The 72,089-nt window shown below is 37.5% G+C and overlaps 5 protein-coding genes and 1 long non-coding RNA gene across 6 annotated transcripts; 5 read left to right on the forward strand and 1 right to left on the reverse strand.

The window, feature by feature from the left end:
- Positions 1-8,906: 8,906 nt before the first annotated feature.
- On the forward strand, positions 8,907-20,354 carry LOC139124697 (thyrotropin-releasing hormone-degrading ectoenzyme-like). The gene is made up of 12 exons (XM_070690817.1): positions 8,907-9,696; positions 13,586-13,862; positions 14,150-14,270; positions 14,822-14,976; positions 15,293-15,406; positions 16,328-16,528; positions 17,369-17,434; positions 17,675-17,856; positions 18,401-18,495; positions 18,964-19,153; positions 19,505-19,652; positions 20,145-20,354. Exons 1-12 carry the CDS (start codon positions 9,620-9,622, stop codon positions 20,352-20,354), a joined length of 1,836 nt encoding a protein of 611 aa, XP_070546918.1. The 5' UTR covers positions 8,907-9,619.
- An 8,651-nt stretch (positions 20,355-29,005) lies between these two features.
- On the forward strand, positions 29,006-34,637 carry LOC139124610 (uncharacterized). Its single transcript, XM_070690742.1, has 5 exons — positions 29,006-29,244; positions 30,912-31,158; positions 31,821-32,065; positions 32,671-33,000; positions 33,809-34,637. The coding sequence occupies exons 2-5, from the start codon at positions 30,917-30,919 to the stop codon at positions 34,078-34,080; spliced, it is 1,089 nt and encodes a 362-aa protein (XP_070546843.1). The 5' UTR covers positions 29,006-29,244; positions 30,912-30,916; the 3' UTR covers positions 34,081-34,637.
- Positions 34,638-34,748: 111 nt separating this feature from the next.
- Positions 34,749-40,373, forward strand: LOC139124609 (uncharacterized). Its single transcript, XM_070690741.1, has 5 exons — positions 34,749-35,492; positions 36,837-37,080; positions 37,896-38,146; positions 38,896-39,225; positions 39,612-40,373. The coding sequence occupies exons 2-5, from the start codon at positions 36,842-36,844 to the stop codon at positions 39,881-39,883; spliced, it is 1,092 nt and encodes a 363-aa protein (XP_070546842.1). The 5' UTR covers positions 34,749-35,492; positions 36,837-36,841; the 3' UTR covers positions 39,884-40,373.
- A 5,126-nt stretch (positions 40,374-45,499) lies between these two features.
- Positions 45,500-47,236, reverse strand: LOC139125069 (uncharacterized). Its single transcript, XM_070691181.1, has 2 exons — positions 46,874-47,236; positions 45,500-45,781 (listed from the first exon to the last, which is right to left on the reverse strand). Exons 1-2 carry the CDS (start codon positions 47,208-47,210, stop codon positions 45,510-45,512), a joined length of 609 nt encoding a protein of 202 aa, XP_070547282.1. The 5' UTR covers positions 47,211-47,236; the 3' UTR covers positions 45,500-45,509.
- Positions 47,237-51,342: 4,106 nt separating this feature from the next.
- Positions 51,343-56,404, forward strand: LOC139124814 (uncharacterized). Its single transcript, XM_070690920.1, has 4 exons — positions 51,343-51,602; positions 52,818-53,053; positions 53,558-53,902; positions 56,009-56,404. Exons 1-4 carry the CDS (start codon positions 51,367-51,369, stop codon positions 56,293-56,295), a joined length of 1,104 nt encoding a protein of 367 aa, XP_070547021.1. The 5' UTR covers positions 51,343-51,366; the 3' UTR covers positions 56,296-56,404.
- LOC139124655 (uncharacterized) lies at positions 54,598-55,098 on the forward strand. Its single transcript, XR_011550003.1, has 2 exons — positions 54,598-54,900; positions 55,015-55,098. It is a non-coding gene; the product is annotated as an uncharacterized lncRNA (long non-coding RNA).
- Positions 56,405-72,089: the final 15,685 nt, after the last annotated feature.

Genomic DNA, 72,089 nt, shown 5'->3' on the forward strand with positions numbered 1-72,089 from the left:
TTACCCCGACATAAACCGGAATGCCATCACAACCAATCTTTTTTAGCCGTCGAGGGCGCATGAGGTATGAAATATGCATTGACTGATATGAAACCGCAGTTCACTGACGGTCCGTAAATCTCAATTTCACCAGATCTAGAGCTTTAACAATCATTTTCCTATCAAACTTGCTAAAAGCAGGATCATTTAGCATATTCTGAAAAGATGTGCTGTAATATAGCAAACTATATTGTGTGCACATCAGCTAGGCAATCGCCAATCACCGATGTAATGCTTATGGACATTTGTGTGTCCTCGGCAAATGATAAAATGACATAAAGAAGACTATGAGGCCTACTACAGACTTGCCAGGGATATCCCCAGTTAAAATTTGACGTTTTGAATGGCTATGATGCAACGTTGTTACGGTTTCTTAAAAGGTTATGAATATATATGCAGGCGGTTAATCCAATAACAGCCAATTTACTTTCAAGTTACATTGTCATCTGCATTGTGGTTAAGAATCTAATACTTTAATTAATTGTGATCTCGTTTGACTCAAAATAAATCAGTATCGTTTAACCACATTAGTTTGTTCTTAGCCTGTAACGCGTACGAGAATCTCTTATTGAAAAATGACAATTTCAGTAATTATATCAGATTTATTTCTAAATGTTATCACATTATATATTATAGCACAAACATGGGACTATGTGCCCTAGTATAGGGTAAGTGACCATTTGCCCGACGTAAGAAGTGCGAATGGTCTCCTGCCCGAGTTTAAATAGTCCCTTGAGCCAGTCGCTCGGCGACATGTATTTCGTGTGCCCTGCAGATCTCTCGGCGCGTGCGCACTCGGAGGCTGGCTCTAATGTGTACCTGTATCACATGACTCACATACCAGCCCAGTCAATCGTAAAGATAAAATGGTTGAGGCAACGCATGGGGAGGACCTAGCATTTGTCTTCGGTTGGCATTTCAACAATGCGATGGACTGGACAATGCCTGAAGATGACGTCAAGTTATCTCCAAAGGTGATAAAGTATTTGACTAATTTTGCAAAAACCGGATAAGATTGCAAGTATTTAACAATGTTGTGTTCCTCTTATAATATCATAAAACTTTTTCAGAGGTTATTGTACATTATCTATCTCAAATGAAGAGAGAGAGAGACAGAGAGAGAGACATAGTGTGTGAGAGAGACAGAGACAGGCAGACAGACAGAGGATTGTGTGTATGTGTGCATCGCTGTATTTATCTCTCTGGTATTCTGAAAAGATTTCACAATTTTATTCAATTTCAGAAACCCCAACTTGTCCGATGGTGACGTACAAATGGCTGAATGTGACGTACAAGCGTTGGATGAAGAGTCAAAACAGAATGGCCTCTGTTTAAAGTACCCGGATTAGAGTACAAAGACCTGTCACTCAGATGGAAACCAAACGAGCTCTGAAAGCCAAGGAGTGTGCATTCTGGAATGATTTCATTCCAAAACTGATGAAACATACAGGTGATTTTAAAAACAAGAATTGCAGAGGGTCATGTTAAAATATACTAACTTAAAGCGACAAATTGCCTCGAGTTGGCCCTAGTACAGAGTATCGTCTACATATATATATATATATATATATATATATATATATATATATATATATATATATATATATACATATATATATATATATATATATATATATATATATATATATATATATATATATATATATATATATATATATAATATTATATATTTAGGAAGTCATATGGCGATTGCGTTATCAAGCACAAGCCACAAAATCAGCTTGTCATGTTGTCTACTGATGGTAAACAAAGGTTTACATTCATTTTAGTGCCTATACAGTCCAGATCGGGTTAATCTATCAATGTATATACTACATGTAGTAAAGTGTACGACAATGCTAGCAATGGTACAATTGCGGTAACTGTCACGTTTTGATACTAGAGCAAAAACATGCTCAGGAGTGTTGACAATTCATTTCGATAAACGGCTTGATCGCAACATTCTATGCAAAAATACGCTTTTCTATTTTTCCCACGGCATCCGCACAGTTAGTAGCTCCTTCATTTCACTATATCGAATTTGTCGGAGAAACAATATGTTAATTAAAAAAACTCCTACCCTTGAAACTGAAATGGAAGACGAGAGGGACAATTGTACCTCGGATTATGGTGTCGGCATCAATCGATCTATTTGTAATATAATTGAATAATTTTGTCTTTTGTAGAAGCTGCACAAGTGTGTACAACGGCAGAAGATGACGAAAAAGCAAAATACAAAGAAGAGGACCTTAAGAAGCCGTAGCCGAATACTTTGAAAGATGTCATTTATTTGTTTAATTCTCACTACCTTAGGGACAATTTTGCCACCTAAGTGAGTCATAAAAATCTCACAAGGTGGACCATATTTTTATAATATGGCGGATTTTACAGCCTGAGGTATAACATACAAGATTAAGATGTCAAAGTAAAGTTTTAGGTTATACAGGAATTTCATAACACAAAATAATGCCGAACATGAAAAGGTGACTAAGCTAAGCTAGCTTTACAAACAAGCAATTTTTTTGCTTTGAAAACGATTGTATTTGCTTTTAAAATTCATCAGATCACCATCTCTAACTCATGCTATGGCGGAAGGTCGACTTTTTACCGACAATGCATTTCAATATCATGTACATTGCCTTGTTATACGACAAAGCTATTTAAAGTAGCATTCAACGGGAAGTGAAAGACTTCAGCTTTTGCAAAACGTCCTTAGTGAAATTGTAAGTCATATGTACAAATCACCTGATATTTACCGATATTGGAAATTATAAATGACCGCCATCAATGGAACATTTTTTATATTAAAAAAAAATTAAAACCATGGGATGTGTCCTTACTTTAGGACCTATGAGTGGTAGACCAGGAAAAGATTTGTGAAAATTTTGAGTCTGAATATATGTCCCTTAGTCACATTGTACCTACGAGGTAGCGAGAATTTAGAAGAATATCATGACACCAAAGTTATTTTTTTTCTTTATTGAGATGAATTTTATCCAATCATCGTTGAATTTCTCCAACAACAACGCACGACGAGAAAAATCAAGATCTCGCGAATATATAATGTTGGCCACCTTATTTCTTAATTGGAAGGTCAATATTTACTTTGTAATCAGCGGCGGAATTATTGAGAAAAAAGAATAACATCAAGAAGGCTGAACATTCGTAGTCCTGAGTTGTCAACTGGCGAGAGTGCCGCCGAAGATGATCGTCCGATCTTCGGAATATTTTGTATTGTTGTGACTCAATATCTGTACTTGTTAGGAATAAATAAAAGAGAAAATATTTAACGAAATTTAATCTCATTATACCTTTTAAGAAATATATTCGGTAGGAAGGCTTTTTACAGTCAAAAGATTGGGTAAAGTTTCAAAATGGACATTCTGAAAGTTTTCGACCTTTTACCTGTACATGACGGAATATTTTCTTGCGACAAACAATTAGAGAAGAAAATTAATTCCTACAAAATCTATAAAACTGCAGTGTAATTTACTTCGAGAGTTGTATATGACGTCGTAGCCATGTCATTTGAAAATAAACAGCAATTTTCTTCGTAAAAAATCATTGGGTCGTCGAAATGCTAAATTCTATCATCGAAAATGCTATACTCGTGTTAATTATGTATGTAAATTGGCATCTAGCCCCTTTAGTACTGAGAAAGTTTGTACTGGAGGCTATGCTTTCCCAATACTACTTGTGCATTCCTAATAAAGAAATAAATGCTTAAAAGGAAGGGTCATCGGAACTGCGCATGTGCAACAAGTTCTTGTTCACAAACAATGTATTTCATGCTAATATCTAGATGCATCAGTCAACATAGCGGCGACGTTCATATTTTACGATATTCATTGTTAACAAACATGTTTCAACTTTCATCAATCGCCAACCTACCCTACATACAGTATTAACATCGGTCGTAGGGGTCCCTGGCAACCTTTGAGCAGAGTTCCGACGACCGCCTCCCTTTAACCTGCAGAATAATTGTAGAATTCTATTCTGGTGGCTGTTGATGGATTCTGTGAAAAGGCTATGTTGTAGACTTCTTTCGAGTCAGACATTGTAATTTTTGCCCAACAAGACTACAGCTTCCTCTCCACGCTGTTTCCCTCTATAGAGTAACACAGCAAATATTGCGGCTATTACTAACACAGCAATGGCCAGGCCAATGAAAGCGAATTGATGCCTCTCCCTTTTCATTGGTCGTTTATCTTCCCTATCGAGATAAATGACGTCACCAGTTTCAAGAGTTATATTCATGTCGTCTGCGTACTCCAAACTGACCTCGGATCCCAGGGTGAACTCTTGTCTAATTGCAACTTCCTCGACATGATCAGCATTCAGATGATGCTCGATATTCGGACGATCGAAGCTGCGGTATTCAGCTGTAGCTTGAATTTTCTGATGACGTACATCAGCTATTTTTCCATCGTCGAATTTCAGCGTCGACGCCGTCATGCAATTATCCTTCATTAAATGTATCAACGCGTCCGCAAAGTGTTGACAGTTGTGAGTGAAAATGTTGTACTTGTTCCTTTCCCACTGTTGAAAGAAGTTGGAAAAAATTTTCCATTGCGCATCGACTGGTCCCCACCTTGGTAAATTTTGTCACTTTTTTGGTTTTATATTTGTAATATGGGTCACCGGTATCCAATATGCTTATACCCTGTTGGCCGTACTCGTACGTGAAACCGCGGTAGGTGACGAATTCGTGCTTGAGATGGTGGTGAGAGCGAGACACAGATTCCGCCGTACTGAGTAGAGGCGTCCAACCGTCATAGATCTCGAAAACTCCGGTCTCCGGGTTTCCAAGACAGCCTTCCTCTTGGTGAGTTCGTGGATTCAAACAGCTTTGTTCGGTTCTCTCTGATTCGGGCAGACATCGTGCGCTTCTCGGCCTGCATCGGTGTGCATTTTCATACGGACAGTAGAACTCTGTGCTGTCACAGTAGGTATTATGTTCCTTGCGGCCGGTGCTCTCGATGTTTTGAGCGTCTGTTGTAATAGCGAGCATCATAGTCAGGACAACGAGCAAAGCCGTGCGCTCTTCCCTTCTCATCGTCATTTGAGTCTTGTAACCAGTCATCTGCAAGTCTGAATCATGCAATAGTGTGAATTCCTTTCTTGTGTTTCGCCAGTACGGTTAGAACACGATATCAGAGGAGCGAAGCAAGCAGATATACGCCGACCGATGTTCACAACAGGAGATATATATCAGAGACTCAGCACGCACACTTTTACGTTTTGCGAGGACTTGATCTTCGTGTTGGTGTATATAAAGCTTATAGTCATATGACTTCATGCAGGGATCACGTGACTAACAATGTCACGTGACTGAACATTACAGATGTGATGTTATGTGGATTGTGTAATTTACATTGTATTACTTATTCATAAAACAATGCTAAATAAGACATCCTGGTTGCTATGGTAGCGGTTGGATGAGCTACCCAGGATGGAGGTGAATTTGACACTGAAACGAAGCTTGACAGATAAACAGCAACTACTGCAGATGTAGAAGTGAAAACTCAGTGTCGTCATCAGCACGAATATTTTGTAACATACCCTTTCACTTCCACTGTCGCAGTCGGCGGAGTAAGGAACACCCGCCTACACAGAATGGTTTTATTTAATGCCACAGGCGGACCAAACTTTATTAATGTCATTGAGTTTTTCTCACTGTTTTCTCTATCAGTTCCTCTCCTTTTCTTAATGCTCTGAATGATCAAAGTGAATAAAATATATGGTTATATAACCTAACCTAGCCTCTTGAGTCTTTATTTATTTTACACCCCATTACAAGGACATTATCTCTCATATACACATCTTGTCAACACAACTAATTATACTAATCCGTGGAGTTATCAGTGATTTTATGGGTCGGTCAACATCGCGAAAGATAGGAAAAGTGGCTAATTTACATATCTATATTTCGCAATTTTGTAAATATTAAAGCTTTAGAATTCGCATATCCGTCCCCGAAGCATTCTACCTTAAAGTATACCCCTCTGTGGTCATTGTACAAATTGCGAGAAATCAGGAAGTGAACGTCATGGTCGACGACATTTTGATTGCAAATAAGGAAAACCAAATTCCGTCATCAGCTCTTCCCTTGATCTTCCACTTTCGACTCGTAGGTATAGCAGCCTACACAGAGCAAACTGAGTCCGTTGACTACGAATTAATCACACTGAAACATATTGCTCTGTATGATAAGCATGTTTGAGAAATCTATAAGTAGGCAGGTTTGGTTTCTGCTTGACATATGCGCCATTTCTTTCGTGTAGGCGGCTTGCAGCAACATTCAAATTAACATGAAAGGGGGTTATATCATTGAAATTCCTTTCATCAAAGATATTGATGTATCAGAAACATTTATTACACAGGACATTTATGTTTTGCTTAATGCCATAATTCCATACGATACAGAATTTTGCTGACATTGAGGGCGCATAGACATTTTGTTCCACGTAAAAGCTATCCAGGGAAATGTTTATGGATCAGGTGACATCAGCTGACGCTAGCGTAATGGACATTTTCCTAAACACTGTTGTTTCGAGTAATTAATTATCTCTTGTCGTTTATTTTCATTTTGTATTCAGATTTGGATCCCCCCAAAAAATTGTAACGTTGCATTATCTTGATCAAGGAATATATTTCGCAGGAATATCACCTTTAACATAATTTATACTGTAACGGTTTTCTCGTTGCTTTGATAGTTTTTCGTGTAAATTTTATCTTACTTGTAGAAAAGCGAGAATCACTTTGCATTTAGCGTAAATACACATGGCGATATAGGAAAGCGACTTCAAAACGTTCGATTTTTTTTTTTCAAATTCGTATCTTACTATTTAATGAATCATGGGACTATGTGCGAGGGTAGGTGACCGTTGTCCCGAAGGTACATAGTCCCATGTTTGGGCTATAATCTTTTTATTACATGCCTCTCTTACACAATTTTCACTCAAAATATTTAGGTTTATTGGCAAATGATAATCAGGTGCTTTATTTCCAACTTAGACGAATATCAGTTAAAATGGAACGATTTTCATCACCGAATGGCGCAATGATATATTTAAGCTTCTGTTATGCAATTTTTGTCTACAAAACTTTCCAAACACCGGATTTCCTATGCGAAACATGAAATTTCAACATTTTCACATCTAAAAGTTGTCAAGTTGAAAATAGTTCCGGTTCACTTTCGGTCCAGTGATGACTATGCGGCCCGCGACGTCATCGACTAGTTACCATCGAATCCTATGGAGCATGCGACGTTCAATATACGAGGCATGCAATAATACTCATGACTTGTACCAAATCAGCCTCTTTCTGACTCAGCTTACCGTCTTACAAAACTGATACGTTTCTTTGTCGATCTTTGTTTATTAACACGACTATTTTCATCCAGTTGCACTTGCAATTGTCTCTCCAAAGTGCAGCATGCTGCTGTAGCCACAAAAATTTTAGAACTTAATGTCATTATCCAGATTTGCGCCATCAACGTTAGAAATACGAACTGCGGACTGACTACTAATTATATGTCCTTTCCTCTGCCAAAGATTCCATTCGTCGTCTTACAGATATACACAATGTCATCTACTTGCTGCGAACAAGCACATGGTATTTGAGAGAGAGAGAGAGAGAGAGAGAGAGAGAGAGAGATTCTTTCGTGAACTTAAAAAAAACATTCAAAATTAAGATTTAAGAGTGCGTTTGTTGTAGACGGTAATCACATTATTGATGGATATAATTAATCTTTTGAATTTGTACATGGCGTCGCAATGTACCTCAGCGTTGTACAATACAAAAATCTTGTAGGCTTGCTCGCGAGCTCAGACTTGTGCGTATGAACGCGATAGTGTGCTGTTCTGTGTCTTGTAGCGGAAAAAGGTTTGATAATTTTACAAAGAGTTTTTATTCTTGTTGTTAGGCCCAACCTAAACGATGTACTGTTGAGAGAGACTAATCTACTGTATATCGATAATTAGCTCATTCTTATAGCAAGACAATTTACATAAAATATTATGAAACTAAAAAAAACAGGAAACTACCATATGCCGTGTATCTGCTACTAGTCGAACACGATAATAAGAAATGGCTGTTAAGAAAGATAAATTCGAGAGACGCTTTCTGTAAATGGATTAAAATGCTATCAACAATAAACGATAATTGAGAACTGCGCTCCTGCACCCTTGTGACAAACAGCGTAACCTTTCATGACTGTTACCAATTAAGTCTCCTTCAATACGAAAGAACGCTGAGTCTAATGACGTCAGAGCTGTTTTGGTCTGCAATAAGTCAATTAGGCAAATACATGCTTTGTTAAAGTCTCAAGGCAGACGGATGAACACTTTAAGCAGAGTGTGTCGTTAACCTTGCGGATACCCAGGACTAATTTGTGTTCACTTAATAAGGATTGTCATTAGCATATGAATAATGCCAGCATTGAGGTACCATGTGAATACTGAGGCAGAAAGCTGAATAAAATTGCAGCTGCACTCCACTTAGGGCTCGACCATTTTGGCTTGCGAGGTGATGGTCAGGATGTAGAAGTACAACTTTTTATTGGGTGTAAAATTTGGCATATCTTACGTGGGGCTTTGCCCCGCCTGCCTGCATATTTCCTTACCAATTTTCTGTATCGGCAGACCTTCTTGTAAATATATTTTCTCATAAATCAGAACTGTACAGTAGTAATTTTTGAGTTGGTTTCGATATTTAAACGATTTTTTCTATTTTTGCCACCTCTTCTATAAAATCATAATGGTCGTCCCTTACTCGCGAGAAAAAAACAGTGTAAAGAAGGCAGCAATGCACTGCATACGCAGGCCGTTCATCACCAAGGCGCCATTTGACATTGTATCAGACGACAGCCGTCATTCACATGAACAAAGGAGACCAGTGCGAGGCATTGTTAATGACCGACGGAGGCCGGGATGGCTTTTGAGAGACAAGAGATACCCAACATGTCGGACGGGAAGAATCGCAAACAGGGCGGCGATGCATCGTCGTCGAGGCCGAATGCAGCGAGGAGCGACATTTACGCCGTAGATGTGCAAGATGCGGACGTCAAACACGACAGGAAACGGATTTTTCGTGACTTACAGAACAGCTGCAATACTCATTGTTATTTTTGTCTTGGTTGTAGTGTGTGTGGCTCTGATTGGTGGTTTAGTCGGTAGAGGCAGGAGTAATAACAGACAGGACTACATCGTGAATACTACTAGCACATCGCTACCGACGACACTAGACCCGAGTATTCCATGGTATCGTGTACAGTTACCTAAAAACCTTATGCCGTCGCACTACAACCTAGAATTTATGCTAGATCTTGACAAATTCAAATTCACAGGAAATGTGGTAATTACTGTTACTTGTACGTCAGACACGACGTTGTCATTGTACACACCAGGCAATTAAACATCAGTCAAGACAACGTAGCCGTTAAGGACATATCCACCGGCAGTGATGTGGAAATCACACAGCAGTTCGAGTTCACACGGAACAGATTCTACGTTCTTCTGATGAAAGAAAATTTGAAAGGCGGAAAGGAGTACGAAATAACATTTTCGAGTTCAAGGGCATGCTGAGAGAAGACTTATTCGGAATTTATCTTAGCTCATATGACGTCAGAAACGAAGATGGAATCACTGTCAAAGGGTAAGTATATTAAGGCGGCTATTGCTATCGTTTTCCCACTTTTGTACTCAGGTGAATAGAAATCATGGCATAAATTAATGTAAGTCGTTCACATGATGATGGCGGGAAAAAGCTAACGACAGCTATTCAGTATTGATCGTTAAAATTTCCCCCATTTCAAAAAAGATCAGCGCATGCCACACCTCGGCAATTAAAATAAAAGATTAAGCGGCAATGATAGATGATCGTTGAGAAATTTTCCCCGCCGAGGTTGTCGTCAATCGTGCGTTTGTCTAAACACTGAATAGCGCGGAAAGAAGCCAAGGGCAATGACCCAAGTCTATTGCACTCATGCAGACACAGTACACAAAAGACGTGCTGTACCTTGTCGTCTGCAGCACTCACAAAATGACCAAAAAGTACATGATAATTCCTTGAATTAATCATCAAAATTTTAACACATATTTCCACGATACAAATATCAAATGATGTTCTACGTAAGGTGTGGTGTCATTGATTGTAAAAGTTCCCATTAGGAAAATAAAAATGCAAGAAAAAAGTTACATGCTTTCAAAAATGAAGAAACAGGGAAACATATTAGAAAGAACAATGTACTATGTAGTCTACACCCGGATGACCTTGAGATCCTTTGAAAAACACAATTTTGGAGCAATGAAGTCTGTTTTGAAACGTAAACAGATTTTGTTCTCGAGATTGAGGAATTATTCAAATTTTAAAAAAGAAATGCTGACGAAGGAATGGTACAGCTTAGGAGATGTATCTACCTGGTGGTGAAACTGGATCAGATATCAATGATGGGTAGTATGCGCCTCGAAAGTGAAAGACTTAAATTTTTGCTCTCACTTTCCTTCAGGAATCTATCAATCATTCTCTTTCAAAATCAAGAATAAAAATCAGGGGTCACCGTGCAAATTTTGATACTGGAGAAACAAACCCAAGATTTACCGACATTTTAAATTCATAATCACCGACATCCGTGTGCTAAGTTAATGGAGAAAAATAATTTTATTTTAATTTCGAAAAACTAAATCGGTAAAAGGTTTTCTTACACCAAGAGTTTTACAACGAGCTCCGCAAGTGGTAGATCAGATATGAGAGTCCAAATATCTGTCCCCGACAGATGTAAACATTTTAAGTTGTAAAAGAAGCAAGACCATAATTATGTTTTTTAACTTTGCCCTTCGGATTTTACACCATCTCACCTGCGATGTATCGTCGATCATTAGAATCAGCTGATAACATTTAGCATGCAGTCTTTTGGTAACAAGTGACGTCATCTGTAATTGGATGAGCAAAGCGGAAAACATTAAAACAAGCTGTAGTTGATCGATACAAAATCCGAGTTTAAACTTTCGAGATCCATCTGCAACTGAACAATATGAAAGACAGACTCGTCTATTTTTAGCGGAGGTTAAACGAAACAGGTGATACTTGAACCACGGCTTATAGTTTTGGAACAACTATTGGGTATTAGAAGTAGGTCGAAACGAGAAACTGACGAAAAGAAATTTGCAAAAAAATCTACATCACACAGACATTTAATGTAATGCTATTTAATGCACCTCCTTGGATACGTCTGTCAAGTGGCAATATTGAGTACAGTTTCCGGTCGTTCTTTCAGTAGGTGGAAAGAGTTATGATTTCACTTTCAAGTTGCGAACTTTTTAAACTGGTTTCAAATTCTGAACGCCAGCGTAGTTTGTTGTGTTAGCCTATCTAGCCTGAATGTGCCTACAGTAAACGCAAAGACATTGTACAATCACAAAATCGATCTTTTCAATAAAAGTCTTAAGAAGGTCGACCTAACGTACATTGGACTCGTTCGAGTGACTAATTGAATTAGCAAGCAGCTGTTACTAGGGTCTTATAGTGAGTCATCGCGTCTCAATTGAAAAGATAATGTGCTGCTTAGGGAACAGTCGAGGTCAACGCAGGGTCAATATTTTGAAAGTAACAGGAGCACAAATAATTTAATTTTGCCTGTTTCGTGGTGTGCAACATAAATTCTTATGTGCACAATACAAATTGTCTGTTTTACGTCCCACTTACCCTCTTAAGGAAGTACGCATCTCGAAATTGAAAGACTTAAACTTTTACCCGAACCTTCAACAAATACAATTCGCTTTCGAAATCAAGAATAAAAAGTAGAATTAATAGTGAAAAATTTGGCACATAAGAAACTGTCTACCAAATATTTACTGACACTTGAAATTCAAAATGGCCGCCATCTTTGTGTTAACTCAACGGATTTTTTTCGATTTTAATATGAATCAGCCAATGGAAACTTTACTTACTCCATGAGCTTCAAAATGACCCCCACACCATAAGTCGTTGACCAAAATGTATTGAACAGGTTTAAGAGTCCAATTATCTCTCCCCAAGGTGCATTCTACCTTGAAACGAACAAAAGGCTGTATCTTGTCTACTGCGTTCTGTCCCAAAACCTCGGTATGATTTATACACCCATGCATGGCACTTGTTTACGGCAGTCCTATTGCAAGCTTTAAACTTGAACTGGTGATGCAAATCAATAGCCTTTAGCAACATCGCCTCAGTTGAACACAAATTGAGTTTGTATTCATGTGTGTGTGTGTGTGTGTGTGTGTGTGTGTGTGTGCTTCCAACCTACCTTCAAAATTATCAGTAGATGTAAAGCCGAGAATTCACTTATTTTGCTCCAATTGTAATCATCAATTGTGCGTATTACTCACTATGTAGTTTCCCATTAATCGTGCTATTTTTGATGATCCAATATTCATCATCGGTGATACGTTTTTGTCGTATTTCACATACATAATGACACCTTTGTTACATTCTCGGTGTGTGATTACGTCACAAATCAAGTATTTCATGAAACCTGTTCGAGATTCGACCTAGTAGAACACAAACAAAATAAACCAGTCATAAAGAGTTAAAGATGTTTTCAATATTGTAAAATGTCATCGACTTAATTGCTTTAATCGATCAAACAGCCAGCCAGTTTTCCCTTAGGGTCCGTCTCAAATTTTGCTCAAGTTCTAACCCTAATCCCCTGGCCGTAGTACGGGGGAGGGGTGGGGGGGTCAAGTGTTGAACCTCCATTCAATCAGCGAACTTCACTTTCGCATTTTTATTAACTTTTCCTTACATGGCTTGTAAAAATAAGGAAAAACTGCACATTCCTACCAACAAATTTTACTGCCAACTCGTTCTTGTCATACTACTGTGATCACTCCCAAACACAATTTACCGACAGTAACATTGTATCGTTAACTTTTCATTCATCATATACTAAAGAAAAAAGTATCGTTATTTAAATTTGCTAAGTGTCTGCAGATATCATTATTATCATTATCGCAATTCTGAACAAGGGGTTTGATCTAAACGAAGGAACTTCGTTGCTTGAACTTGTGAGACAATCTGAGACGGTCTCTTATCTACCTTCACTATTTCAACGTGTTCAGTAAAGCAAGTTTCAGTTGGCTGCGGGCAAAAAGGTAGCGACTGTATCTCGCTTAAGGTATTTCGCACCTCGAAAGTGAAAGACTTAAGCTTTTGCTCAAACTTTCCTTGAGGAATCTTTCAACCATTCTCTTTCAAAATCAAGAATAAAAATTGGGGGTCACCGTGCGCATTCTGGTACTAGAGAAACAAATAATTCAGGATTTACCGATATTTAAAATTCAAAATGGCCGCCATCCCTGTATAACTCTATGGAGAAAAATAAAATTTTCGAATTTCGAAAAACTAAGCAGGTGAAAATGTTTTCTAACAACGATAGCTATAAAATGAACCCCGACAAGTGGTATATTAGAAAAGAATTGTACAAGCTTGAGAGTTCGAGTATCTGTCCCCGAGGCGCGTTCTACCTTAAGTCTTCTCTAGTATATTTATTTGACTTTTATCACAGGTATGCCATAGCCTCCCAGTTTGAACCAACCTATGCTCGTAAGGCGTTTCCCTGTTTTGATGAACCAGCAATGAAAGCGACATTTTCCATCAGCATCATCAGGGCGCCTCGATATCGATCGCTCTCCAACGGAAAGAAGTTATCAACAAACAAACTGCAGGATTCGTCCTGGTACAGGGACGTGTTTGAGACCACGCCCGTCATGTCAACCTATCTGTTAGCTGTAGCGTTGTCTGACTTCGACAGCTTAGAGCTGACAAGAGCGAATGGAAAAATTGTAAGTAATTCAGTAGGTCAATTCTTCATAATTTTTTGGAAACACAATTGTTGTTCAAGAACAGGTAATCACATTGGTTCATTCTTATCAAACTCACATTGTCAGATATAATTTTTAAAAAATACTGGAGGTTTTTCTATTTGAATATCTTTTATTGGCAATTTGTTGGCAGTCTTTCAGCACGTTTTATTATCAAGGAAACCATTGTCTGTCAGTCAAAATCTACAAAAAAATGCAGGGCAATAACTTCCTTCCTTTAATAATTTTTTTTTTATTCCCTGACGCAGATCAGGGTCTGGGCTCGTGATGATGTCTTATCACAAACTCAGTTTGCCCTTAACGTCGCAAATTGGTCATACGGCTATTTCGAAGAGTATTTCGGCATAGAAGACCCTATCCAAAAATCTGGTGAGAGTTTTAAGCGTTTCGCTTGCAAATCATTTTCAGCGTCATACTAGTGTCGATGAACTCTATATGTTAAAATTCATTTTAAAGATAAAATCAAATTCAAAATGTCAGATTTAATTTATAAACTAATATTGGAGTTTTTGTATTTAAATATAATTTGTTGGTAATAGTAAAGAGGGGTTACAGTGCTTGTCAGAAAGATGTAGCAGTACATTTCTCTTAAATAGTATTTCATTGTTGGTAGTATTTTACTTAATTGCTTTGAAAAAAAACAAAAGTTAGAGACATATTCTTGTGAATGCATTCATACTGGAGTTCATGGCATTCTTGCCTACTTGACACAACTCCGTTGCCGTTACATAATTGTTCTATCACTATTATTTATGAATTGCAATTTCGATATGATATAAGATTAAGCATGACGTCGTTCATGTTTTTGTCAAAGTTGTGACTTTATTAAAGACGCAAAACCCAGATGTGAATTTGTTTTAGTTTTTTTCTTCTTGAGCGATTGTTGTTTATTGCTCATCTGCGCATTTATGTTTGACCAGATCTCTTTGTGGTACCTGACCATCCCGCAAAAGGCATGGAAAACTGGGGTCTTATTACACTCCGCGAGAGCGCCACCATCGTCGACGAAGAGGAATCTGCTGCAAAAGTTCTTGAAGACACAGCCGATCTGATCGCTCATGAAATCGCACACATGGTATTAAACGATTCAGATTTTATGAGAAATTATCTTTTCATTAAATTTCAGTAATATAACTATGTGCGTACACGTTTGGATAAATTTTCTCATTTTCTCGACAGTTCGCGAGAAATGTGTTGGCGAAGGGATTTGTTTTCCATAGTATATTTTATGACCATGCAGTTCTGAAAAAAAAATCATGATAAATTTCTTTGAAATTGTAACCATTTAAAAGTTTTATTGCCAAAGACGTCATAGCGAATAGTTTACCGTATTGCGAGAGTTTCATACCAATGAGTAATATGTATTTTAATTTTGATTCATTTTTCTTCAGTGGTTCGGTAATATGGTTACTCCAAAATGGTGGACAGATTTGTGGCTCAAAGAAGGATTCGCTTCAATGTTTGCGTCAGAAGCTTTGAATCATATATTTCCTGATTGGAAGATGGTAGGTAACACATTGTGTGAATTGTAACATTTATTTCAAAATTTTTCAAATAATGACTCACGACCGATACTGGAAAACACAGAATGTGTGCGGTATTCAATTATCTTCTATGCATGCTATTCAGCATAATATTTTCTATATTACATGCCTCGTATATCGAAGGTCACGCGCTCTATGGAATATAATGGCAACTCGTTAGTGACGTCGGGGGTCGTATAGTCATCGTTTGACTGAAAATGGACCGGAACTATTTTCAACTTGACAATTTTGGGATCTTAACATGATCAAATTAAATTATTTGAATATCACGCATAAAAAAATTGAAAGACCGCATAACAGTTGTTCAAATATCAATGCGCCAATCAATGATAAAAATCTTCCATTTTTGACAGCTTATTATTGTCATGATAAGCCTAAACATTTGGAGTGAAACCTATGTTAGAGAGGCATGTAATGAAACATTTAAAGCCCAAACAAGGGACTATGTACCCTCGGGGCAGGAGACCATTTGCCTGCCTTCACCCACTCTTTGAGCTAATAGCCCCAGATCTTGGCTATAATACATTCTACATTAGATATTCTAAATATTAGATGTGAATGGTAAATGAGGCAACCATGGCATTGTCAAACCAGTGAACAGTGCCAGATTCCTGACATTTTAAAAATGAAACTACTTTCCGCGATAATGTAATGTTAAATATCATTCCTGGGCTAAAAGATTGTGAATCTAGAAATCAACAAATTCAATATGGCGCTGAAAATTGAACTGAAATGTACTGTGATGCTATTTGAGAAACTTTGCACTAATCTATTGTTAAGACTATTACAACCTGCTAGCATTCTCCCCACACCAAACGTCGGTTCCAATACGCACTGCCTTCAGTATTGTAGAACGCTAGCATGTGTAATTCCATTTTCCAGAACGAGATGGTAATTGCTCAATCAGTGCTGCCAGCGTTAGAAATGGACGCCTTCATGAACTCTCACCCTTTGTCGTCGCCAATCAACGATCCGGATGATATCGTACAGTTTTATGATGTAGTCACCTACTGGAAAGGCCTCAGCGTCATTTATATGTTGCGATACTTCGTCGGCAAAACGACTTTTCGCAGTTCCCTTCAGGTGAGCTCTTCGCTGATTGCTGAAAAATGGGTGTCAGGCTAAGCAATGCCATGACAAAACATTAATTTATAGAGTCTTTTCTAATTCATCTTTTCTAATTCATCTGTCATTGATTATTAATAACAGATGAATTAGCAGATAGCACCTTAGCAAACAATAAGGCAGAATAGTTATGCCCCTAAATTTCTTTACTTCTGTTGGCTTACATTATAATTAGTAAAAACGAATATTTGTTACTCTCTGGTAGTTTTTGGTGTAAAAAGAAAAAAAATACCAAACGAAAATAATAGATGAAATATTGTAGTTGCATGACATTACGGAAGCCAAATAGAATTATTGAACTCTGAACTAAAGTTTGTTGTTTCTGAGACTTGCCATGTTTCACGTGAAATGTTTAGCTTCAAACAGTTTTGATAAAGGATGAGTGTTATAAAACTGTTGTTCCGAAGAAAGCAGCGTTATTTCCCGAACAGAAATACATATTATAGATCACATGCCACTGTTAGAAGTAGACACACAGTTGTGAGAAAATATTTGTCATGCCAAAGATCCAACGATACGTTTTTCCTGCAGAATTCGCCTGCGAATAGCAGTATATTTTCAAGACGTAAAAGACAACTTTTCTTCGGCAGATAAAATCATCACTATTCTGAAGAGATGAAAATCTGCCTTTTTTCTGTCAGTTGTATTTTGATCAAATTGCATTATCGAAAAATGTGATCGTGCGATATTGCCTTAAACTTGTACGTATAACGTACACGAATGACATTTCTCGTGGTTGTTAAAGTATAAAGTAAATGATGGTTTTATCTGCATGATTATGATATTGCTTACTTCCAGAATTATATCAAGAAATACATGTATTCTAATGCTGATATGGATGAACTCTGGGAAGAATTTTCAGAGGTAAGTCCAGAGTGACTATATAACATTGTGTGTTTTATAAATAGTCGAGTGGTATTAAAATTACGTTACTGTTGCCGTTCGAATACTTCTGAATATCACAAATGAAAAAGGCGTAATGATGTTAACATTATTGTTTTTTTCTTTCAGAAGATCAGAGGGTCAGAATTCTTTAATAACACAATTTAAAGACAATGGTCTATTTTAAAGAACTTGAGTCCAATTTTCTCAATTTTGAAACAGGCTGCAAATAGCGGACTACAGATTAAAGAAATAATGGACACATGGACACTCCAGAAAGGATATCCTGTCGTAACCGTGTCCAGGGACAGGTCATCAAGCATGCGCAATGTGAACGTCAAGCAAAGCCACTTTACGATTAAGACAGACGATTCGGATATTAATATTAATGATAGTCCATACAGGTGATTGATACTTTACCAACACTCAAATTGTCTAGTATCCCTAGAGTCTCTATATGTGTGAACATCAGTGAAATTGTTTATATTTGTGTTTACACGAAGTTTGCATTTGCCATAATATACATAAATGCTGATAACAATTTTGATTTTGCCTACTTCTGGACCATTATCGACACATCACATTTTCTCTATTGGACGCTTCAAATTACATTTTAAGTAAAGAGTAGCTCACAAATGTCCTCTTCCTTTGTTTTCCTGATTAAAGTTTATTTTAATTTGCGTTATTATTATGTAAATAGTAACTTGGACAGCAACTCTCTCCCCCTACACTGGCAGAGAGGCCCGAGTAACGTGCAATTTTAAATAGATCAGCACAAACATTTTCATATGAAATGATCTTGATTGAAAGAGGAGTGGTTATTAATGTAGCAATGTGATCATAAAACTAATTTCTAGGCAGTGAGGCTTTGACTGCCGATGGACTATATGTAAGCTATTACAAATTAATTGAAGTAATGTCTCTGTATGGTTATTTTTCTCTTAACAGGTACCAATGGTTCATATATTTTGCATATCTAACCCATACGAACAGGACTCCAAAAGGTCAATGGTTGGAAATGAACTCGAGTGAGTACCGTTTAGGTACTGTCAATATTTTACTTACATTTTTATTTTTTATTTATTTTGACTAGGACAGAGTTAGATAATGGTGACTGACCCAAATATCACAAACTTTAATGAGACCTGAAAACACCGAGCCTACGTACAGCTAAAGTACAATCCACGATTATCCAAGGGGGTATGTTGTTATATATTCATCGAAGAAGACACAGTCAATTTACCACATATTTACACCAGAAAGAAGATGGGCCCAGTTTCTTTAGCTATAGTAGACTGAAAGATATGTCGCTCGAGGGCGCTTTCTACGCGTAAAGACCGCTGTCGATCGACGGGTCTTTCAATCTTTTTCATCAAGTGCACTCAAAGTTGATTTTTGTTTTCAGCAGAAAGTTTAGGAAGAAAATTAACTTTTATAGTATCATTCAAACATTTCTTCTGCTACGATAAAAATGACTGCAAAGATTCATGTAAATATACGTTTCATGACAGCCAATATCGAGATGAAGATTGATTACAAAGGTAACTGGATACTAGGGAACAAAGACAAGGCCGGGTTCTACCGTGTCAACTACGAAAACGATAACTGGGACGCCCTCACCGATCAACTGCAGAGAGATCACACTGAGTTCTCGCCGTCTACGAGAGCAGCCATACTGGATGACGCCTTTGCGCTTCAGAGGTGAGGCTGTGCAGTGACACTGGTCGCCTATGTCACGTCCTGAAATTTGTTAATAGTTATTTTACAATTGCGGATTACGATCTTCATGCCAATACTTGTGTTGATGGTTTCTGTGGAGATGTGTCTGTTCTTCCCGTATTTTGCTTTTGTCATTGTTGTTGTTGTTGTTGACGACGATGGTTGCTGTAAGGTAATTGTACTGGTTCCGATGATGTTGATGATGACGATGATAATGACGACGACGACGACGATGATGATGATGATGATGATGATGATGACAACGCAGATAATGATAGAACGCAATTATCGGCGCTTGTTCTGTTGACAAATATACAATTGTGTTTGTTTCAGAGCTGGGTTACTGGATACAAACCGTGCTTTAAGTGTCACACTGTATCTCGACAGAGAAAATGATTATCTTCCTTGGATGGCTGCTATGAAAGGTTTTAATTACATACGTAAACGGATGTACACTACAGAATCTTACGGCCTTCTGCAGGTATGTTTTGATATCTTCTTTTGATCGTAGAGGTACATATGAAAAGTTTTAATTCTAGGCTGATATAAATTACTGGAGAACAGTGTATAGTTCCAATCATGGTGGTTTTTAACCTTTTTCAAAACGTAAGCTGTATTTTTGCAAAAAAAAAACCATTCCAATTAATTCCATCTATATTCATAAAATCTGAATTTGCTTCTGTTGATTCTTTCCAGAGCAGTCGTTTTATCAATTTTCACGTTGAAAAGGTATAGCGATTTATAGTGTCACTTTCCGAATATTTACACTAATTATGCAAATACACGTTATTTTATCTTTATGATCAGATTGTTTTACAATTCAAAATCTTGTTCTAGTTTATGTCAACCTTTACATTTCAAACTCGTTCCTCTATCTTGTATTCTGTATATGAAATGATTGATTAATACTGACATACAAATGTCATTGAAATCTCCAGTTTCGTAAATTTTGCATGATTTTGTTAACACGCAGAATTACATTAAGCAGAAGGCAGGCCACCTCGTAGCCCTTCTCGGCTGGGGCGTGGGAGACAACTACGGTACCCTGGGGTCAAAGGGCAACTTGCAACAGCGATTTTTGAGAACTTTGACCCTGAAGACGCTGTGTGAAAATGGTGACGAAGAGGCTGTCAGTCAAGCTGTCACATTATTTGACAACTGGCTCAACAAGGACGAAGAGTGAGTTCCTCATCTATTTATATTAGACTCCTGTTTAAGATTACACTGCTACTCTGCTTAGCTTCAATATTTGAATTCGAAAAAGCAATGGCATTATAAATTATGATATAAAATATTGTTCTGAACTACACTGTGTTGTACTGTACAGTGCTGTGCTGTGCTGTGCTGAACAGTAGTGTACTGCACTGTACTGTACTGTACTGCACTATAGTGTACTGTCCTCAACTGTCCTATACTATGAACTGTCTTGTACTGTACTGTACTGTACTGTACTGTACTGTACTGTACTGTACTGTACTGTACTGTACTGCACTGTACTACACTGTAGTGCCATATCCTCTACTGTACTATACGGTAGTGTATTGGACAGGCCTGGACTGTTCGGTTTTGTAATCTTGCTTTTTACAACATTTTGCTATGCCATGTGGTAGTTTCCTGTGCTGTTCAGTATTGATCTATACTGTGCTTCACTGTACAACAATTACCTCCCCTATACTTTTCAGTCTTGCGCTATATTGTGCTGTATTGCTACTGTGCTTTTCTGTACTGTATCGAAATTTGCTGTGCTGTACTGTTCTGTAAAGCACTCTACTGCTGTGCACTGCACTGTACTGTACTTAACTGCACTACAGTGTACTGTCCTCAACTGTCCTATACTATGACCTGTCTTGTCCTGTCCTGTACTATACTGTACTGCGTTTTACTGTATTGTAATGTTCTGTACTTTACTGCACTGTACTACACTGCAGTGCCATACCTGTACTGTACTGTACTATACGGTAGTGTATTGGACAGGCCTGGACTGTTCGTTTTTGCAATCTTGCTTTTTACAACATTTTGCCATGCCATGTGGTAGTGTCCTGTGCTGTTCATTATTAAGTTATACTGTGCTTTACTGTACAACAGTTACCTCCCCTATACTTTTCAGTCTTGCACTAGGTTTTGCTGTATTGCTACTGTGCTTTTCTGTACTGTATCGAAATTTGCTGTGCTGTACTGTTCTGTAAAGCACTATACTGCTGTGCACTACACTGCACTGCACTGCACTGCACTGCACTGCAATGCACTGTACTGTACTGTACTGCACTGTACTGTACTGTACTGTACTGTACTGTACTGTACTGTACTGTACTGTACTGTACTGTACTGTACTGTACTGTACTGTACTGTACTGTACTGTACTGTACTGTACTGTACTGTACTGTACTGTACCGTACTGTACTGTACTGTACTGTACTGTACTGTACTGCACCTATACGGTAAGATGCGATAATGTACAGTTATGTACAGTGTGGTATGGTATGGTATGGTACGATATATGCTCTTTTATGTAATTTGTGTATACTGTATCGCAATCTAGCTATGCTGCACTTTATTGTTTATTAGTCCCCGCGGACGAAGTCCGGCGGGGACTTATAGATTGGGTCCCGTCTGTGCGTCCGTCCGTCCGTCCGTCCGTCCGTCATCAACAGTTTCTCAGACACTGCTGAACCAATTTCGTTCAAACTCAGCACAAAGGCATAGCACTATGACCTACAGATGCACGTCGATTTATTTTGTGATACGATCCAATATGGCCGCGAGGCGGCCATTTTGTTGCGATTTTTCATGTCTTTGGACCATAACTCAAACATCCTTGAACAGATTCTGTTCAACTTGGCACAAAGGCATAACACTATGGATTTTATATCCATATTAAATTATATCACGATACGATCCAATATGGGCGCGAGGCGGCCATTTTTTTGCGATTTTTCATGTCTTTGGACCATAACACAGACATCCTTGAACATATTCTGTTCAACCTTGGCACAAAGGCATAACACTATGGCCTACATGTGCATGTCAAATTATTTTGCGATACGATCCAACATGGCCGCGATGCGGCCATTGTGTTTGCAATTTTTTCATGTCTTTGAACCATAACTCAAATATCCTTGAACCGATTCTGTTCAAACTTTGCACAAAGGCATAACACTATGCCTACATATGCTTGTCAAATTATATTGCGATACGATCCAATATGGGCGTGAGGCGGCCATTTGTTGGGATCTTTCATGTTTTTGGATCATAACTCAGACATCCTTGAACAGATTCAGTTAAAACTTGGCACAAAGGCATAACACTATGGCCTTCATGTGCATGTAAAATTATTTTGCGATACGATCCAATATGGGCGTGAGGCAGCCATTTTGTTGCGATTTTTCATGTCTTTGGACCATAACTCAGACATCCTTGAACCGATTCTGTTCAAATTTGGCACAAAAGCAAAACATTATGCCCTTCATATGAACGCCACTTTATTTCATGATATGATCCAATATGGCCGACAGGCGTCCATTTTTTTGCGATTTTCTCATGTCTCTGAACCATAACTCAAACATCCTTGAACTGATTTTGTTCAAACTTGGCACAAAGGCAAAGCACTATGGCATACATATGCATGTATCAATTAACCTTGCGATAGGATCCAATATGGCTGCAGAACTGCCATTTTGTTGGAATTTTGCATGTCTTTGAAGCATAATTCAAAGGTCATTAAACCCATTTTGTCCAAACTTGGCACAAAGATCAAGCACTATAACACACATACATGTATACATGTCAATTTACTTCGTGACATGTTCCAGCTGCCAGATTGTCATTTTTGGATTTTTTCATGTCTTTGAGGCTTAATCATATGCAAATATTCCTTATCCAATGTTGTTGAGACTTGGTACAAAGATAAAGTACTATGGCATACTTATGCATGTCTACTAATTTTGTGCTTCGATCCATATGGTCAATAGACAGCCATTTGATTTCAATTTTATAAACATAGGTCACTGTCCTTCAATGGACTGATTTTGTTCAAAAGTGATATGGCTGCATTCTTGTGCACATTAATTTGTTTTATAATATGATCCAAAATAGCTGATTACAACAACATACCCGATCCCATACCATTTCGAAAATTCCACCAAACCATGTGTATAGTATGTGCTGTCATGACACTAGAGGCAGTGAGGGCGTCGTTATGTGTGATGTAATCAAAAGTTCCTTTAGTGGTCAACACCGGCAGAGATGAGTCTTTTATTGAACGTTCCTCAGATTACTTTATTATGCAAGTCACAGGCCTGATGCACCCGTTGCATCAATGTCATCCACAGCTACCTAGACACCAAAGATTATGACAAAATGGACAAGCGGGGACTGTGTCATCAACGATGACTTGTTTTAATATACTCTAACGTTTATCTTAATACTGAACTGATTCTAAATTGTTTACAGAATTCCAGTCGATTTAAAAAGTTTTGTATATTTCATTGGTGTAATGAAGGGAGATTCCGAGGTATGGGACACAGTATGGCGACGGCAAGAGGTATCCAGCCATGCTGATGACGCACACGCATTACGTCAGGCACTGGCAGCCTCACAGTATCCTTGGGTACTATGGAGGTAATTTAAATAAATTTATTAACATCTTTATTTCTCAATATGTTCTGAGTATATTCATGGATGAAAGAAAATAAAAAAATGGATATTAAGTACGAAAAGTGTAGACAATAAAGAGTTAGGGAACGTTGTCTGTTATAAGCTGGCATGGACGAGGGGGAAATCATATGGCAGGTAAAGGATATTGTTGAAGTTAAAGTGAGAAGATTCGATTGCAACGGGTTTTGGAAATGACTTGCCTCGAGTTGCTTAGTTTTTGAGTCAGGGAAAGGAACACAATTGGTGGGACGGGAATATATAAACTCGTAGAAGAAAGGCAACTGCAAACTGCTTTCATCATCTCCAAATTTCAATAACGTCTTACAAGTACTAAATCAATGCAATAAACATTTATTACTGAAAAAATAATCCGCCACCTGTTCAATCGAACATGACAGGAATAGTGGAATCATTCGTCTCAAGATGGAAATGTTTTCATTTTCAAAACCTTATCTACAGTTAACAGGGCAAATAATTGTTGTTGCCAGGTTCATGGAATGGAGCTTGGATAGCACGAAAGTTCGGATGCAATACGGTCCGTCGAATATTGGAAGCGTGGGAAAGACGCATTTTGGGCAAGCCTTGGCTTTTGATTTCATTGTAGAAAAATGGGACGTTATCCGAGAAAGGTAATTTGATACGATTCTGATTTCTGACTTGTGCGGCGTTATTGCTGTCTACGCCATTGCACGATACTTAAGCCAAAGAAGGTGATCTTATGAAGATAGTATGCGCCTCGTAAGTGAAAGTCTAAAATTGTCCAAGATGAAACGTTCAACCATTCTCTCACCAAACCAAGAATAAAAATAAAGGATCGCGATGCAAAGGTTGGTTTTAGAGGCATTAATTTACCTGTCATTGACCAATATTTGAAATTCAAAATGGCTGCCATCCCAGTGTTAAATCTAGCACTGCATAAAAACCCTATAATACTTACTGTATTAACATGGATTATTGCCTGTATTTTAGCTGAAGAGTGCATATACAGATGAATACAGTCAAGAATCCACATTTTGTATTCAGCAAGCCTGTATTCATGTGGATTCATGTGAATTCATGTGTATATGCTATAATACAGGCAACTCATTAATGTGAATTTAGGCCAGAGAAAAAAAAAACTTGTTCATCGGATTTTTTGGACCAAGTCCCAGGAGCGGCGAGCGAAATTTTTTTCTTATTTTTTTTTTTTTAGGCCGAAGGTAAACGCGGTTCTCTGGCATTTTTGCACAGATGCAAACAAGGAAAGATAGTTGTTTCTCCTTTTACCAGAAATATCTCAGATAAGAAACACTGATACTGGTAACTGAATACAATACTATATTTCCCAACAATAACATAGGCCATTACATTAACAGTTAGTGTTTGCACAACATATTCTGAGTATTTCAACATTCTCTCAGAATAAAACTGAAATGTACAGCAAATCACTGAAATCCAACAATTCAGTATTGTCCTTTAATATTGTCCTGGTGGGACCTAGCATCTGAGTTCTTTCATTTTACTTTGGCCCCATGTTTTGGCCTCTTTACCACTGTCTCTACACATTTTACACAATGGTCTAACAACACTGTACTGTGAAGTTATATAGTCATCATTCAGATCGTACTTTAACATCGACGCAACCATGTGTTTTGTCATTGCCGTAAATTTTTATACTTTCGATGCAATTTTCATTCAATCGGACGCACCGTCAATCCGCTGTCACGATCTTGTTGAATAAATCGCCAAACGTAATATCAGGACAAACACTGAATACTAGTAGCGTCTTTGGAACTAACTGTTGGCCATCACGTCGAATGTTGGCGGTCAAATTAATACTCACGATGTGACATGTACGAACCTTTACAAAACGAGGAAATTTCTGGCCAAATCGACCCAGTTTGCGTCGTGATTCGCCAAATTCAGACGTCACAACAACGTGTTGGCGGTCAACTAAGTCCGAACACGTATGAAGTCTCATTCAAAATCCCGTGCCCGCGAAAACCCGACACAAGTGTAGGGCGCCACCAGCGGCAGTACTAAAAAAAGTAAGAATTTGCCGCGATCGAAAAAAAAAATTCCAAATACGCCAAAGTAGAAGCGGCGATTCCGATGAACAATTTATTTTTTCTTCCTGGCCTTATCTGAATTATTGGGTTTTCATGCAGTGTAGAGGAAAGTAAAATGTATGATTTTTGTATTTTATACAGATTTGCCAGCTTAGTTTTTGGTTTTGGAGAAATGATTCAGGGAGTGACTTCATTGATAAATAATAAGTCACAGATGAAACAGGTGAGTGATAAACATATCTATAGAGGGCGCAAGCAGTTGCGGAATGAATACGCTGATCTTAATTTTCCAAAGACTTTAAAGTTTATGACAATTTAAGTTTCTGACTAGTTCGTTCTAAGTACGTTTTCGATTTAGTGGACAGCTTATGATGGAAAAAGTATTTTCTTCTCTGATAGAAACTGTAAGTGTTTGTCTTTTTTTGTTACCTGTCTCCAGCTTGAACAGCTATTTTCCCAGAATCCCCCGGGAGGTTCTGGCGATAAGTCAGCACGGCTGGCCATCGAACAAATCGGCATCAACGTGGCTTGGAAGGAACGCTATGAAGAGGAGGTGGCACAGTTCCTGAAAGAGAATTCAACAAGTTGAAATAATTGAATGCCTCGCCGACTATATATAAAGCGGGTGCAAGGCAACCATCTTGTCTTGTCTCATCGAAGATTTCCCCTGTCAGTAGTGGCACCTCTTGAAGGGTTTCAGTGTGGATAAAAAACGTCACATCTTGATGACGTCATTGAAATGTTTTTGTAGTGTGACGCCGACATAAAGGAGCTGACGGAAGTAATGCGAACAATGCTGCCAGTCACCTTGTGTGTATTACATGTACATGAAACGATTAAGCAATAATTTTGGGGTAATTATTTCCAAAGATGTGAATATGTTCAGAGTATTACGTAATGTAGTCATCAGGGACGGTTTAACAGGTTTTTTGATAAAAGTTTATAAATCTCGCGTCATCAGATGATTTTATTCAATTCAATATTGGAATAAACAAAAGATAAATTATCAAACAGGTAACGTTTTTTTGCAAGGAGTAAATGCACCTTCTTGATGACAAGTTGGCTCTAAAGTCTTTCGTAAGTACACTGTGCGAAGCGCTATGCGTTCTTTCACCAGTCACGTAAATTTTGAATATCTTTTAAAGGCAAGAATGCATAATATGGGCGGGAAACGTGTGACAGTAACGACTACTCTTGCGGAATTCGAATTTTCATATTTTCAGCCTCAAGCGCTACCTATTTTCTGAATATATCGTTGAAGTTACCTTCATTCGCCAATTCTTACGATGACTATTAAAAGAGTGACGACAAAATATGGTGTACACGACAGTGTCATTTCGAAAAGATGTTACACTAAAGTTACTTTAAACTTGTTAATTTCTTTATATGATTACCATTTGCGAGAACCTATGCATATTATTATTATATACCCGTGCCCATATCGCTTCATCCTAGTGACGTTCACCGTAAAATATCAGCTGTGATATTTCACGGTAAACGTCGAGATATGCACGATAAACGTCATCGGTTTTTGGACTGCGAAGCGATGTTGCCAACGTAAAATATGACAGGGCTTCGAGGAACACGGGTATTTCTGGTTGCCAAATACGGAAATAACATGTTTAGTCTTGTAATGTTTTCCTATGGTTTTCCTGTTAAAGATATTGTATTTTGGCCAAGCTCTAGCAAACATTCTGCCGTTCGGACGGCACGTGCATGGTCTAACCCGAACAGGTATAGTGATCGCGTGGCGTGACAGCGATGTCGCGCGCGCGACGACTGTTGACATGGCAACTCTCCGGGTAAACGGACAAAATGCCGGTCCCCTCCGCGCGAGCTCCGTGCCGTACGACGATCGAGTGCTCAATTTTTTTTTATTTAAAATGCAAAAGAACATTACATGATAATGCAAGTCAAACGATAATGCGTCGTCAATGATAATACACATTTGCTTAAAATCGTGCATCACGCTTCATGCCTCTGTAGATGTTATTTTCCCGTCCTAGTTTTCACGTCTTATTTTGCATTGCGAAAGTGATCAACTTCAACAACATATTTCAACCATTTTCTTTCGAAATCAATAATAAAAATCAGGGGTCACCGTGCAAATTGTGGTACTAGAGAAACAACCTACCCGAGATTTATCGATATTTGAAATTCAAAATAACCGCCTTCCCTGTGCCAACCAAATGGAGAAAAATAAGATGTTCTATATTAGAAAAACTAAGACTGTAAAAAGTGTGTCTTTCCACCAAGAGCTTTAAAACGAATCCCAACAAGCTGTAGATCGATCATGAAAAATACTTTGTTAAAGTATGAAAGTCCGAATATCTGAACTTTCCCCGAGGGAATCATGTGACGACACAGTCACGGTGATTTGGCTGATTTATTTAACGTCTGCTCATCTGTTATGTCTGCATGTCTCCGTGGCAAAAACATTGTACAATTTCTTACTTTGATGTAAATGTATATCAACTAATATGGCATAATTGGATGGTGAAGTAATGTTGATTTAATGTACAAATCTTATCTCATCTACTTTTATTTTTATATTACACACTTATTTTATGAGTAATTTGCGATATTGCAACATTCAGCTATATGGCACCTAACACTTTTAGAAAGTAGCAAAATATGAAAATCCAATTATACCAAATTAGTTCGATTCGTGTTTAAAGTGATAATGTCATTCTAATTACTTGGAGTAAATCTGCTTTGAAAGTCAATAAATACTTCCAATCGCTTTGTTCGCACTTGTAGTTTTATCGTCTACCATTGTTACATTCAGCTTTTGTACAGATGATTTGTGTGCACATGCGTATGTGTTGTGATTGTTCTGTTCAATAACGACGTACACTGAAATTAAAACTTGGTAGGGGACACGTTAAAGTAAAATTTGAAGTGCGCCACCAGTCGCCCACTCCTGATTTTTGTCGGTGGCTGCTTTGCTGGACACGTAAAATTGTCTAGTGTTACACCTCCCCATTGAATTGAAATACAGTTGACGCGTTTGATTCCATGAGAAGACGCATTGTTCAACGTTTACTCGGAGACGGTACTCTTGACTGAGTTCACGCGGTAGACTACTTAAACTACGTTCGTTTTCAATGACGTCATGTTCCCGAAATAGACGGGACTTTCCAATTCACTTGATAAACATCAAGTGAATAAAACTAAGAAGGACAGTGCAGCCCATGCCTTCGAAAGGAAAAGCCGGTCTTCGTAAAGCAGTAAGCGTTTCGTTTTCAAGTCACAGTGTGTGCCTCGCCGGCACATAGACTCAGCGAGGTGTACGCGTTCAACGGGGAAGACAGATTTGTTAGCTTAGGAGGTCGCTGTTCCGAGCCTACATTCTGGCAGCTCCTTGTACAGGTAAATACACTAAAACATCTGCACGTAAAATACTTATTCGTCGATACAATGTGATTTTGGTCGATATTTTACCACATAAGTGAGTATATTCTTCTTCCCCTGATCGGTTTTGACGCCTTTTATTGCAAAACTAGCTCTTTTTGAGTTTGTTTCGAATACTTGTTTTATCGTCCAATGACAGTCTTACTGGCCGCGTGTATCCACACTTTGTGAAAATTTTTTTAAAGGCATTATGATTTTTTTCCAAGGGTTTGTCTCTCCTTTTAGGGCAGGTTTGAAACTTAAGGCAAAGTCATTGGGTCCAAATTTTCGTGACAGCGCATCTCATTCATTTTCCCGTCAGCCAGTTCGATTTAATGAAACCGTTTCGTTTCGATTGTCGGTCCACAAAGTGCTGACTCAGAGCAATATGGCGGTTTGCACTCGGCCAATTCCATTTGTTGTGACCTCGTACCTATTCTGTCTTTTTTGTGCTAAAGGCGACAGGTGTACCCAATGTAATTGCGCCAGGTAAAGAATCTCTAGAAATGTGACTTTCAATGATCATCGTTGCACAGTTTCTTGGATACCTAATTTGGATGCCTAAATTGCGAGGATATTTTGACGCTGTCAATATGAATGACTGCCGGGGCCTGCCAATCAACTAGTACAGCTCTAGTGCCGCCGTCCAAACTGTGTATTTATTGTCGTCATGGCATTGGACTCGTATTCGATGAGTAGACAAAAGAATGACGTAATTCTTTTATAATGGATTAAAGGATTCTAGGAATCTTTATTCGAGATTACTCGGAATACACGTATTTCGATGCAGAGTTTATAATGCAATTTGTTTATTATCCTTACTTTTTATTGGCAAGGGCAGAGGTAGTTATGTGCCTCGAAAACGAAAGTGAAAGACTTCAGCTTTTCCTCAAACGTTCCTCAAGGAATCTTTCATACACTTTCGCTTTAAATCTAATATATACATCAGGGGTCACCGTGCAAATTTAGGTACTAGGGAAACAAATTACGCAAGATTTACTGATATTTAAAAATTCAAAATGGCCACTATTCCTGTGTTAACTCTATAGTGAAAATAAAATTCTCGATATTTGAAAAACTAAGGCGGTGAAAATTTTTTTCTTACATCAAGAGCTTTTAAATGAGCCCTCACAAGTGGTAGATAAGAAAAGAATTGTAGAAACTGAGAGTCCGAATGTCTGTCTCCGAGGCGCGTTCTACCTTTGAGTTAAATATACTATAATTAGTCACACGGCCCATTGCAAGTATCTGCAATTCCAAAGTCCCGGTACAACTATCTCAAAATGTTCAGATTTTCCCCTACCTTTGACAATAAACTCAGTACTTTTTTCTGAAATCGGTTAACTTTCCCTACTGCATTTTAAGACCTGCTTGAAACAGTGGTCGCACAGTGTGCTACATAGAAACGCAAGACACATTTATGCGTTCTGTAAATCATATCCTTATAGGCCTACATCGACAGGGTTAGTTACAACAAATTTTGTGTCGTTTGTCTATTGGCGCCATTTAGTCCATACATAAACCTGGGACTTTATTCAAATAGCATAGCATTTCCATCGTGTTCATAATAGCAGCTCCAGAGACACAGTGCTTCGAGTGTGTCGATTGGTAACACACTGATTTTATTCATTTGTTTCGGTCGACAGGCAGAATGTCTCTCTATATACAAAAATACATCTCAGATATCAAAACCTGTGTCAAGAGCTTCGACGGTGATTACGTCAACCTTGCCTGGGATGTGCTACGAGAGAGCATAGTGGAAGTTAGAAACCATATCAGGTGGCTTAGGAATATTCAAATTAACAGCAGAGACGTGAATGCGGAAGTTGAGAATGCCATTCGTCAAGTGAAACGAGTCTACCGCATTTTACTGGAAGAGTGTGTAAACATCAAGTAAGTCATTTTCATCACCAAAATCATCTCTTAGGAATGAATATTTATATTCTTGTCCCTGGACATATCATAAACTTATATTTTTCATTCTAAAGCACTTGATTGTATAGTTGAAGAAAGTTGAAAGTTGACGCATACATTGTCACGAATCACAAAGTTTTATTGTTTCAGCGTTTGACCTTAATTTTCAAAGTTTGTATAATATAGATTGTCAAATTCTTCCCACTTCCGGGCCTGGTATGTCAATCTACATATCGCTCTAAAATGCTATGTCCAAACATAGTATAACGCTCTATATAAGCGGATACATCATTTGCGTCAGGTCACAGGGTCAAATGCCACTTAACTCCGGAAAACGTATAGTACACGAGTGTATCATCTAAAACTCGGGTTCATTTTTTACGCCATAGTTTTCAAGAGGGCGACAACAATTGCTCGCATGTTTTACCGGGTACATCTGTAAGTCATTAAGCTGATATTGGCAAAAAATATATGTATTTGAACTATTTGATCATGTGATCTCCAGACGCATTTTTCTTACATGTATCTGACGCTTCTGTTTTCGCTTGTAAAGAATTTGGCATTTTATAAAAGTGTGCTCCTGCTTTTCCCTTCCCATCTATTGTTCCTCATTGTTAACAACCCCACTTTTTGAATTCAAGACATTACAGCAAGCAGTTTGAGTACATGCTTCAGTGCCTTAAAGAAGAAGTACAGTCAAGACACGAGGGCGTCGACACGTTTCTATGGCGACATCATTTGCAACGCTACAAGGCTCTCTTCGACAACGAGGACATCGAATATTTCTCAGAGATTGCGGAAATGGACTTAGGGAAATTTCTTTTCTTCCGAGAATACATGGAACGCCAGGATTTCAAGATCCTTATGAAGGAAATTGAAAAAGCAGGTAGGCTTGCATAGTTACATCGGCAGGTTCTCTAAGATTTTCAAACTTTGAATTAGCTTGTTTCAAAATGTTCTCAACGAAGCAATAAAACGTATGATGGTAATCAATAAGCAACATTAGATTCAATCAATTTCGTTTTTGATATAGGGGAGCACAGCTTATCTATAAAATAGCGTTTTAAATCTAGTACATTCGACAATGAAACTCATAAATGCTATGGAATGATATACACGACCCAAATAAAATGAGCGTATATCAAAATTGTTTAAATAGTTCTTAGTTGTAAGCAACTCATTAACAAGAGGGATAAACATCATTTAATTGTGTTTGGGATATTCACTTGATGATTCGATGATTCATGGTACTAGTCGAGATAACATAAACAATGTTCAACTGAATTAATTACATGTAAACTACATGTACGTAAACCTCGATGAGAATAGATTTATAAATTACTTTCTCTTAAAGATATTCCCGCCTTGTGTCGTCCTCCTTAATAAACGTGCGAAATTAACTATGTGATTTACAGTAATAATAAAGCAAATGAATGTTTCCATCTGCTGTATCTGCATTCTTCTAAAATCTTGAATTGATATATTTCACAGAGCTCAACACGTACTACATCCAGCACTGCATGGAAGGAGATGTAACGAGACTCGGCAGTCAGTGTGACATCACGTCACAGAAAGTGACGTCATCGCTCAACGGGTCACTGACTGAGACGCAGAAGGTGACACTGAGCGTCATCCGCCACCTAGAATCACGAAAGTCCAGGAACGAGACGGCCGGCTTTGGGTTTAAAGTGCTGGGAACCATCGGGCTTATGGCTGTCGTTGGTGGCCTGCTTTCGGCTTCAATAGTCGGTGCCGTTGTCGCTGGAGTTGGCGCAGTAGCAACTGGTGTCGGTGTTGCAGGAACAGCAAAAACCCAAAACGGTCAGTATGGCCTCTTGAAGAAATAATTTATTAAACAGCCCAGTTAAATACGCAGATCACATCTAACCACTTAAGCAAAATAAGAACTATATGTGCTACCGATAACCATGTGTACCCTAGAAAAAGCAGCCGTGCCCAGACCTTTTTTTAGCATTTAAAAATGTGAAGTAAATTTCTTAAATAATTTAAAGAATTTACATTTAAAGCACTTTTTGCGGTTTTAGGCCTTCTTTGAGGTAGTTTCACTTGGCAAAATGCTTAACTACAATATACTTACATATAATGATTCTATATACTCGCAAAGTACGTTAAGTATACACGTATGTGCGTATTAAATGTACAGTGTACACTTGGTTCGTAGAGATCTCACGTTACGTATACTCTTGTTCTGCATACATCCAAGTTACACGTATATGATCGTATTGATACGTGCCATATACGTTCTGTATTCTAATACTAAGGTATAAGGATCGCTTGCCTATAATTATATCAGTAGGAACAGATAAACGTGCTCCAGGCACGAAAAGGCGTAACTTGACAGAATTAAGGTGGACAATTCTATGTCAAAAAGTGGAAATAAGGTCTGCATCTACATTGAACTCGACACTATTAGCAACATAAACGTTCATAAACCAAAGTGTGGTTATTGCTGTTAACATATTCTTGCTAACAATAGCGGTAATTCAATAAAGCTAACATACCTCCTTTACTGCAAAAGATAAATGCCAATTTGCATTGAAAGTATCATCATTGCACGTCAAAACAGCAAAATCTTTACCTTTGGAATTCTTTTTCGATATTTTCACAGAAGTTGCGAAGATCAGACAACAAATGAAGGAAATCGAATCGATGATGTCACACTGGGAAGGCGTGATAAAGCATGGAATCATATCCTGGAAGGAACTCATTATCAGATTTAAAGAATTAAGAACCCTACTCAAGGAAGGCGTTGTCAAGCTTAGAAGAGAAGAACTTTACGACATCACCTCGCACTTCCAAGCTGCTGAGAAATCTCTTGGAAATTTCAACAAACAGACAAGTGACTTTGCAGAGGAAGTCCGCCGTGTTGTCAATACTTGAGGTCATTCCGACGACATTTAGAAAGAACATTGTCATTTATTGAGATGCAAACTTATAAAACATTACTTATCTGGCCTTATTTTACTATACAGAATAAGTATTTTTCTACTTTAAAATGTTATATTATTTAGGGAAATGTTGTCAATTTCCATTTTACACTATTAGGGAACTCATACGGGTTGTATAACATTGTGATTTGAAGTGACTTATGGCTAAATGCTGAACTAGTCTGATATTCTCAATATCTCTAATATACACTATGTAGTATTTTATCATTTCCTCATCCATTTTGTATGTTACTGCCCTGGGATTGAATTCAGTTTTTGTTTTGCACAGCATGCCTTACACCAATTTTTGATTACCGAAATGTACATTCCAAACGTGTAACAATGGCATACCTAGATACTCGTCACTTTCATTCTTCACCTTCACTCTATACAAATGAATATTTTTGAAAGTCTTTCCATGCAAATCTCAAGAGGCTGTATAAGTATTAACCGTTCTTCTAACGAGGTGCTCATTAAATAAATAATTATGATCCAAGACATATTATGGCAGAGACTGGGTATCTTTTCATTTTTGTGAATACTTTTGCATAATAAGTGTTTCAGTGCGTGAATAAATGAGGTATGAAGGTAATGATGTAATGACATGTGACTTGATGTGCAACTTGCCGCAATACTTAAAGTTTTAGAAACATTCTCTTTCAAACAAATAAAGTTTGAAGGCACCTTTGATGAATTGTAGTTAAAACAGAAGAACGGCGCTTAAGTGTGTGTTTTGATCGTTCTGTTAAACACTATTACGTCATTGATTCACTGAACTTCCTTTGCAGCAGAGGACGGGTTCAAACGTAGTACTTTTGAAGTGCGCCACCAGTCGCTCACCGGGTTTTTGTTTGTGGGGCATGTAGGTCGCATGCTTCGTTTCTAAACAGGTAAACATGGAAAAAAGGTAAAATTGTTTAGTGTTACACTACTTCATAAACATACAATACCATATAAGTCGCTAGAGGCACTGGCATTCATTAGAATGCACACTATACGACGTTTACTTGGAGGTAGTACACAGCTGAATGATCGATTGAATTCTAAAAATAGGTTGTTTTGAATTACGTCATTTCCCGAAATAGATTGGGATTTTCTTATATACTGATAAAAATAAGCGTGGGAGCACATTTTAGCCGAAGCCTTCGGAAGGTGAAGTCGCTCGTCCACACGCGTGCACCATGTAAGCGTATCGCGAGCAAAAATCACTGAGTTTCTTCGCTGGCACTTAAATTCAGAGTGTTTTTTACGGCAGAGACACACTAGCTTGCTTTGAACGACAGGATATCGAGCCGATATTTCGATCCGGCAACCTCTTGTTATTCATCGATTGGCTGTTACACTGATTGATATTTGACCAAACAAGTGAGTATCTGTTTGTTCCCTTGAACCGCCCTGACGCAGTGAACTGCTATATTTTGTATACGTTCGCCTATCACTTTGTGTTTTTACTCGTGCTTGTATTTTCAAACGACGATCTGACCTTTGTATCCACACCTCGTGAACAAATTTATAATGAGATCTCACTTTTCATTTGCAAGGGTTTGTTTATTCAGTTTTGGGGAATTCCCATGGCATTGTCTTCTTAAGGTTTCGTGAAAGTACATTGTTTTCCTTCAGCCAAATCGCTTTAAATTAACGGTTTCGTTTTCGAAGGTCGGCTACATGCTGAGCACAGCAATATGGCGGTACGTACCCTGACCATCGATTCTGGGTCTATGACCTTTGTATCCAACTATTTATATGTTATCTATTTATATGCACATGTACCTCAATGTCATCTTGCCTGATGCCGACTCTTTTAAAAGTCTGACTTTCAAATAACCATCGCTGCACGTTTCTGGGATAATTTTGCAGAAACTGCATAGCTATATTTGTTGTCATTATGAACGATAGGCAGGGCCTGCAGAGAGGCGCTGTTCAAAACTGGGTATACATTGTCATGTAGGGCCATAGTATAGTGTAGCCTCATCTTAGGTGGATAAACAATGATGTCATTTTTAATGGGTTAATGGCTTCTAAGAAACGTTGTTCAACGATTACTCGGAAAACACATTTCGAGGCGGAGTTTATAACAAAGAACTTACTTATTGCTCTTTTTGTTATCGGCAAGGGTTCGAGGTATGTGAGTATCTTCAGTGAGCGCAAACAACATTCGGTAACTCATTGTTGGTCTCGTGGCTTATAACATATATCTGGAACTTCAAAATTCCAGGTACAGCTCTATCAAAATTTGGGGATTTCCTCCAACCTTGACAATTATGCTGCAACATTTTTGCCGATAACGGTGAACCTTTCAAACTTAATACTGTTCAAAATATGCCATAGAAAATGTTTTTTATACTTAAACATTTAACAAATTCTGTCCTTGTGATCTTTCGAAACACTTATTTGTAGAAACGGGGTATTCTTAGTGCTGACTTAAGACGTATTTTGTACATGGTGCCCTATGTAGGAACGCGGGTCACAGATGGACGTTCTGTTGTCCATGCCCCAATGTATTGAAATAACACTTTAACAGCTTTCAATCACACCAAAGACCCCATCCTTTGTCAATTTGTGTTGTTGGCTCAAAACATCGAAGTAGGACTTGATTCAATTAATGTGGTCTCTAGAAACTGTTAATCACATTTTCATGCAGAGGCACAATGCTTTGAGTGTTGCCAAGAATGATACAATTATTTTCTGCATTTGTGTTTTGATCGACAGGCGGAATGTCGCTAATACGAGAATTCATCTCAGATATCAAGGCCTGTGTCAAGTGTTTCGACGATGATTACGTCAACACTGCCTGGGACATGCTACGTGAGAGCATAGTAGAAGTTCGGCGTCTTATCATATGGCTTACGAGTATTCAAATTAACAGCAGAGACGTGAATGCGGAACTCGACAATGCCATTCGTGAAGTGAAACGAGTCTACCGACGTTTATTGGAAGAATGTGTAAACATCAAGTAAGTATTCATTACCAAAACCATGCCATTATTCTTGATTATTGATGTTCGTGTCCTAAAATCTATTATATACTTTGACTTTCCGACATTATCCATTGATCAGACATATTTTATTTCAAGAGAAAGTCGTGTGTATAATATTTGCGCGAAATTTCTTTCACTTCTGAGAAAAGGCTTCGAACGCTGCAACAGTTTCTGATCTTGGCTTGAATGTTATGATTGAATGTACATTATTTTCATTATTTCAAACGATTCGTTCGTGATTTGGTGATCTTGACCAACTCCTTAAAAAAGAATGGTGGAACAAACTGAGAGGCAAGATTCATACTATGAGAAATTACTCATTTAATTTGGGTATTTTTACCATATTCTTACTTTCTTCCAAGATTTCCGACCTATAGTTTTCGAAGTAGACATTTAGCGGTGTTAGAAGTTGTTAGATGTCAAAAAAAATCAGTACAGGAGAGCGCTGTTATAAAATTAAGCAACTGCTGTACTTATTTAACTGGTGTTCAACGAATATCTGGAAAAAAAATTACAATAATATGGCTGTATGTTTCAACGGGTATTTGTTTGTGCGGCCATAATGCCAAAGTTGGCAAAACATTAAAACTTTTGACGATTTGTTCCAGTAACTGGTACCTCAGGAATTAATATTACGTCAGTTAAATAAGTATTTCGACCTTTCTATCCCTTTTGCTTTACATATTCGGTTCGTTTGTTTGCGTCTTTTGTCCTCTGCAATTTCACATGTTTACTTCTTTCCCTCTTCTGTGGTTCCGCTTTTTTTAATGATTTCATCTTTGTAATTCCAGGCACTTCAGTAAGCAATGTGAGTACATGCTACAGTGTCTTCAGGCAGAAATTCTATCAAGGAACTTGGGCGTCGACACGTTCCTATGGCAACACCGTTTGGAACGCTACAGGGTGCTCTTCGAAAGTGAGGAGATCGAATATATATCTGAGATAGTGGAAATGGAGCTGACCCATGACTTGGTAAAACATTTTAGAGACAATATGGAAACCTCGGATTTTGATGCACTCATGGAAGAATTTGACAAAGCAGGTATGATTGCTTAGTAACATCAGTAGAGCTAGTACCGTTTTGAACGTTAATTAGTGTGCTTTCAATATTAATTCAAGCTGAGTGACGAAGCATAAGGCAGATCTTTGATGTTGCAAGACTGACTGAAATCTTCGTGTAAGTACAGTAAAGTACGTTGTCGTTGGGTTGTAATACACGAACATCGTCCTATTTCATCAATTTTGTTTTTGAATAGATGGGTGCCGTGGCAAGAGAGTAAAGACTGGTTCTAACACATTCGGCAGTTCAAATCATAGCATGTATCATGCGATATTTTCTTAGTTGATAAATTTAGCTAACAAATACTTAGTGTTTAAACAGCGCTGGGAACTTGTAAACTACATACAGATCGTACGTTTAAAAGGGAAGGACTGTTTAATTCACATTCGGATATTCGGAATTCATTAAAATATGAAATGTATGTAGAATTAGTTGTATCACCATCCATGATTAGCAAATAGACAGAACATAAACAATGTTCAACTAGATTTGTTTGAAATTTATACCACAGTAGGTGAACCTCTTGGAAAATAGAGTGATTGATTGCTTAAGTGTACTTCAACTTGGTCTTTAACTTAAATTAGGTGTACTTCTATCTGCACCCCCTTTCTATAGCTGAAAAGTAAATTAAGTGTTGATTGATGAGAATATTATTAAAGCACAAATTGACAGTTTCCATTTGCTAAGACAAAACACCATAGAAACTAAATCATTGGATTTATATTTTACAGAGCACGATAATTACTACATCCAACACTGCATGGAAGAGGATTTAACGAGACTTGGAGATCAGTGTGAAAGGTCATCAGAGAAAGTATCGTCACTGCTTAGCGGATCACTGAGTGAGACGCAAAATGTAACACTAAGTATTATCCGCTATCTTGAGTCACAGAAGTCCATGAACGAGGCTGCTGGCGTCGGATTCAAAGTGCTCAGCGCTCTCGGGCTGTTGGCCGTCGTTGGTGGTCTGCTTACCTTGTCATTACCTGGTGTCATTGTCGCTGGAGTCGGCGCAGCGGCAACTGGTGGCGGTGTCGCCGGGACTGTGGCAACCCAAAACGGTTAGTATGTATTGAAATAGCCAGTGAAATGAAATTTTGATTTTACCAAACTTAACATAAACCATCAAGAAGCATCTTGTACAAAAACAGTGTTATGAGGGGTAAAAGTTGAAACGTGTTGGCAGGGAACGACGTAAATAAACAGCAAAGGTAAAATATTCTATGTCAAATGAAAGCATCGACCAGGCAAAGCTTTCCGTTGAAAACCACTGTCTCAACATTGACCATTTTTCTTTAAATGGCAGTCATGCACAAACTCTACCACCTGTAAATTCCGACTTTCTCATCAAGGTTGTTCTATTAAATAATAAATGAATCATAAGATTCAACACACCAGTTCAGCAGAAGTTTACGTTTGGTATTCTAAGACTTTTTCTTTTTTATAGAAGTTGCAAGGATCACCAAACAAATCAAAGACATTGACTTCATGATGTCATACTGGCAGGACGTCATTAAGCATGGAATCATCTCTTGGAAGGAACTCATTATGAAGTTCAAGGAATTAAGAACCCTACTGAAGGAGGGCGTTGTCAAGCTTGAAGAAGAGGAACTTTATGATATTACGTCACACTTCCAAGCTGCTGAAAAGTCCCTTCGAAATTTCAGCAAACAGATCAATGACTTTGCAGAGGAAGTTCAACTTGTCGTCGATACGTAGGCTCTCTTGAGTGACAAACAGAAAGACAATTTGTCTATTTTGGGGTGCACAAATTACAAAAAAATAACATATGTGTGCATCGTACTATATTTCAACAAAATCGAGTTGATCGTATATGGATTCATTGTGTCTTCGTGCCTTCTATTCAGTTTTTGTCGACAACCGGCATAACTATGCCTTCTACCAACATAATATAGGAACATATTTACTTGTGTACATTGAGCCTGATAGAATGGCGATTGCTACCAGAGTTTACGAGAGCTTGTTTTAAGACAATACCTTGTAACATACGAGAAAAAAACGCATCATATTATGTGGATGGCATGTGAATAACTCATTCCAGTCAAGCTATGCAGCTAACATTGTGTGTTTGCAACGCCCGACTGTTTTTCCCAAAGCTTGAAATATAAAATTAAAATGATGCAAATTTTATTTTCATGCCATTACTGTGAATAGCGGGCCTATTCCTCACTGGTCGTAAGTATACAGAACTCAGTTCCTACAACAGTTTTGTATTTCTTATGTATGAGCTTGAAGCTTTGATAAAATTACTACAAATTACGAGAAATGGTCTTTTATTTTTCGAGAGCGCGTGACATATGATGATAATGATGATGATTATGATGATGATGACGATGACGATGATTATGATGATGATTGTGATGATGATGATGATGATGTTGGTGATGCTGGTGATGATGGTGATGATGATGATGAGTATGATGATGATGGAGTGAGACAAGTCTAAGAGAGAGGCAACGACCTTATTGGTCTTTTTTTCTGATCTCATCTACCTTTCAGAATGAAAGAAAATGCACCATGTCGAAGTATAAAATGTCCAATACTGGAACAATCACTTTTACACTTTTTGGTAGAGTGGTTTTCCTCAATTCCGGCTATAATTACGTGCCTTTTCTTCCTCGATAACGTTCTTAGTCACACTTTCATGATAGTAATCCTCTTATATTGAAAGCTGTCAGGGAATTATTCAAAAACCGCGTGGAGATTTTTGTAGGACCTTTCTTAGCAGGAAATGTTTGTCCATCGTTGTGAAACGAACAAGTCAATCTGTCATTTCTTTTATTTCTTTTTGAAATATCTGTTGCATCCCTAGTTACAAATGAGCAAAACTGTTGATTTTTACCAGTGTCTGCAAATGCATTCATACCCTATGAAGGGCAGAATATGGCGACCATAAGTGTAACAACGCACAGTCGGGAAATGAATTTAATTCATGTGGTTGGGCTTTTCCTCTAGAAGTTTGAATATTCAACTAAGATAATGTGATTGCTGGAAGGGGCCCTGAGGGTGCCAGGTTTTCTTTCTCTTAAAAATGAATTGTAATCTCAATATTTTAAAATCGGCAATGAGCTAGAATAGAAAACATGTTCCTCTGGTAGAACTACAGCGTACTCATTCGCTGTATTTGGACGACAAGAAAATATACCTGCTGGGCACTCCTACTTTTCAATGTCCGATGAAATACCAAAACAGACCTATTCGCTTAGATGACGGTTGTTTTAATGAGGCATACATCATGTTCAAAAATAGACGAATTGGAAGTTCACATACTCGTTGAGCGACTCACGGTTGAACACCAATTTTTCTTAGATTTTTTGGAGTTATTCTCTTAAAACCACTTGTTTTTCCACATACATGCCGATGTCCCTCTTTTGCCGATATTAAAAAAATACACCACGATTTAGGCTTAGATTCCTACCGTAGGTATCCATAAGCTATAAATCATGTTCAATAATCTATGTACTTTTACGGACACAAATTCCTGTAAACTGTATCTGGATAACCTTTGACATTCAAGTTGAAACTAGAGCAAAACGTGTGCAGGATGTTGTGGACTTGCCGGAATTCCCCAAACTAGAAATGAGCTACTCTACGGACAGGTTACAAAATCATAGTGTAAAATATTATCGGTTGAATAAAACAGGGAATGTCACCAACAACTGTAATAATAGTTTTAATATTCAATTCAATTGAAACACAATCAATACTATTTCTTTAGGGCTACTGATCGTTCTTTTCCGAGGTTAAAAAATCAAAAGTTTAGCTCAGGCTAACTTGAAGCGGTCATTATGGTGATATGACGAAATGGCTGTTAAATATTTTATTTTCTTGTAATCGGTTACCGAGAAGACCAATAAATTACGAAATTCTCATAAGGTTCAAGGTTCTCTGCCAAACCACATAACATACAACATGTTTTGCAGTTTGGCTTTCTACATTTGTATAGGATCTTGATATATAAGAGAAAGTGTGTGAAAACTACGGCGACTTCATTAACGTCTCAAATCATATTGCAGTCCATTTAAAATGGCAACATTCCTCTGTTGTTAACTGGTCAAATATTTCCTAATAGGTAGGTTGACTAGCACTATCAAAATTAAAGAAGTTTTGTCCTGCCTAATTAATCAATATTTTAACAGTGAAGGAGCTTCAAATTCTACGAATTATCCATGATGCAATGGTATGCAGACTGTCATTTAGTTCAGATAGTGTTATGATAATGTCGTCTGCAATGAATTGATAACATATAGTTTACGTTAGATGTTAGAACCCGATATCATTTAAAATAACCTGCCATCTCTGGCCATCTTGTTTGACCTTTACATGACTGAGCTGGTGATTTATCTGACATCTGTTCCTGGGAACGGCCCATGCACAGTCTACGTTGACACATACACGACTGCTGTCTAGTGCATTTTTAATCAGTACACTAATCTACGTTAAGCAATGTTTCTCGCTTTACATGTTTATTTACAACATACATATATTCGCTGTATTTGGACGACAAGAAAATAGACCTGCTTGGCACTACTACTTGCCAATTTTCCGACGAAATACAAAAAAAGATCAATTCGCATAGACTACGGTAGTTTTAATGAAGCATACATCATGTTCAAAAATAGAAGGGATTTTACCGACAAATACTCGAGTACCTCGATGACCTTTGACTTTGCCACTCTAGCCAGGCCGTTTTTGAATGTTTTGGGTCAGAGGTGAATTCCACGTGAATTCCACGAACTAGAAATTCACATATTCGTGGAGTGCCTTACGGTTGAATACCGAGTTAAGTGCTTTAGTACCTTTTGTACTTCACGTCCAAACCATTACGTCACCTTAACTCCCCAAGTGATCGAACAGAAAAAATGGCAAGATCGACATCTGAAGTCTTTTCAAGGCAAAACGCACCTCTCGGACAGATATTTGGACTCACAAATTTTTACAGTTCTTTTCTGATCTAACAGCTTGTGGGGATCATTTTGAAGCTCTTGAAGAAAGACAGATTTCCACCCCGTCATATTTTTTCGGAACACAAAAACTTTATTAGCCCTCATAGATTTAACACAGGGATGGCAGACAATTTGAATTTCAAATATCAGTACGTAAATGCCGGGTAATTTGTTTCTCTAGTACCAAACTTTGCACGGTGACCCCTCAATTTCGTTCTTGTTTGGTAAGAGAATGATTGAAAGTTTCACTGATGAAAGTTCGAGAAAGCGTTTAGGTCTTTCACTTTCGAGGCGCATGCTGCCATAATATACACCGTACTTTCAGCCACAACAGAAATATCGCCCACACAATTCGTTACGCAATGTGTATGTTTTGTTATATTCGGATGACAAAGGCATTAGTGACTGGAAATACCCCTGAAGGAACAGTTTCTAAGTACGACGTGAAAGGTTGCGTGCCCAGGCACGTACGCGTAGGCTTTATTTCTGTACTCCGGGAATTTCCAGTAATACGAGTATGCGAGCTGTCAACAACGGGCATGAACGGCTTCAAAGTTAAATTTAGCAATTAGAAATATCGCAAAGACTGGTACAAAACAGTTAAATGTCTAAGCGTGCACATAGAAGTAACATTTTTGAAAAAACACCCTTTTTAATCATAAATGCTGTAGCAAAAGTTATCTTTCATTTGTTAAGGCTTCTTATGTCGTACGGTTCCATGTATAAAAATCTATAAATTCCAAAAAACACAACAATGCCATAACTTGACTTTGTTCATCTGTGATTGCAAATCGATTCGGATTCACTTTACAGTGATTGAAGAACTGTTTTGCGTTAAGATAGAACGCGCCTCGGGGACAGACGTTCGGACTCCCAAGCTTTTATAATCTGTTCTGATATACCACTTGTCTGGGGCTCATTTTAACGCTCTTGGTGTAAGAAACAATTTCATCGTCTTAGTTTTTTGGAAACCGAAAATTGTATTTTTTCTCCATAGATTAAACACTGGGATGGCGATCATATTAAATTTCAGTATCGATAAAGCTTGCGTAATCTGTTTCTCCAGTAACAAATTTGGCATGGTAACCCCAGATTTTTATCTTTGATTTTGAACGAGAATGGTTGACTGTTTCATTAAGGAAAGACTAAGCAAAAATTAAGGTCTTTCATTTTCTAGGGGCATATTACCTTAAGCATTTTTTCAAAATATGCTACCTTCACTCTTCGTGCTTCACTTAAACCACACCTACTATCGTAAAATTTATAATTTGTTAGTGTAGTAGGCGCATCGAAAATGAAAGACTTTCATTTGTTCTAAACCATTCTATTACCAGCTCAAGAATAAAAATCAGCGGTCATCATGAAAAGTAAGGTACACGTAGAAAATTAATCCTTGTGACAGGCCCTGTACAGACCCTGACACAACCCTGTGGTAAAGGCCTGTGTCAGCAACGACGTTTCATTGCTGTGACAGGGGCTGATGTACAAGTCTGTGGCCAGTAAAGTTATGACATGGCTATATACAGTGCTGTAGACACAGTGATGTGACAGGGCCTGAAATTTCTGCCTGTCCCATCACTGTATTTACAGGACTGTATACAGCAATGTGAAAACCTGTAACAAGGTCAATAAGTTTTCTTAATGTTCACGTAATTATTCCTGTATTCATTTCTGTCATTAAAATTGGCCCATTTTGTCTGAAAATATACATCCCTGAAATCTGACAAATTTTCCGACCATGTAACAGGCCCTGTAAATTCAACACTGACACACCACTGTTTGTATACCAGTATTTCAGTAATGTAGTCCCAGCACTGAATACACTCAGAAATTACATCGCTGTATACATTCCTTTAATACCAGGCTTGATACAGACCTGTTAATACACCCCTGATATCTGACCAATTTTACAGATCCTGTAACCGGGGTTTCTTCTTAGGGACTGTTAGTTTTCTTGCAATGTACTTGAGAAATACATTGAAAACATGCTCTGCCTTGCATAGAAATTCCTGCATAATGTTAAAATGTCGGGGTAAATAAAAATAAAACAACTATCTGGTTGTAGAAAGATACACTGTAAACAATAATGTTAAAAAAATTCCGATAATCAGTGTTCTCCGATTTCGACAAGAGTGTAATGTGAAGGAAAACAAACACGTAAGTTTCCCATATCAGTCTAAATCGAGGAGTTGATGGTATACTGTCACATATTGCAATTTTGCCACAGTTACAAAGGAAAGATAAAAATCTAACAAATCACAGATTTGAAGCGGGTGGCCGCTTATTAAAAACAGCGCCCTCATATGGACATTTCCAAAACAAAGAACGCCCCTTTGACCATATATGGGCATATTTAGATTACAGGTGACAGTATACATTTAAGAGGCAACTACACGCTTGATCTCTTCTTCGAGCTTATCAATTCCGCTACCAAAACTGTCCAGAGCCGTCTTTGATGTGTCCAAGTGTGAACGCAAATCAGTTATTGCTGGATTGTGAACAGCATTGACGTCTTGCTTCAGCATGTCCAGAAGTTTGTTCAGCTCTTTTATCAGCATCGTCCAGTTTGTTATTGTATTTTCGGTGTAATTGCGCCATTTTGACGATTGGCTTTCTATGTCCTCGCGCAAGGCTTTTATCATTTCCAAGTCTGTCGACAAAGGGGAAATATGTGTTAAATGGCATTCTTGCATGATTTCCATGCAAGCTTCAAAAGTTCATAGGTTATCTTCGGACCACAGGCCTTGCAATTATTACATATTATATATTCGGTTGCCTAGGACAGTAAGGGGAAAATGTATGTATTTTAATTTGGCTTTTAAATAAAATTATGCTTTTGTTAGACACGACATTACTGTACTTGGCGCCAAATGTAATTCATATTCCTTGACAGATTAATTTGCGTAGTATGCGCCTCGAAAATGAAAGACTTAAACTTTTGCTCAAATTTCCTCAATGAAACTTTCAACCATAATCTTACCAAATCAAGAAAAATAAAATCATGGTTCACCGTGCAAAGTTTGGTACCAGGGACACAAACTACCCATATTAACATTAACCGCTATCTGAAATTCAAAATGGCCGCTGTCCGTTTCTCAATGCCTCGGAGAAAAATAAAATTTACGATTTCCGGCAAACTAAGAAAGTAATTTTTTTCTTTCTCCAAGGGTTTTGAAAAGAGCCCCTATCATGGCAGACCAGAAAAGAATTGTAAAAATTGAGAGTTCTAATATCAAACTTAACGTGTAATAACTTTTTTGTCCTGACTTATGACAGACACAAAAGAGACGTGCATCTGGATGTCAGAAGGCACAAAATGTGTTTGATATTAGTTGTTTGGTTTTAAACGTATACTGTTCCAATTTTGCCACAGTCACCATGGAAAGAGAAAATCTAACCGTTTTTAAGCGGGTGGCCGCGTTAAAAAAACAGCGCCCCATATGGGCATTTCAATACCAAGGAACGCCCCTTTGACCAATATGGGCAACTTTAAATTACAGGTGACTGTACAAAGCAATACGACTTGGGAGGAGAACTGAAAAGTGCATAAATTAACTATGCATCAAATGTGAAAGCAAGGAAGAAAAAAAGTTTCTCGTAATATTCGCGGAATACTAGGAAATTTAATTTTTAGTGGACGCGTCCAGTAGTTGCAGCCTCAGAAGACACTGAGGTCTTGTAATCAGATTACGAGATGGGGATCAATGTTATGCGAAAGTAAAACTATTTAACAATTTCTTACCCTCAGTCGCATTTCTGATTCCCTCCTGTGCGACATCACTTAACTGTGCACTGGCAACAGTCATTGTGCCCTGGTATACCATAACGTTAGATGAAACGCCTTCCGAAAGAGCTGAAAACATTCCGAATCCATAGTAAGTGATCAAAATTCTCGCGGCAAACTGAGCGATGTCGAACATCAACTTACGGAACTCGGCCCTCTTCTTGGCATCGTCTATAGATTTCATCGTTTCTTCGGCAATGTTTCCCAGATCACGCAAGGCATTATTAAGTCTGTCATTCACTGCCACTGATTTGTCTTGACACACGGCCCCAGCATTGTCCAGTTTGTCTTCCATTTCATTTTTCAGGAAACTCTTCACTTTCTCTGAAAAAGGAAAAATAAAAGTTGTGCTCATTAGTGATCAAGCGTGATAAATAAATAGATTCATAATAAATAGAGAAAAAAATAATTCAACAAACAAACAAACAAACAAACAAACAAAACAAACAAACAAACAAACAAACAAACAAACAAAAATAACAAATAAATAAATAATAAAAAAATGAATGAATAAATAAATATTACTTTCATATCGTAGAATCAAATGTGGGGCAAACCTTCTTTCGCGGCTTTGTATATCTTTCACGTTTTTCATGTATATCATTCAGCGACAGATCTTACAAGGATTTTATAAAACATGACCTTTCAGGGCTCAATGTAGCTTTAGGGTTTGGCACAATGAATTCACAATGAATTCACTGATTTGACAATATCAACATCGATGATGCACATCTAGAAATGAAAAAAAAAAAACGATGAGATGGACCTCCTAGTTTTATAACAAGTTATTGTGAATGCCATAGTCCAAAATGTTCTTAGTAATGCATTAAGGTAAGCATCGACAATACGGAAACTAGTAAAATTGTTATGCGTAATAATTAATGTTACTCGACACCAACCTGCTCACGGAGTTTCTCCTTAAGTCTGTAGAAAGACGCTGGTTTCATGACACTTTTGAGATCATTAATTTTTATGTTCTCTTCGTTGAGCAATTCTCGTGCATAGAATATCTCTTCTTCTTCGAAAACATCCTTGTATTTTGACAACTTATTTGCCTCCAAAAAAGTATTGATGTCCATAGCCATGAAATCCAACTCCTTCTTCAAGCACCAAAGCGAGTCTACAGCCACTCTTCGGAAAGATCTGTTGCCAAAGTATCGAGTATTGATTAAGATTGTGATATTCTATTGCAAGTATGATGTGATGGAAAATGAGGCATGCTAATTAGTAGCAAAGATACACCGTATATTGTGTACTCTGAGTATCACAGTGTGTACGAAAACCTTCACTTATGTAACGTTTAAAGACTTTAAAAGTTTTAAAAGTTATTAAAATGTTATTGGCAATATAACTGTAGCATCGTCTTCTTTAACGATAATATGAATAACATTTTCGAGATCACAGCATTTGCAAAGGCGAACGTCTCAGGCTGATACGACTTTAAAGCGCTGTTCAGAGAAGTGAACGAACAATCATTTACTGAGGTCGTTATTTAACTTTCTGCTTTTTACCATTGTACAATTCTATCCTCTGATGATACATTCAACATCATATTAGCCTTAAGGGCAATATTCAATGATCTCCAACACTCTTATGCCTATCTTTTTACCAGTTCAATGGTGCAGTGCGCGTTAGGGTATACAAAGCGTACATTACTCATAGAGCTTTTCAGACGTAGGGTACAGGCAGGGTATGTTACTCAAAGAACACTATGGCAGGTAACACCCTGACCTATATTTTCGTCCCGATGGATACAATATACATTGACATATTTTGCATTGCAAATTTGTGCCATTTTTTGTATAACAACACCCTTGTATAACACAAAATCAGTATGTTTGTTGTTTTGCTTTGTATACGGTGTTGATACAGCCACAGCGGTGCATTGTGGGACGACCAGTAAAGGTCTATACACCTTACATAAAAAATAGCGTCAATGACACTTGTCTCACATTTGGTTCGATGCGGCACGTCAGAGTGAGTGCACATACAATATTTAATAGCTTCTATGGCCATAGTAATCATAATGTCAAGTACATTGATGAAAAGTCCATCCAATACAAAGTCGAAATATTTAAGGTTGGCAACTGTTGCAATGGACACACACACAAAATATGCAGCCTGGTACATCAAATTGTCGTAGTGTACCATACCTAGGTACTGATGTCCTATTGTGATATTGCTCTACATGGTATTAATGTAAACAATATTAGGTAATTCAACAAGCAGTAATATTTTTACAAACCCCAACTTATTATTGTCCTGGACGTCTTTGGTAGCGTTTATGTAAAAATAATACAAACGTGTAAAATTCTGACGCACATTTACTGGCATTTTCACAAAGTTTACAATTTTGCTCCTTATTTTTAGTTAACGTACTTTTTTGTCAAAATGATAACTTCATTCAAACTAGAATGTCCTAATTTGAACATTCTCAACAAAGTAAACCCCCTGGGAACATGCATACCAAGTTTCAAAGGAATCGGAAAGCCATTTCGGTGAAAAATGATTTTTGACCAAAAATGGAAAAATTGCCAAAAAATACTAATTTTAAAATGTCTTAACAATTTAGCACATCTGATAGAGGTCAAATCTAGGATCAAGCATAATGAATTTCAAAGCAATCAAACAAGAACTTGGGAGAAATGATTTTTGACCAAAATGGGAAAAATGCCAAAAAATACATACATGAAAAATTCAACTCGATTTGAAGACACACAACTAAATTTGCCCCTAAATATATACATACTAAGTTTTAAAGCAATCAGAATAGGTAATTCAGAAAAATGACTTTTGACCTAAAATACGAAAAATTGCCCAAAAATACAATATGAAAATGTCTCTACTATTTTGGCATATCTGATGGAGGTCAACCCTGGGATCACGCATAATAAATTACAAGTAATCCAATTAAAAACTTTGAGAGAAAATGATTTTTGACCAAAAATTGGTAAAATTGCCCCAAAAATACAAATATGAAAATTGCACCATAATTCGAACAAATATAGCAGAGGTCAACCCTAGGATTATGCATGCTAATTTTTCAAGCAATTGGACAAGCTGTTTCAGAGAAGAGGACTTTTTGGACAAAAACAGGAAAAATTGCCCCCAAAATAGAACTTTAAAATTTTCACCACAATTTGAACAAATCCAAGTCACTTTAAGAGCCTGCATGCCAAATTTCAACCAAATCTGGCCTGTTTTTACAGATTTTTTGATTAGCAATTTGCAGTATTTTCCCTTTTTTCCTCATTTGCATATTTTGACACTGACATGTATTCATTTCAATGAATTCACATCTTCTCCCCCGGGTGCACCTGTACACCAAATACTAAGACGGTAGGTGCTGCGGTTTGGGAGTTTTTGATGCGAGCGGATATACATCCGCACATACATACATACATACATACATACATACATACATACATACATACATACATACATACATACATACATACATACATACATACATACATACATACATACATACATACATACATACATACATACATACATACATACGTACATACGTACGTACGTACGTACATACATACATACATACATACATACATACATACATACATACAGACATACATACATACATACATACATACATACATACAGACAGACAGACAGACAGACAGACAGACAGACAGACGCCTCTGACTTACAATATAAGCTCTCATTGGTATAAATATACCAAATGTGAGCTAACAATTAATGTTTTGGTCAAAGGTCAAAGGTTCAGCCTACTATTTTTCGAAACAAGCGGTAGGCAATCATAAATCTTAATTTTCTTATTGTTGATACTCTGAACTTCACAGAGTATTGTCCAAAAATATTACAAAATGTTTCAGGTATATCGGGACTGTTAAATTTTACCTGAGTTCCACCATTTCATCGAAGATACTCGTCAACACCTGCCGGTTTGGAATTTAACATCTCTAAAGTTGCTCTTCAGTGAATAATCACCCTCGGGGAACGTTGCCAGGCTATCCATGAACGATTTGATAGATGAGAGACATCCACCGATATTATTTAATCCATCGGTTAACTGGTTTGGATCGAAGCAACTCACAAAATCGTTGATCTTGGTCATGCATGATGTCAAACTTGTTTCGTTCGACGCCATCTTGGTGTATTTTTCGTTTCGGTTTTAGGGAACGTGCACGCGACAACCTTATTTCTCAGTGATTCTCACGTAGAGGTAGATACTCTATTGAACACTGGACTAATATATGTCTGAGGTTGTCCGGGGGCGGGCCGTCGAGGCTGTAGCGATTGAACAAGCTTTGCCTTGTTAGGCTGATGCACGTATGCGACACCCTTATGTATGCGATACCCCCTGTGTGGTTCTCCGAAGTGGTGTAGAGTCATTTGAAATACCCGGTATTAAAAATAGCCAACTGGCTGAGGTACCACTTGTACCTATCGTGTTTGTCCATGCAAACATGGCGACCGAGGAAGCGTCTAGATCTGATACCGTGTACAAGCATTTGGAGGCTGTCAGGAGTGCAACAGACGACAAACAAAAAAGATGGTCGGCAGTTCACGACTCTCTAGTCCAGACGTTTGACATCAGTGAGTTCAGTAAATATGACTGGAGCACGCGACGTGACGTAAGAAAAGCTATTTTCGACGAACAACAGAACTTGATTGAGGTGATCGCCTGCTTCACTGGTTTACAGTAAGTGTGTCAAATAATTTTACACTGACCGTTAGTATGCAGAATGCAAAACTTACAAAATCATAGACGCTATTGTCTAAGTATAAAACGGCACATATCACACAAAATTAATTGTATGGGAGAATATTCACCATGGGATCGTACCAATGTTTCGATATCATGCTGATATAGGTTAGCTTCAAGTCTGTTACCCTGGGGAGTGGCTCATAAATTTTAGTATGACATTTGAACTTTAAGTTTGACCTTTGAACTCAAAATGGTGGCAGTTAATATATAAAGAGCAGTGGACAGCCTACGTCACTACTAGTATCTGAACAATAATACATTGCAGGCTTTTGCATCTGACGAAGATTTTGTCGTCTATTGAAACTTCTTTGTAACAATTAATGGGACATGAAGGCTCTCTGATACTGTGAAAAACAGTATACAGAATCTTTACACCAGCGTTCTTGATCATACACATGTACAATATCTTTCGAAAACCACGTTTAATCCGCAAATATTCACCTTCCTCGAACCCGAGGCGATTTAGCGAAAATTTAACTTTCCGTGAATTCATACCTCCTTTCTTCCACGCAACATACTGACAGACACACTGCCTGTGGCATCAGTTGCCACAAAATTCAGGCTATATTTGCAAAAACCACACGTCAAATATTACCTTCGAAAGGCCTTCGTCTAGTTGTGATGATCGATTCTTTCTTAACAAAAGGCGCTGAGTGTTTCTATACATATTGCAAAACTAGTAAGGATAATACATCGACTGCTAACTTCCGAACTCAAATATTAGCGATGAGATTTCACAACAAGAATAAGAAAATCAGTTTAACAATTACAAACTAGCAGTTATCCTTCCTTTTGTAACCAATATTATCCATTTACATTTGACTGCAAATCTAGAATAAATTTGTATCACTACATCAGATATGACATAGACAAAATTATCTGAAGTTACAGTAGTGAAAGCACAACAAAGTCGCAAAATCTTAATTAATATTTCACTTAAAGTGAAAAAATGCACAATTTTCATTTGTGGTACGCTCCTGTCAATCTTTTCTTCCTCGCATTACTTATACAAAGCTTCCCTTGTCTTGCTTTACAATAAACAGTTTCAATATCATAATTTCATTTTTTTTTGTTTTATTCATTTATTTTTATTATTTATTTATTTATTTATTTATTTATTATTTGTTTGTTTATTTCTTTGCTTTTCAGAGCGAATAGACTGCGGGCTCTTGACATTTTTAAAGCCATCAAGATTCGTGTCAACTATGAATTTCAAACCATCGATGATTTTGTTCATGAAGCAAAGCTGGATAAACATTTGAATCTGTTCAAGGAACGAGAGCTTTCGTCTCTTCTCGACATTCTGAATGTTGATATCAATGAGCTTAGACCACATATGCGACATGCGTCAATTCAAAGGTTAACCAAGACAATCGAAAGCATTCGTAAGTAAACTGGGTCAAAGGTTATCCTTTGAATTCTCTCAGACGTTATGTGCACAATTAATTGAGCCGTATGTAAATTTATAGGAGCGCAATGTTATGCATTTCCAAAAAAGCCCGAAATATATGTTCAAATTGTGCACAGCAGGATTACGCATCATAGAGTACAAGAGAACATCATAGTAATATTTGGTTATGAAACAACACAGACACGGAAATAACTTCTTTCACTATAGATAACTCTATCGTTACAATTCATTTTATTATATTATACGTTCGGATCAAAACGATTTAATTTACTTATTATAGCAAACGTTGAGAGAATTCGAATGCTTGGTGTTTGTTGCATTAACATGTCTCTATGTGACCGCAGGCTGGTTGATGGTTGCTTGTTGATTTGCTGTGTGTAAGTTGCATGTAGTGTATTTAAGCAGTCTGTGTGGGCTTTTTTTTTGCCTAGCGTTTCATGTAGAGGGATTTCAATTGCGTTTATTCTTAACTTTCCAGGGACCGTAACTGAATACTGCGATTCTCAACTTCAAGTTGACATCGATAGGACCGCGGAAAAACACGTCGCTGAAGTCAACAAGATTGCTGACCACCTACAGCAAATCATCAACCGACTCTATTCACGATGGGAGGAATTCCGAACCAATGCCGTCACAGAGCAACGATCTAAGGAATCGCATCTGCTCGCAGGCTACTTTGACAAGGCTAAGAGAACGGTCAGTAATGCAACTTCGTCAGTTTATGCGCGGTTTTTCCCGCCAAGTGAGGGGGAAAATCAGAGTATCCGCAAGAAGAGAAAAGTGGAGACGAACAAGTGCGTGGAGGAGGACACCAAGGCTGATGGTATGTATCACACGCATTTGATTATACAGACTCTCATCTAATTTCAAGTTCCGATTCAAGAGAAACTACTCAAAAGTAATTCTAGTAGGGAGTTAAATATCCTGGCAGCAAAGTATATATATATATATATATATATATATATATATATATATATAATATATATATATATATATATATATATATATATATATATATATATATATATATTAGTAGTTTAGTAGTTTCATAATTATATTTTTCAACATTTATCTGGTTTATATTTCAAATAAAAGGGAATTATAATTGTAACACTGAGAATGTATATACTGTATCTACTGTGATAAATGCATGTGTCAATATGTTGACAAACCAAGAATAAAATCAGATATAGAATGGCTGGACACAGGAGTATGATTAAATCTAATAAGTCTGACCCTAATAATCCTGCAATGTTCGTGAGCCAACATTTTAATTCATCTAACCACTCCGTCAAAAATATGAAAGTTGTAATTCTTGAAAAGGTACACAAAGATGACAAATTCTCCAGAGATTTCACAGAGTCCAAGTGGATATTTCAACTCAACACAATGTATCCTCAGGGTTTGAACAGAGAGACACCACAAAATTCTAGATGTGTAAGCAGATTTTAGAGCTCTTTCTTCATTTCATTTTGACGATTTTTAGTAGGCATCACTCTTTCAGCAGTATTCTTTTTAGTTTTCTTTGTAACTGTTCTAGTTTGATGTATTGTAGAATTTCAGTTGTTACATAAGTGTCCTTGGATGTACGCTATTGTCCACGGTTCATAATTTCACCTGTTTGAGCTGTATTTTTAGAGTCGGATATTTTTAGTACGTCATTTCTGTGTGGTTTGCACTGCCACCTTTCCTACACTTTAATATGCAAATGTCTTTCAAGTATAAATAAGCCTTGACGTTGTTTTGAAACAATACCCACACTTTGACCATTCCACTCCTGGGTTTGAAGGAAAGCGGAGCAGTTTTCTGCTCGGCTTTTTTGTAAGTTGGCGCCAATTTTTATTTTAACTTTTACACGTTTCCAGTCTCTGTATGATTCAATCTTTTTTAGCATGTGTATTTTACTTTAAGTTTGTCGTTGTTATTTTATTTCAGATTGTTTTAACCTTGATAAAGTGGGATTACTCCCACGAAACGTCGGTGTAATAAATTTTATAAATGAAGAGCTTGGTGTCCTGAGTTGGTGCGTCTTGACCTGCTTTGTTCTATATATATATATATATATATATATATATATATATATATATATATATATATATATATATATATATATATATATTATATATATATATATATATATATATTTATATATATTTATATATATATATATTTATATATATATATATATATATATATATATATATATATATATATATATATATATAATATATATATATATATATATATATATATATATATACCCTTTGTATGCTTTCGGAATGTCCAACTTGCGCCTTCGGCGCTACATACGCTTGCGATTCCCCCGACAGACATAATGCGACAGACAACACCAAAGAGAGGTATATATATATATATATATATATATATATATATATATATATATATATATATATATATATATATATATATATATATATATATATATATATATATATATATATATATATATATATATATATATATATATATCACGCATTACTCTGAGTGCAAAGTAATTCTGTCTGTTTCTAATGTTTTATGCATCTAGCAATCTTCAGACTTCAGTGTGAAGATTGCTAGATGCATGAAATGTAAGTCAACGGATAGAATTACTTTGCACTTGAAATAATATGTTATAACTATTTGCATGTAGCATCACTGTTCAGGCACTGTAATTTACAACTTTTTTCCCACTATGGTATCTGTACACTTTGGAGAGAGAGAGAGAGAGAGAGAGAGAGAGAGAGAGAGAGAGAGAGAGAGAGAGAGAGAGAGAGAGATATTACATAGCTCTGTAACAGGCTCTGTGTATGTCATCTTCCAACCCCGGGCAAAGCTGATCTCAGGTAGCATATCGGTGTGTAGCAGTAAAATCTTCTGCAAAGTATGTGGTAGATTAATTATTTTTTTAATTTGTATTTCTCAACAGACGACGAAGGCTTTGTGCACTTGTATCCGCTAACAGAAGAAAAATCAAATACAGACTTAGAGTCGTGGAAAACCACAGCCATTGCAGAAAGCTTTCAAGTAAAACAATTATTTTACAGTCTTCAAGAGCTACTAGCGGCAGTTCTGAAACAATCACACCAAAGCAAAGACACGAGAAACTGTGAAAATATGACTAAATGTTTAAATGACACGGAGAAATTACTAGAAGTGTATCTTAATGATATTGACGGTGTAATGGAGCAACTATCTCACTTATCAAAGCAGTAATACGGATAGAGAATAGTGTTAATGTCATTGACCTATGATAAAAGCCTTGCCCCACTTTTCAATGGCCAACCAACTTTACGACAGTGCTTTTGTGCAACCCGATTGACTACATCAGTGAAATTTATTGTTCAGTGAAACACTGAAAAATCTATTAACTGTTTTTAATTATTGCTTACGAATGATTACAGAATGGTGGCAAGCTATCCGGGACTGTCTAATGCCCAAATCATAGTGTAATGACACACATATATACTATTGCTGCCGTTGCCAGTATCAAGACGACTTGAAGGGAGAAAATTCTAATTCACTTCGGCATGCTTTTTCTTTCACAAAATATATGCGAGAACTAGCAAAACATTAAATCATAAATCTGAGAAAGTATTGCCATTTACTCATGTATCGATCTTGCTATTTCGAGCATATTCTTCGATCTCAAACAAAAAAGACCTCGAAAACCAGATAAAAGTTGACAAATATAATAATGACACTACTATGTGCAAGGAATACAATGCCCAGTGAAGTGAAATTTCACCAAATGATCAACCATAACTCCACTGGAAGAAGGCAATTCAACGTAATACCTGAGCGTCACCTTCAACTTCTAATTATACGTTATTAAAAGGCGTTTTCTGATAAATGCAGGCTCTCAACCAGACTTGGTGCAAGTCTGTAATTTGTGAGTGTTTGAATGGGATGAATGCAATGATTTGTGTTCTGTTTTCCTGTGAAAAATGTCATTGGGGAGAACACGATCATGGGGTGTACCCGATAAAGTGGAGTGTCACCCGGTGAATCCGAGAAAAAACTAACTCACTTCTGCGCAGCCTCAAGGGAACGCGTTCGATCACCAGGAAAATCTGACCTTGGCTACCAAATTCCAAATAGGTTTGTATAAAATAAGTTTTACATGTTGTGAGATAAAAAAATGATAATTTTTATTCGCGAGATTTGGAAAGAAATGTGAGAGGAACGTAATTCATTTCGTCCAAATTGATGCATTGAATGAAAGTTATACAGCAATGATATGTTTCAAACCTATACATAACATTTTTTGAGAAGAAAAATTTCTTACAAAATGTTCAAAATTCAAAAGAATCCCATTTTAATAAAAATCGTTGCTACTTAATTGATTTTTCTTCTGGCATAGTATATCTCGAATGTCTTTGTCAAGACTAGCATTTTGATTTCATGGGATGAAAGTTTAACGAGTTGTTTAATGACTGTGCGTAATTACAATGCGCGATGTTGCAATGCATACAAACTGGTTCGCCATGGACAGCATTCCACATTTTTGCGAGCACTTTGGATATGTGAATAAACTCTTAATTGTCTATAAAACAACAACTCATTTTGCTCATCAATGTCGCATGACACTGGTCGATATTTCACACAGAAGTGAAATTACTATTTCCTTTTCCTTACTAATCATGTGACATAAGCAGCTGAAATGTCACTAAATTACTGTGGACGATGCCAATTAACTTGCATTAATTAAGAGATATTTACCTTGAAACTTCGTATAGCACGGTTTCAAAAATGAAATGCAAAGTGCGCCACCAGTCCTGCGCTCGTTTGCATGCATTACGAGGCACCGTGTACGCAAGATCGCTAATTTTTTGCTGAATACGTCATTACTAACAAATTTACAAATATATTGATTTCATGAGTGGGCACATAATACAAATTCTAGGTCGCCTCTAAACCTATAAATTTATCCGCTTTCAGAATATAGGTCGACAATGACGTCAGGTTTCTAAAATGGAATTCCCTCGTAACCTTATTAACATAATTCGTTGGAAGCCCTATGCCATGCATACGCGACGTCTTTTACCGTTACGCGAGTGAGCGTTTACGTCCAATGAACTATTTCATGGCACACACACGTTCACTGTTGGATTTTTAGCAGGGAAGACAGACTTGTTCGCTGTGTACGACATGGTGTAGTCCGAATTTTAACGTGTAGTTTAGAGGGGTAGTAGCATATCAACTACTTCCTTATGTTAATTATTGACTTTGCCTGACTCCTGTCGATACTTAATCCCATTACTGTCGTGTTTCAGTATATCTGTCTTTGTAGTATGCGTCACGAAATACAGAACTACAGGAATATGGCATTATTTGTTTCTATAAATTGTTCTTGCGGCATGAACTACAGAATTATGCTTTTTATTGTCCGGTGGCATTCTTACTGAGGTTTGTATCCACTTCTGGTTAACAAATTTCTCATCATTACAACTTCGCCGATGCTAACTCGCCATGTATGCAACCCCGAAATTTCGGGGTTAGTTAATATGCTAAGCCGGTCGGAAGGTGTGAATCACGTACACATCGATAATACCAACATCAAACGAGTCCAACAGCATTTGCATGCAAGGCAGTGTGTGGAAACGGCGACTATTTCTCCTGTGAAGTTTGATTGAACCACATAATCCGTCCACGAGGGACTATTGTTTCGTGGTATTTTCGAATTCTGACGCCACTTGGCAATTGCGATGCGACATCGGTACAATAGAACTAAAAGACGCTTCGTTGTACCAACACCTGGCACAAAAGCTGAAAATGGTCGAACGACGTAAGCACGGTCACTCCACAAAAACGAGTGGAATGACCGTGGCGTACAGACTTCGCTCGACTTCAATAGCTTGTAGTATTGACTGCTACTAAAATTCATATTTTACAAGTATAACTCCTACTTTCTTTCAGCCCGTACTTATGACATAGCGGCAGCTGTATACCTTACCTCATCCCACCTCACAAGAAAAACAGAGACATTGTCTATGTATTCGACTCGAGTGCATTGCATCCTGATGTAGCCTCGCCAGTCACAATCGTATTATCAAACGTTTTGAATCAGACAAGGACTTCCGTCAGAAGAAAATCACTCGTAAAGAAAAGTTGTACCATTGTTGAGGTTGCTAATTCAGCAAACAAGACAGGCGATAATTGTGATAGTATGAATTTCAGGTCTAAGGCTGTGGTAGTCCGTTATCTTGGGGAATTGATATGTCACTTGCACTGTATAAGGCCAAGAAAAATAAAAAGTTTGTTTCTCATCCTAGACATGTTTGAAAAATGATGATGTGACACGGTTTTTTTACTCTGAATTTTTTATGTTTCAATCAACAAGAATGCGCAAAAACAGCATGAAAATAACATAGCAATGCACGCAGAGATAAATGCACAGCAGTGCTGCTTTGTGATTTTTGTATAGCAACAGTTCTGTGCTTTGACTTTTAGTGCAGCAATGCACAGTTTTGTCAGTTTAATATAACAGTGAAATATGTTACAGTTCTGAATGCAATGTTAGTGTCAATTATTTTGTTTATGGTTCTGTTTTATACAGCATTGTGTTCTACAGTATCATCGCGTATTTTTGCGTTTCTTTTTTTTATTTCCTCATGAGTATGAAAAAGGGTTGACGCGGCGGGTCTGAATTGACGCTCGCGAGGATGGGAAACAAACTTTTTATTTTTCTTGGCCTAAATGCGGTTTCTTGCTCACGATTGGTACCTTTAAAAGATTGACAGCTGCCACCAGCGTATCGGCATGTACATGTCACGACAGAAGTAATACTGTATAATTTTGAGGTGTTCGATTAGATACTCCTATGTCGCAAAATCTAACCAATTTTTAACTTAAAATTCAGTTCCGTATATTTTGTAACGGTAGATCTAGATTTGAGGGCAAACGACATAAAACCAGAGCAGGCGTCGACCAGTGTATGAGCACGCACTGGTTGCGCGGTGTTACATTGAGTGACCGACAAGCTTTGTTTGAGTTTAAATAGAGTGATTCATTACAAGTCTTTTCTATTTCGTTATTCAGTGCGTAGGTGTGGACCTTTCTGGTCGAATTCAATACATGTATTCTGAAAGAAGCTGGTAGCTATTGTTAGCGGCAAATTGAGCTCAACTCTTGTGAGAGAGTAAAAGGCGTTGCTGTTTACGAACCCCATAACATTGTCTATCACCAGGCATAAGTGCTTGATATTTTAGTGGCCATAAACCATCTCATGGGAACTTGGCACGATTATACCAGTTTGTCCTCATTCACCTCTTAATAGAAGCTGTCATATCACAGGACGGACACGCAGACAAGACCTAGTGCGCACATCGGAACTTCTCTATGCATGATGGGTCATTGACGGACATGTTTTGGCGATCATAGCGGTATATGTACACAGTCAGCCTGCAATAATGGAAAACTTCATGTGAAAAAGCGACAATCTAAATAGCTTTTCGTAAATTAGTGGAACTGCAGTTTTTCAGAATCAAACGACAGTTTTCAAAACGCACTTTTAGTCAAAATACGGAATGTTTTATCATATAATTTCTATACCACTATCTTTCCGAAGTCGTAGAGAATCTGAAGCAGCAAAATGACCTCCTTCTTCTTCGAAGTATGCGCGAGAACGGGGCAAAATAAGAAACGGGATCAAAATCGTGCAAGCGTGATCTTTTTACTGATTATTATTCACACAATTGCCTTTTTGATTAACAGTAGCTATTGTTATCTCCGTATCATCTCTGAAAAATAAAGAATTACCATGACTGAAATGTTGTGTTTATACGACTTTCAACATTATAGTACCTACAAAGCAAGTAAAACGTCAAATTAAAATTGCCTGTGTACGTTTAATTATTTTTTTATACTATAGTAAGTTATGTTTTCATATAGGATGTATAAATCCGTGGCAAAACGCGTCCAACGATTTTCTTTTGATCTCGTTTTCAAATGTAAAAAGGAATACATACACATTTTTATGTTTTTCATTGAAAGGTCATAAAAAGTTTATTGGTCTAAAGCCTGTTTTCATTAGGCTGTTACTCATTCCAAAAAAGTAAAACATAATTAGGGTACCCCTTCCACCCAATGGGGGTCTAATTGCGACCATTCGTTTCATCGTGACTGCCTGTTAAGTACTTAAAGTACTAGACACTCCAAACAAAAATGTTTGAGTGCCATGCCCAGGGAAAAGAAACCATGAAAATGGACGTGTTTTTGTGTTTTCATTTTCAAATAATCTTTTTCTCTTTCAGTGTTAAAGTATGCGTGTTCTATCCAAAGTATATGATACTTTTTAAATTGTCCAATCCTAAGTCGGAACTTTCAGTCACGTGAGAAATCTCGGCCTGATTTGATGCAACTTGTAGCGCCAGGCATGAAAAATAGCCTTTTCTATCGAAGTTTTTGTCGCAATTGGCCGAGGGAATGTAGCAAACTTTAAAATTCTGATGATGAAATGTCCGGAACTGACGCCGCGTGGAACTGACAAAAAGTGTTGCAACTTAAGGGACGTAATTAAAACTCGTCAAGTAGACGCTTACATAGGGAGGCGGCTTTTCTGTGTTCGATAACTTTGCTCAAAGTCGCACATTTTGATAATGTAGTTTGGCATGTACCAAGCCAGCCCAAGGCGGAGGCCTACCGGTACTCTTTCGCCATGGTTCGTTCAATTTGTGTCCAGTGTGTAGTTCCCGAGCGTTGGTAACGTTCGTTTGTTGATAATGAAAAGTGGTCGGATTTTAGCACTTCTAAAATGTTCTGTTTAGGGACGGGGGGGGGGGGGGGGGAGTGAGTTCAAACGCTATTACCCCTAGCCCAATTTACCATGCACTTTTTAAAAATTAAAACTTCAAGTTTGGAGTCGCGGATAGACAGTATAAGCCACTGCGGGCTGACAAAATGTGAAATAAATATGCCAATAAAAACTCAACTCCGGCGGATACACTATTTTGCGGACTGCAATCCATTTTTGATATATTTTGTCATTGTGTAAAATGGTGAATACGTATGTTTACATGTTTTTTTTTGTTTTGGTTTTTTTGCGGAAAATAACGCCCAAAACAATTAGAACAATGACTTTATTCGAATATGGTAATACACCGCGCCACCAACGTTAGACAGCCAGCCACTTCCTATCCAACCGTACTGTAAATTTTGCCGCGTTGAGCAAATTAGTGTTTGCCGAAATGTCTAAAAATACCCCTGGAAGTTACCACTTTAAGGAACACCCTGCATACGTTGCACCCCAGATTAGTTTGAGAACATTTTGAAAAGATACCTCAAAAGGGTTAGTTGTACCACCTTTTGCAATCTGTTGAAAACAGTTCTTATTTTTTTTAATTTGGCGGGAACTCAATTTTAAGTAGTACAATGACAGCGTAAACAAAAGTGGCGCGAATTATTTGGACAAATATAACAAGTTCGGCAATTAATTGTTACATGTAGCAAACCTAAGTAATTAAATGTGCGTACAGTTCATGTACTTTGGATAGAACACGCATACTTTAACACTGAAAGAGAAAAGATTATTTGAAAATGAAAACACAAAACACCACATTTTCATGTTTTCTTTTCCCTAGGCATAGGCACTCGAACATTTTTGTTTGGAGTGTCTAGTGATTTAAGTACTTAACAGGCAGTCACGATGAACCGAATGGACGCAATTAGACCTCCATTTGGTGAGAGGGGTACCCTAATTATGTTATAAAATTTTCGGAATGAGTAACAACCTAATGAAAACGGGCTTAAGACCAATTATCTTTTGATGACCTTTTAATGAAAAACATAAAAAAGTGTCTTTAATCCTTTTTACATTTAAGAGGAACTGTCTGTAAAAACCTGCAGAGCGCCTATATAAGGTGCCAAGGTAAATTTCAAAAACATATAAATTAAATACCAAAAATAGGCCATGATCTAACTAAAGTACCAGTATAATAATTTTGTTGTGCTACCTTCTGTTACCATAGTAACAGCGTTTGAAAAATAAGACGTCAATGGCGAAAATTTTACATCAAACGGTCAAAAACAACATTTTTATATAACAAATATACCAATATTTCACCAATCATTACTTGTCTAGTCTAATTTTCCAATTGTACAAGTACAGAAAAATAGTTACGCGAAATGGTCAAGTCAATAAAAACAATGGGTAAAATTTGACCTTGACCCCATCTTAGGTTCTTGATAGCGCCCTCAAGTGGTCATGTTTTTCAGATTTGTGGAAAGAGTGAAAACTTCTCAAATTCAAACGTGTTTAACTCAAAAAGGAAGCGGGACCGGAATAAGTTGATATGATATTTACTTTAAACTATTACCGATGTCTAATAATCCGATTAAAAACGTGCGGGCACTCATTGTTTTTTTGCTTTAATTTTATTTTAAAATTATGGAAAATTAGAAATATTAACTAAGCCTTCCCGTTTTTTAAAAGAACTGTTCTGTGGAGAAAAACTAAATTGAATTGTGATATCTTGTATACTATGAAACATCACTTTCAGTTCTATCAAAATATTAAAAATCATATTAATTTGGCAAGGTTTGTTGCCATGGCAACACTCCTAAAAATGGCATTTTCCTCGTCATTTTCAATGATTTTCACTGATTCTAGCACAGTCCCGCGTGTCCCTGTCGGAATGGATAGTGCTCATATGTTATTATTCTTAAAATATGTACAGTTTAGTTGTTAAATTTCCTTGTTCTGCCTTTTTTCTGTTTCCATTGCTATCGATCAGACTAGTATAAATGATTAAAATTATTAATGTTTTTGTACATTCTTGCGATAATTATACAATTAGTTAAATTATATTATACAAACAATTCTGCTGCATGCATAGTTGTTAATATTAATAAATATTACCCACGTCACAAAAAATAATTGTGTTATTTATTCAATATGGCACTAAATTTCAGTTAAGGGCAAAGGTCAAAGGTCACTGTTAAACCAATAGAAATGCTTGATTTTATTGGGGATCTATGGGGAAACCAGTATTTGGCGAAAACGAGTATTTTGGTGTTCACAAACATACAACCTTATGTCATCGAACACATGCAATATTATAACACGTTTTGGAAGAATCCAATGTGTATACTGCACCTTTGTTATTTTTGAATTTTGCGCATAGTTCTGCGCAGTATGTCACAGCTCATTTCCGGTATGCCAAAACAACCCTTTCTGTCGATGTTTGTGTACACATTTATATCGCCAACATTTATCACTTGCAAATATGATTCAACCAGTCCAATTATGGGAGACTTAATCATATAAAGAAGTTATGGCAGCATTTCGAAGTGTTTTATCATAAAGACAGTGAATGCATAGGAGCAGAATATGCCCATGCCGTGTAATAACGCACTAACAGTGGAATTTTAGAGTAAATTGGCATTTGAATAGTAGCTTTTAATTTCGCTCTGTTGTTTATGATGCGGTTTTTAATAAGCAATTATTGTTGTTATATACACCCATGATATTGCCATGCCATATCATCATTTGTTACCATGGCAACCGAACTAGCGGGCATCATTAAACGCTATAAAAACATTCATATAGTCTATATTTGACTTCTTCTATCTTAAAAATTTACGTTGTGACCCCCTAATTTTTAGCCTGATTTTCTTTCAAATATCCCCTATAATTTACTCTGAAAGTTTCAACAAAGTTTATTCCGACTGGAATGAGCTTCACGACATTTCCACATACTCCTGATACAAAAGAAGTAAATAATAAAAATGTACTTCCCAATTGACAGGGCTAATACATCTACGTGTGCGAGACAAAACTTAACAGAATTGTGTTAGGCCTACTTGGTTGCAAAACACGGCCGCTAGTTTGTTTTGAGTAACAGTGTGTGGAGTATTTTACAACGGAACGCTATACGAAAACGCTGTAATAAAACTCTAAATTCGCATCGCTTATTTTGTACCTTTTCCTTATCTCTCAAAGGAGCTAACATTTAAAAAATCGGCAAAATAATGTTTTTTTTCCAGCTTTGATGGTTAGTGAACTATAACTGCAGAGAAAAATATACAGGATATTTATGAAAATTAAGTACTACCATACTCATGGATTTTATCTTGAGTATTAGTTCTCTGGTACCCACCGCTACCAAACAGAACATGTACACCCCAGGCGAATCTTATTTGCATCACAATATCAACGCCAAACGTTCAATCACACGTTTTCTTTGATACTCACACACTGTGGAGGCAGCGTGGGAAATTAACGCTGGTCCGCTGGTCCGAGACCAACAGTTTTTCCACACCACTGGTCCTTCGGACCAGTGCAAAATTCACATAATAATTTTGAAAATCGAATTTGTTTGGCTATGTATCCAACTATTAGTCGGTCCGATCCCCGCTTGCATGAGTGTTATTCCTAGTTTTGCTACTGCAGTACGTAACGAATTACAAACTCTTTGGACAGAGAATGACAGCCACAACAGCTAAAACTTTTTTTTTAATAACGCACGCAATTGGCCGATTTCAAGGGCAGCTATTATTTTGACTTATCACAATTCTTGATACTAGCAACGTTTGTTAGAAAGGTCATAGGTCTTGCAAGTCACACTCGCGCGACCTGGCTACGCTGTTTCGGATCACTCTACCAATATGTGGGGCACGAAGGAAATCTGAGGCCAAAGAAAAAATTGTGCTCTTCCGATAACCCGATCTACCCTATTTTTTGCCTGCTGACCCTACATTAGAGCTACGTAAACACGGGAGTAAAAAAAGAAAGAAAAAACCGTAAAATCAAGTGTTCGTAATACTTGGCTTTTGATTTTTACTTGAACAAGGATGTTTTTTTATGTTTATTCCTTTTATATGTATGATACATTTTTCTGGAAATGTTTTGGCCAGTGTTGACCGCCCTGAACCCCTGAAAATACATATTTGAAATAAAAATCTTGAATTGGAAAAAAACCCTGCAGACTAACCTACCTTATTTTTGAAAACCATTTATCGGAACAGCACAATTTATTTATTCATTTATTTTTTGCCTGATCGAGAAAGACGAAAACCGCGATCTTTTCAGCATGCATGGCAGAATGAGTTCCGCGACTGGTTGTTATTTGATAAGTCGAAGATGTATGTACTGTATGCCATGCCGACGAGCATACGGCGATCTCTCTGCCCGTAAGGTAGCCGCATATCTTGTAAGTCTGTTTTCTCTACTTATTCTAAGGATTCGTTTGTGGTTGGCACTAACAACTTTAGACACTCAAATTTAGCCTCACACAGTCAGTCAGAGTTTCATAAAATCGCCGTTGAACACGCTAAGAATCGTAATGCGCCAAGGCTGAGGCAACACTGTAAAATGAACAGTGCGGTCTTCACAAAACTCTGCTATCTCAGTATCTGTCCCGTAATGCCCATGCCATATGTATGAATAACCGTCTATCAAAAGACTTTGTCTGGATGGCTTCACTCGACGTAAAAAGTGACAGTCACTGCATCTGCATACTCAAGAACAGGAAACTCTGCAAAAGGAGGCAGATACTACAAATGCAGTTGCTACTGAGTGTGCAGATCGGGACACTGATGTAGAATCAGACTATGGATCTGACTTTGAGTTTGGAGACTCTAGCTGCTCTGAGGACGATATTGCCCATGATCACTTTGAAATAGCTGATGATGTAAATAAAACTGACTGGAGAACTTGTTCCAATGTTGTAGAGATTTGAGATGAAAACTGAAAGACTTTTCCCCATGTTTATTTGAAATGAAAACTGAGACTATTTCCCATGTTAATTGGAAATGAGGACTGAAAGAATTTTTCTCATATTAATTTGGAATGAAAACTGAAAGACTTTTCCCCATGTTAATTTTGGAATGAACTATAAAAACTTTTCCCATAGGGATCTTGTACTGGGTGATACCTACCTCTAGTCATGGCATATATTATTGAGCAAAAAAAAATTAAATTTTAAAATACATATTTGTTCATTTATTTGTATCAATTTTATATTTACAACACCAGAGTAGGAGAGACTGATAATTCACCATATTATCAGCTATTTTCAATTGAAAGTACATTTTTGAAGAGGTTTTTGTTAGTTTTTTGTTGGACCAACATACATCAAGAAGGAACAGCAGATTCTCTTTGCTATTGGTCCTTTGAACCAGCATGCATTTCAAGTTAATTTCACACACTGCGTGGTGGGGATGTTGACATGAAACTTTCACTGTACAGTGCGTGCCAAGAGTATCTCTATGATAGTTGCTAACATTTTCTACAGAAACGTCATCATGGTCGATACCAGCTCGCAAGAGAATAAGTTCAGACTCTGTGACAAGATTTTTAGACTGACAAACTCTTCTGAGATGTGCAGTGATGTCTCGAGTACACAATTCAAGGGCTGTTAGCGATCCATGGCATTCACTTGCTTTTCCGGCAGCAATGCCGACATCACAACCCACAGCTGTGACAGAGATATTCATTTCATGACAACAGGTAGATCTGAAATTATTGTGAATTGAGAATAAAACAAAATTACGTTACAAATGATTATTTGCTTGTACCTCTCTCAGACACTTGTACTCACTCGCATATTTCGAATCATTTCATGAACGGCTAAGCTCTCATACGCAGCATTTGATAATGTGATGCGACGGTAGGTCTAATCATTCGACACTCAGGGCATTGCTGAGTTTCTCCTACTGCCTCCATGTTTCCAGGTAAAGCGATTGCTGATAATGTCACAGCAATTCAAGATAGCAGTACTTGCTAGGATTCATCAAGTCATCAAGCTGAAGTGTGACATTGACTGACATTGAATCATATTTTGATAAATAAACATCAAGTCAACACACCGGGATCGCTATCACCAATTTGAAATTCCCGCTGTTTCGACCGATGCAGGTTGCCTGGATTTTATCACTGAATTTCACTTCCGAAGTTTGTAAAACTAAACAAACAAAACTGTTTGGTGTGTCGAATTTATTTTAATTGATAATAGCATGGATAAAAATGCCAATACTCACCAATTTTCTCGGAGTGCACGGCGGCAGCTTCCGGATTGCGGCAAGCGGGTCCATTGTTTACGTTGGACTGCGTGTTGCAGGTATGGTTACGTAATGTCATTAACCTTCTCCGGCATTAGAGCGCCCTACGGCAGAGAAGGGTCAAAGGTCAATATAAGGTTACGGACTTACTGAGGGGACCTTACTCATGACAAATATATATACTTAAAACATCACTTTTTGTTAGTTAAAAATCTACAATATAGTGAATATGTTACATTTTTCCAGAATTTTCAACTTGTTAAAGGGGAAAACGTAAGGAAATATTAGGTCCTCACCATATCACGTGACATGGCCTGTAACATCAAAATGGGTCCGTTTAAACAAAAATTAAAATTCATTCCTTCTTAGTTAAACTATGCCCTATCATATGTGATATGTTTCGTCTGAATTGAAAATTTGACCTCCGCCACCTTTTGCAGGTTTTTACAGACAGTGCCTCTTTTAAAAACGAGATCAAGAAAACCGTTGGACGCGTTTTGCCACGGATTTGTATAGATTCCTGAAATAATAAATAATAAATAATAAATAAAAAAATAAAATAACGGAGCTGAATTCATAATATTAAATAGATAGATATGGGGTTTCCTTCATTAAACTTCAATCAGTGAACAGTAATGTGATTGAGTCGACACGATCAGACATAAAATCGGAGAACAAGTAAACACATGCCTCACACTAGGGTCAGGCTGGGTCTGATCCCTTTGTTCGAGTTTTCAATGGAGAGTGAATTGTATATCGCTGATCCTCGCATTCGTTATTCAAAGTTTGGTGGAGTGAGTTTAAACCTAAATTCAAAATGTGTATAAGGCCGAGTCTTTTTTCGTCGCGAGGGCCTTGTTTCTCGCTTGGTTTCTGAAACACACGAATATCGTCTATCATCGGATACATAAGCGTCTGTTTGACCAGGCCTAACAAACTTGCACTTTTCGGCTTTTACAGTCAGTTCGTGGGGACGCCGAGGGCCTGACTATATGTCGCAGTCACAAATCACGCGACCTTGTTTGCGCTGAAAGTGAAAGACTTAACGCATGCGCTGTCTTTGTAACTTTGCAGAAGAAGGAATTTCAGGTGAGTGGTAATTTTATTTCCTTAAAAACATTCTTGTCAAATGTCGCGGAACATGTCATAAATGTACACATGTCAGATAGAAAAGGCACATGTACAAAGTGTTACGTTTACCGCACCGTCATAAGAGTCTCGAGTAATCTATAATCTTGTAAATTTACGTAAATACACCTTTGGTATGTTGATAAGAAAAATGTCCTCGTTATTTGCACTGAATCTTCTCAAGCATGTATTCATAGACGTACATTGTATTTTCATAGGTGTATAGGTTGCACATTTAGGAAAAAAGTCTGTTTTATAGCATTGCCATGTTGACAGATTTATTTAGTTTCCCTTTGAGTAGACTTGGTTCAAGTCTGTGATTTGTGAATGTTTGAGTGGAGTGAACGCAATTATTTGTATTTTGCTTTCATGTGAAACGCGCGCGTGAGTGGACGCTATGAGTCAGGTGAACGCTATACAGGGGAGTTTCACCCGGAATCTGGCAGAAACTAACTCACTACACTGCGCAGACTCAAAGGTAACGCATTCAATCGATGGGAAAACCTGGCCTGGGCTACCAAATTTCGAATAGGTTTGTACGAAATAGGAGATACACAAGAGAAACTATTATAAATTATTTTATTTTTTAAAAATTCACCGACTTGAACCAAGTCTACCCTTTGAGGTCAGAATGTTGGAAATATTGTAAGCACACTGTCCTCTCTTCAAAATGGTGAACTTTGAACTATGTTTTACATATCTGAGTCCTACTTAATAACAAGGTAGGTACTTTTCTCTAATATATTCTAAAGTATAATGGCATTCTACATTGTTTACTGCGACCCGGGAAGTCATAGATTCAAAATCCTCACCATGTAGTATTATGCTTTTTGCATCAGTGTTGTGTTTGTGTCTTTTGTGAAGTTATTGCAGTATTATAAAACTATATTCAGAAAGAAACAATGTGAAAAAGTGGCTAATAGTAATGTAAGTGTTTAATTCAGTAAATATTATGAAAAGAGAGACTTACTGATATTAAAATGGCACAGCACTGGACAGACAATATTTGGCAGTTCAGTTAAGCCACCAATAATTGACTATATGTTCCACACTGGTGTCGCACTGGGTGACCTGTTTTGTTACCGTTTTCAATAGAAGGCGCATGAATAATTGCAGCTATTCTTAGTTTCGCTAATCAATGGTTAGATGTGTATATGCTGATAGAAGTCAAGAAGCGTCACGTCTAACGACCTGGCTACTGTTGTTAGCTATTGACAAAGGTCAGCTGTCACTACTTCAAGATTTGTGACACACGGTCGGACTCTGTGAGGCCACTAGTGTTTGATTACCTGCATGGCATATTATAGTGAAGTATAACTAGAAATTAATTTGACCAAGAGAAAAGGAAAACATGCATCCTGATAAAGGCAAATGTAAAAGTAAGGCTGTATTCACCAAACAAAAATGGTGATGAGGTGGGCTGGCTAATCACCGAAAGCTATCAGGGCAGCAGTTAATTCTACATTTTATATGTCAGAAAATATCCATCGAGATGTGATTATCTAACAGATGAAAAGTGACATGGAATAGAGACATTCAGTGCCGTTTCAGTCATCGCAGTCATGATAAGACATCGTAACACCATAGCTTGGACATTCTCGGTATGACTTTCCAGGGATTATCGTATCTGCTGTAGTGGGATTCTGTGACAGTACCTAAACTTTACGGAACTCTATGGCTATTCACAGTCACTGTACGAATCGGTAACGTAACGGCACCTTCCCTGTAACAGTGTAGTAGCTATAATGATGTCTTTTTGTGTCTAATTGATGACAATTTTCAGCATAATTTGTCTATCTCGGTAGTAAAACTTGTCATCAAGCAAGTTGGCGTCCAGCTGTTCTACCTTAATGCACTGTCGATCGTGCTGTACAGTAGATTCAGACGACACGCAAAACTCCTACGGACACGAAAAGTTGACGCTCGTATATGCTTACAAAAACTTCAATGAGTTCGTTTATTTTCATTTTTTCTTGGGGAGGGATGTGTATAAAATGGTGCTTGCACCTAAATTCAGAAGCAGAATACTGTAATCCTCATATCGCGGTGGTTTTGCTAAATAAGGCCCACAGTAAGTTATTGTTCATGTTCTTGGTTTTATGGTTGCCAAGTACTTCAAATGTTATATGACATATTTCATGGATCGCATTCTTGGGGTATCAACTTTTCTTGACATTGCTCTGTTCATTCTGAATAGTTTCTCATTGTCTTTATGCGAATAATAAAGTGTCATATGTGGACTTGTGCATCTATCATATTATGATAGGTACAGCGAAACAGTGAAGAAATATTAAGGAACAAAGTCGCTAGAGGGTGACTCGGGCCGTTATGGCGAGCCTTGTAATGTCGTAAAAAACAAAAAAGTAGCGATAAACTAAGAAAAACTGAAACCGTTCCTTTAAAGGTATACTGTCACCTGTTCCAATTTTGCCACAGTTACCATGGTAAGAGAAAACCTAACCAATCACAGATTTTAAGCGGGTGGCCGCTTTTTAAAAACAGCGTCCTCACATGGGCATTTTCAATACCAAGGAACTCCTCTTTGACCATATATGGGCATATTTAGAATACTGGTGACTTTATATCTTTAAGCCAAAACGAACTATTATATTACGTAAAACTATAGCAGTGAAGCAAAATATTAAATATATTTGGTTTGGGGGAACATTGCGGTTTTACTAATGTGTGAAAAGCGAACCATCATGAACAGAATATGGGGAAATATGGTTGAAGTGGTACTTAAAATATCAGAGGAAAATTTCTAGATATTCCCATCCCTGTCCCTTACATATATTAGTGAACGAAACTTAGTCTTACTAATGGTTAATATTTTTGCAACGAAGAAGAGGACGACACGCAGAGCTTAGATGTGTGTTTAACTC

This window comes from Ptychodera flava, assembly GCF_041260155.1.
Source record: "Ptychodera flava strain L36383 chromosome 23 unlocalized genomic scaffold, AS_Pfla_20210202 Scaffold_24__1_contigs__length_23054250_pilon, whole genome shotgun sequence".
In the NCBI taxonomy this organism is placed as follows: domain Eukaryota; kingdom Metazoa; phylum Hemichordata; class Enteropneusta; family Ptychoderidae; genus Ptychodera; species Ptychodera flava.

What these genes read in the sequence shown, in the direction of transcription:
- LOC139124697 (XM_070690817.1), top strand. Translation starts at nt 9,620, where the DNA reads ATGCTGAGAGAAGACTTATTCGGAATTTATCTTAGCTCATATGACGTC. An exon ending in CAAGAGCGAATGGAAAAATT is followed by an intron (nt 13,863 to 14,149) that starts GTAAGTAATTCA and finishes TCCCTGACGCAG; the next exon opens with ATCAGGGTCTGGGCTCGTGA. An exon ending in CTCATGAAATCGCACACATG is followed by an intron (nt 14,977 to 15,292) that starts GTATTAAACGAT and finishes ATTTTTCTTCAG; the next exon opens with TGGTTCGGTAATATGGTTAC.
- LOC139124610 (XM_070690742.1), top strand. Translation starts at nt 30,917, where the DNA reads ATGTCTCTCTATATACAAAAATACATCTCAGATATCAAAACCTGTGTC. An exon ending in GAAGAGTGTGTAAACATCAA is followed by an intron (nt 31,159 to 31,820) that starts GTAAGTCATTTT and finishes TTTGAATTCAAG; the next exon opens with ACATTACAGCAAGCAGTTTG. An exon ending in GAAGGAAATTGAAAAAGCAG is followed by an intron (nt 32,066 to 32,670) that starts GTAGGCTTGCAT and finishes TATATTTCACAG; the next exon opens with AGCTCAACACGTACTACATC.
- LOC139124609 (XM_070690741.1), top strand. Translation starts at nt 36,842, where the DNA reads ATGTCGCTAATACGAGAATTCATCTCAGATATCAAGGCCTGTGTCAAG. An exon ending in GAAGAATGTGTAAACATCAA is followed by an intron (nt 37,081 to 37,895) that starts GTAAGTATTCAT and finishes TTGTAATTCCAG; the next exon opens with GCACTTCAGTAAGCAATGTG. An exon ending in GGAAGAATTTGACAAAGCAG is followed by an intron (nt 38,147 to 38,895) that starts GTATGATTGCTT and finishes TATATTTTACAG; the next exon opens with AGCACGATAATTACTACATC.
- LOC139125069 (XM_070691181.1), bottom strand. Translation starts at nt 47,210, where the DNA reads ATGGAAGACAAACTGGACAATGCTGGGGCCGTGTGTCAAGACAAATCA. An exon ending in AATCAGAAATGCGACTGAGG is followed by an intron (nt 45,782 to 46,873) that starts GTAAGAAATTGT and finishes CTTTGTCGACAG; the next exon opens with ACTTGGAAATGATAAAAGCC.
- LOC139124814 (XM_070690920.1), top strand. Translation starts at nt 51,367, where the DNA reads ATGGCGACCGAGGAAGCGTCTAGATCTGATACCGTGTACAAGCATTTG. An exon ending in GCCTGCTTCACTGGTTTACA is followed by an intron (nt 51,603 to 52,817) that starts GTAAGTGTGTCA and finishes TTTGCTTTTCAG; the next exon opens with AGCGAATAGACTGCGGGCTC. An exon ending in CAAGACAATCGAAAGCATTC is followed by an intron (nt 53,054 to 53,557) that starts GTAAGTAAACTG and finishes TTAACTTTCCAG; the next exon opens with GGACCGTAACTGAATACTGC.